Source organism: Triticum urartu, chromosome 4A, assembly GCF_056163025.1.
Source record: "Triticum urartu cultivar PI428250 chromosome 4A, HENAU_Tu73, whole genome shotgun sequence".
NCBI lineage: Eukaryota > Viridiplantae > Streptophyta > Magnoliopsida > Poales > Poaceae > Triticum > Triticum urartu.
The window spans coordinates 114,186,562-114,258,016 of NC_141876.1; the positions used below are offsets into that span (position 1 = coordinate 114,186,562).

General features: G+C 42.9%; 6 protein-coding genes, 1 non-coding gene and 2 pseudogenes across 17 annotated transcripts; 2 read left to right on the forward strand and 7 right to left on the reverse strand.

Moving 5' to 3' along the window:
* Window positions 1-5,983: 5,983 nt before the first annotated feature.
* On the forward strand, window positions 5,984-20,722 carry LOC125550892 (uncharacterized). The gene is made up of 6 exons (XM_048714005.2): window positions 5,984-6,238; window positions 7,139-7,224; window positions 16,669-19,113; window positions 19,197-19,406; window positions 19,483-19,607; window positions 19,885-20,722. The coding sequence occupies exons 1-6, from the start codon at window positions 6,233-6,235 to the stop codon at window positions 20,343-20,345; spliced, it is 3,333 nt and encodes a 1,110-aa protein (XP_048569962.2). The 5' UTR covers window positions 5,984-6,232; the 3' UTR covers window positions 20,346-20,722.
* Window positions 20,723-21,160: 438 nt separating this feature from the next.
* Window positions 21,161-22,151, reverse strand: LOC125550897 (uncharacterized). The gene has a single exon (XM_087517959.1). It carries the CDS (start codon window positions 21,978-21,980, stop codon window positions 21,255-21,257), a length of 726 nt encoding a protein of 241 aa, XP_087374085.1. The 5' UTR covers window positions 21,981-22,151; the 3' UTR covers window positions 21,161-21,254.
* Window positions 22,152-23,251: 1,100 nt separating this feature from the next.
* Window positions 23,252-25,463, reverse strand: LOC125550898 (uncharacterized). Its single transcript, XM_048714013.2, has one exon. The coding sequence runs from the start codon at window positions 24,358-24,360 to the stop codon at window positions 23,647-23,649; it is 714 nt and encodes a 237-aa protein (XP_048569970.2). The 5' UTR covers window positions 24,361-25,463; the 3' UTR covers window positions 23,252-23,646.
* A 629-nt stretch (window positions 25,464-26,092) lies between these two features.
* Window positions 26,093-37,414, reverse strand: LOC125550893 (uncharacterized). Of its 10 annotated transcripts, none has more exons than XM_087517951.1 (10): window positions 37,278-37,414; window positions 35,296-35,393; window positions 34,623-34,718; window positions 33,935-34,033; window positions 32,014-32,098; window positions 30,584-30,672; window positions 28,660-28,740; window positions 27,979-28,067; window positions 27,318-27,408; window positions 26,093-27,137 (listed from the first exon to the last, which is right to left on the reverse strand). In XM_087517951.1, exon 10 carries the CDS (start codon window positions 27,047-27,049, stop codon window positions 26,249-26,251), a length of 801 nt encoding a protein of 266 aa, XP_087374077.1. In that variant the 5' UTR covers window positions 27,050-27,137; window positions 27,318-27,408; window positions 27,979-28,067; window positions 28,660-28,740; window positions 30,584-30,672; window positions 32,014-32,098; window positions 33,935-34,033; window positions 34,623-34,718; window positions 35,296-35,393; window positions 37,278-37,414; the 3' UTR covers window positions 26,093-26,248. The 10 variants fall into 10 exon arrangements, with proteins under 10 accessions (XP_087374077.1, XP_087374076.1, XP_087374075.1 ...); XM_087517950.1 differs by having other exon boundaries at window positions 28,656-28,740; XM_087517949.1 differs by lacking the exon at window positions 30,584-30,672.
* Window positions 29,332-30,577, reverse strand: LOC125550896 (uncharacterized). Its single transcript, XM_048714010.2, has one exon. The coding sequence runs from the start codon at window positions 30,190-30,192 to the stop codon at window positions 29,488-29,490; it is 705 nt and encodes a 234-aa protein (XP_048569967.2). The 5' UTR covers window positions 30,193-30,577; the 3' UTR covers window positions 29,332-29,487.
* LOC125550895 (uncharacterized) lies at window positions 32,128-33,545 on the reverse strand. Its single transcript, XM_048714009.2, has one exon. The coding sequence runs from the start codon at window positions 33,539-33,541 to the stop codon at window positions 32,837-32,839; it is 705 nt and encodes a 234-aa protein (XP_048569966.2). The 5' UTR covers window positions 33,542-33,545; the 3' UTR covers window positions 32,128-32,836.
* Window positions 35,946-37,416, reverse strand: LOC125550899 (uncharacterized; annotated as a pseudogene). The gene is made up of 2 exons (XR_015600478.1): window positions 37,278-37,416; window positions 35,946-37,182 (listed from the first exon to the last, which is right to left on the reverse strand). The product of XR_015600478.1 is annotated as an uncharacterized LOC125550899 (transcript).
* A 641-nt stretch (window positions 37,417-38,057) lies between these two features.
* On the reverse strand, window positions 38,058-39,878 carry LOC147975038 (uncharacterized; annotated as a pseudogene).
* An 871-nt stretch (window positions 39,879-40,749) lies between these two features.
* On the forward strand, window positions 40,750-40,821 carry TRNAP-AGG (transfer RNA proline (anticodon AGG)). The gene has a single exon. It is a non-coding gene; the product is annotated as a tRNA-Pro (tRNA).
* Window positions 40,822-71,455: the final 30,634 nt, after the last annotated feature.

Here is a 71,455-nt window from a genome sequence, read left to right on the forward strand (position 1 = left end):
CGATTTTTATGAAAGTCTTCAAACCGTGGAAGTTTCGAAGACAAACGATAGAAATAAACCTATTACCATGCAGCGGAAGGTAGACTACACTAGGCAAATCATAGTCAAGTATTCAATAAAGTGAAAGCACAATGACTAATAGCAGCGATGTAGTAAGGATCAGGTAGGAAGATATTATGAAGCCAAACAGAACACGCAGTCACTCAGTGAAGACAGAAGATAGTGCAATCATACAATGACTTCACAAGGACCAACAGTAAGTAAAGAGAAGGGAAGGATGAAACCAGTGACTCGTTGAAGACAATGATTTGTTGGACCAGTTCCAGTTGCTGTGACAACTGTACATCTGGTTAGGGCGGCTAGGTATTTAAATCTGAGGACACACAGTCCCGGACTCCCAGTCCTGAACACGCAGCTCAGGACACCCAGTCCTCACCGTATTCCCCTCGAGCTAAGGTCACACAGACCTTGCCCAATCACTCTGGTAAGTCTTCAAGGTAGACTTCCAAACCTTCACAGACTTCGTTCAACGGCGATCCACAATGTCTCTTGGATGCTCAGAACGCGACGCCTAACCGGCTGGAGGATTCACAGTCCTCAAGTGTAATAAGTCTTCAGATCACATAGACAAGAAGACTTAAGTGATGCCTAACACTCTTTGGCTCTGGGTGGTTAGGGCTTTATCCTCGTAAGGAATTCTCTCTCAAAGGCTTCGAGGTGGGTTGCTCTCAAACGACAAAAGCCGTACTCTAACTCTGAGCAGCCAACCGTTTATGGTTGTAGGGGGTGGGCTATTTATAGCCACTAGGCAACCTGACCTGGTTTGTCCGAAATGACCCTGGGTCACTAAGGAACTGACACGTATTCCAACGGTCAGATTTCAAACACACACGGCAACTTTACTTGGGCTACAAGCAAAGCTGACTTGTCCGACTCTGGACAAGATTCACTCTCATAGTCTTCACTCGAAGACATAGGTTTTGGTTAAGCATCACTTCAGTCATTCTGACTGGTTCTCTTGGACCCCACTTAACAATACGGTGGTTCCTATGACTCAACAAAGAAGAAAAGGAACTACGAAAGATCTAAGTCTTCGAGCTCCATAGGCTTCATGCGATGTCTTCTCTTGTCATAGTCTTCAATATGAATATCTTCACATACCACCTTTGACTTCAATGTCTTCATATATTTTTAGGGGTCATCTCTGGTAGGAAAACCGAATCAATGAGAGACTTCTACCTGTGTTATCCTGCAATTCTCACAAACACATTAGTCCCTCAACTAGATTTGTCGTCAATACTCCAAAACCAACTAGGGGTGGCACTAGATGCACTTACAGTATGTCACTAGCATCATCAATTCTTTTTCTAGGAATGTTTTGAAGTGTTCTGTGTTTTTTCGCGAATACGCAAAAGACTTGCGTACCATTGCATTGATAGGAGGAGTAGATTGTAGCAATTATATATGTGAGCTCGCAAGCACAAGCACGGCACACAGTCGGGTGAGCGAGGCACACGAGCGCATACAAGCTAAGGGGTGCGCAGCCCTACGTAACTGTCATAAATCTTGCCGATGAGGTGGCCAAGTCCCCTGGCCCCGGCGTGGGCCCATGCTTCTAGCGTATTCCTTGATCTACTCGACAAGCCGCGTAACTGAAGGCCGATCGGCGTTGAACACACATCCGTTGTGGTGTTTCCAGATCCTCCAAGTCGTGAGGATGAAGATGGTTGCGAGGTCGCGTCGTAGGGACGTCGGGGAATCACGAATAGAAGCGGCGAACCAGTCACGGAATTCCGAGTCTGGGGATGGCAGGTTGGTGGTGGAGCGGCACCGCACCAGGATCTCATGCCAAACTTGTCGAGTGAAGGAGTGCCCATAGAGCAAGTGTTGCATGGTCTCAGGTTCTTGGTCACACATGAGACAAAGGGGAGCATGCGGCATACCATAGTGTGCCAGCCTATCCGCCGTCCAACATCGTCCCTGCTAGGCGAGTCATAAGAAGATTTTGACTCAAAGTGGCGCCCACGATCTCCAGGTCAGCCGCCATTCGGGCTCGATAGTCGATCCATAGAAGAGGGCACGAGGGCGCAATTTGGCGGAGTATGCGTCATTCCGCGTCCATCGAGAGAAGATGCGGTTCGGGGCGTCCGAAAGGGAGATGTCACGTAGATTACCCTAAAGTGTTACGTACTGCACCAGCGCTCGGCGCCGAGCGACATGTGGATGGCCCGCACCCAATCGCGGTTGGAGAGGGCATCACACACGTTGCGTGTATTGCGTTGGCGATGAGGGATCAAGGTGTGGGTCAAGAGGGCAATCTCACTGTGCTCGATCCGTCCAACCAGTGGTCCTCCTAGAATGAGCAACTCCTGCCATCGCCGAGCTCCCAGTAGGTTGAAGCGCGGAAGATGGTGTGTACCTGAGGCGCGCAGGGAATGTGAAGATGACGCCATGGCCACGATGGGTCGGTCTTGCGCAGCCAAAGCCACCTGACCTGAAGCGCGTGCCTGGACCGGAGCAAGTCGGGGACGCCCATGCCTCTAGAGCAATAGGGCGACAAACTACCCCGGCTCACAAGACAGTGACCACCACTCGCGGTATTCCTTCCATGCCACAAGAAACACGCGAACCAGTCGATTCATCTACTTGATTATTGCGGGGTTAATTGCCATGGCGATGATGATGTGAGTCTGCATGGCATAAAAGACGTGCCGCACCATGGCAAGCCGCTCGCCACGAGAAAGCATCAAAGCCCCCCAAGGTGAGAGCTCCTTCCCGAGCTTGTCCACGTAAGGCTGCAAGGCATTGGTGGGGACCTTGCGAATAGACAATGGGAGCCCAAGGTACTTCATTGGGAAATCCAAGATTGGGCAGGGAGAGTGGCTGGCAATGGAGCCCACTGTTATTCGATAATTAATAATATGGTTGTGCGAATGAGCAAGTGTAGAGGCGGGGATCTATCCTTATATAAAATACAGAAATAGCACATACATAAAACCTGACATACATACGAGTCAAATGGAGTAAGCGAGCAATCAGTCAGTGATTACAATCGGCCGTTTGTGCTCATCGATACAATATATCACAGACCGGTCGTCTCATAGAACGTTGAGTGATAACCTTCAAACCGAGACCAGGGATACATATCACTGATGTGCTTTTCGTGTTGGTATGTGATGGCCCTCATCAGTGACGCTTGGCCCGTGGCGTTTAGTGATGAGGGCCAGTGTTGTTCGGATTTGTAGTTGTGCGCCAAGAATTGAGGTTAGATTTGTCCTCCTGCTAGAGGTGAGTGAGTAAAATAGGGGGTGAGACTCGACCCCGCGCCATCCTGTGCCTATAGATTTTGGTCTACCGCCATCTCCATGCCGATTCCTCCGTGCACTGATGCGTACTTCACATTTTGCGCTCGACTCAATCTGGCTCGCTGGAAACTAACGATTCAAGCGTCCCACCGAGCTAGGCTCTGGACTGCTTTAAGTTTTGTGTGCATGCGGATCAGCACCTCGTGTACACAACCAATGTGTTTTTTTAAATCCAGTGGCCTATTGGGGGAGGGGGGCGCTCCAGGAAACAGGCCCCTAATCACTGAAATGCAGCTCCCTGAATTTCTCCCAAACTATCGTCCTTCAAAACATTTTCCTTTACTAAAGAGACCTCGTGCTTGACGCTTGCGAGCATTTATAAGTAGACGAGCCTTCACGTAGTGTATATGCATAATGGGCCTCCAACCCATTCAGGCGATACGCATAATGGGCCTCCAACCCACTCACGCATACGTGACATGCTCTATTGAGCAATTTTCTTTCATTTGTTTTTTAGCAGTTGTTTGAACTATTTTTTATGACTTTAAATACATCCGAACCTATTAAAATAAAAGGTAAAATATTTACAAAGTTTATCATTTAAAACATATATCCAATATATGTCTAAAAACACTCTACAAAAACAATTTGAAAATTGTTGACCAAGTAGTTGAAAAGTGTTGAACAAGTATTTTAAAAAATGTTGATCATGTATATAAAAATGTTGAACAAGTATTTGATTTTTTTGAGGAAATATTTGAAAACTATTCAACAACTATTTGAAACAATGTTGATCATGTATCTACAAATGTTAATCAATAATTTGAAAAAGGATGTTGAACAAGTTTTTGAAAATAAATTTGATCATGTATATAAAAATGTTAATCAAGCATTTGAAAAAAAATGTTGAACAAGTATTTGAAATATGTTAATCAAGCATTTGAGATGTTAAATGTGTATATAAAAAATGTTGACCATGTACTAAAAAATGGCGATTTTTTTGCATTTATATGAAAATGTTAATCAAGCAATTGAGCATGTATTCGTAAAATGTTGATCAAGCATTTGACAAATGTTAAAATGTGTATAGAAAAAATGTTGACCATTTATTTAAAAAATGATGATTTTTCTGATGATGCATATAAAAATTTTAGTCAAACTTTTGAGAAAAATATTGAACAAGTATTTGAAAAATGTTAATCAAGCATTTGAATGATGTTAAATGTGTATAGGAAAAAATGTTGAGGATGTGTTAGTATTATATTTAGAAAAATGTTAATCAAGCAATTGATTTTTTTAAATATATATACAAAATGTTGAACATGTAATAAAATAATATTAAATTTGTATTGTAAAAATGTTAAACGTATATTAGAAAATTGTTTTGACGTATGAAAACTGTAGAAATGACAAACAAAATAAACAAAAAAGAAGCAAAATAAACCAAAGAAAAAAAGCTAAAGAAACAAATGAAAAAATCTGAGAAATAAAAAAAAAATATAGAAAAGAAACAAAACCGAGAAAGATATGAAGAAACTCGAAGAAACAACAAAAAAAGCAAGGAAAGAAAAACCCCAATGAAAACATAGAAAACCCGGTGAAAACAAAAGGAAAAAAACAAAAAAACCGAAAAACCCATTGAAAAAACAGGAAAACTTGTTTTTTCGCCTTAAGTAGAACGCGCCTAACTTACTAGACACGAACACGAGATTAGCCGAGTGGCAAGGAGCGCCGCGCGTGGTTCCCCCTTTCCTTCCCCTTTTTTTAAAAGTGGAGCAACACAGGACACAGGTCGGCCCAGTAACCTACAAGAAGGAAAAACCTTCAGCGATGCTAGCCTATGGCTCGTTTAATGCGAGATACAGTCGCCGCGCAAATATAAACCACCATCGTTAAAAAGGGAGAGCTTCTATTGAACGCGCGCGGGCATCAAAATAGGGTAGCCTCCCCTTGAAGCCGAGGCAAATGGGCCGACCACTCTACCTTCGAGCGGTTTTCATTTTTTTCTTTCGTTCCTTTGTCGTTTAAAAATAGAATCTTGTTTATTAGGAGATAGACATTTAAGAATATATTAAAACATAATTAATATATTTACAAAATGTTCAATATGTGATTTAAAAATGTTTAGTATACCAAAAATATATTCAGTGCGTATTACAAACCATTCATTATATAATTGGAAAACATTCATTGTATATTAGAAGATGTTTATTTATTTTACACAAATATTCATCATATATTTAAAAGTATGCAATGTGTATTTAAAAAATATTCACTGTCCATTAAAATAACTTTATTGTATATTTAAAAAATTCTCACCATATATCACAAAAATAAATAAAAGATGTGGAAAAAAGCAAAAGAAAAACCAAATCTTTAAATAGAAAACAACAAAAATGAAAAAGGATATGGAAACACGAAATAAAACCAAACAGAAAACTGCAAAACTAAAAAGAATGGAAAAATCAACTTCTAGATTATTATTTTTCAGAAACAAATCAACTTCCATATAAACAAGCAAAAGAAGACACGAACAGAAAAAGAAGACGGAAAGGCTTTTTTAGGCGAACGAAAAGATAAGCGAAGCAGCGCTGCCGCGATGTGGGCCGGCCAAGGATCCGCAGGTTAAAAGGAGGTGATGCCCCGCAAATCCAGCCGTTGGGGTGACACGAGGCAGCCGCCGGCCCTCACCACCAAGACACGTTGCAGATCTCAAGGTAAAAAGAAACCCTAGACACGTCGCAAAGCCCTATATACGGGCAGCGTTTCCCCTATTAGCGCCGCCTCTGTTCCTTTCGGTGTCAGTCCCCTCCGCCGCCAGCGGCGCTCTCTCCTTCCCCATCTGCTGATGCTGCTTCGTCTGGGGGTGCTGGGTTTGCGAAGCTCTTCTAGTTCGGGAGGCGGAAAATCCGAGGGGACGCCGCGAGATGGTGGTACGTCTTCTTCTCTCTCTGCTTCATAGTCTGGGCATCGTCTCTGTCCTTCTCCTGTGGGGTTTCTCGAGGTTTCCTCTCCCGGTGGAGGCGGCGGGGCCGGGGCCGGGGCCGCAGCGGATTTGCCTTGATCCCCGCCGGCGACATGGTCCTTTTGTAGGAGGGATGGGAGCGATCTGTCTGACGCGTTTGGTTGGGTACAGGTAATGTATTCAGTGTTGTAATGAGAATACGCTGTATTAGATCGGGAACTATGCGATTGCACGATGTGTTTGGTTCAAGCAAGGGAAGAGGAAGCGGTGGGTTGGGTTGCATTAAAAAGCGAGGATGCCAGCTGCTCATGACGGCGGCAGGATCTTTGGCGCTGCTGCGCACGGCAGGGGATAGATCGCCGGTGCTGCTCCTCATGGCGGGGGAGATCGCCGGCGCTGCTCCTCACGACGGCGAAAGGAAACCAGCGCTGCTGCCAATGGTGGTGACGCAAGATCGCGACGCTGCTGCTCACAGCAGAGGGAGATCGCCGGCCGTGTTTTCCATGGACGCGGACGAAGATCTACTACGGCGCTGCTGGTTGTTGCAGCGTGCTTGTGGTGAAAAATATTCAGGACGAGCAGAGAATAGAGAGAAGGGGGGGGGGTGTTTTCCCATGCCAATCCGTATAGGCCTTTTTTGGTTTTGAGAAGAGTTGTTTCCGATTAGAGGGATCTGAAACCGGCCGGACCTAAACAAACACCGGTAACGTAATCACGAGCCGGTGTAATCGGAAGATAGTGAAAAAATTGCTAACCAAACGTGTTGTCTGTTTAGAGTGGATGAGATTAACTGAGACTATTTATTTGGGAGATCTGTGAAGCCAATGCTAATTCGACAATACATCTTTTGGTGAATTTTCTTGTGCAGGATGATGTCTGTGATGAGTGCGGAGATGTCGGCTACAGTCATCTTCTGCTGCGATGCATCAACTGCAACAATGCTGCTAGGCATCGGTATGCTTCTCGATCTTGCTAGATATCTACTCCTATTAGTCACCATGCCCCATGCTTTTCATCTGAAAACGCAATATCAGAGGATTTTACTTCTTACTAAATGCATAGATTTTATTTATTCATGCCACTTTTGGTCCAGGCTAAAGTGATTGCGTAGTTTGCTACCCATCTTCTTGATGCTATTTTTGCAATTTAGTGGCAGTCATAATTTGGGAATTTGGGGAGAATTAATACCAAATTCTTGGATTAATTGGATCGCGTCCCCCAAAGGCGATGACATTTTGTTCTTTCTCCCTAATTTGGCCATCCTTTGATCTTTTCGCCTATCCATATCTATCACTATCTTTGACTCTCAAAGAAGGGCGTTTTTGCTTTGCTGAGTATATTGGAATCCAAATGATTGAGGCCATGCATATTGATTATGATGCCAGTTTTCATAGTTAAGTGGGTGTCATATTTTGGGGAAAGATATGCAAAAATCTTGGGACAATTTACGTGGTGTTTGGTTCTCTAGTCCTAGGACTTTTTGAAAAAGGCTCTCAAGGAGGTGCTTTTAAGGACTTTTAGCAAAAAGTCCCATCCTGTTTGGTTTGCTAGGGACTTTTTCAGTCCCAACACACAAACCAAATACCCCCTTAGTCTTATCCCCCAATTGATGACACTTTGTTCTTTTTGCCTAATTTGCTCATCCTATGGTTCCTTCCCTAATTTGGTCCTCCTTTGATCTATTGTATCTATATCTGTTACTCCCTTTGTTTCATAATATAAGGTGCATAGTTCAATAATATAAGGTGCATAAATTTTCGCGGAAGTCAGACATGTATATGTTTGACAAGGATTCTAGAATAAAATATCAACATCATTAATACAAAATAAATAAAATATGAAAATACATTTCATGATGGATCTAATTTTTATATATTTGGTATTATAGATGTTAATACTACTTTTTCTAAAATATTGGTCAAACATACACATTTGATTGGAAAACTTTATGCACCTTATAACCTTATAACATGGAACAGGTGGAGTTTATTATACCAATACAGAAACTATCACTGTTTTGGAATCCAAACAATCTTAGCCACATGCTTTACGGAAAATCTTGGGGTAATTCCATCAATCAAATCCCTGAAAGCTAATGAGGCTTTGGTTTCTCCTCTAAAGTATTCATGATTTGGCCTTTATCCCTATCTATATCTATGAGAGCACATATATGCATGAATCTTCCACCTCATGCGGACATCGTTACATTAATTATTAAATTCAGGTTTTAAAATGATTTATTTTACAAATCGTTAATCCAATTATAAATTTGTCTTTGTCGTTGAGTTTGTCTTGAGAGCTTCAAAAGAACCCATGTTGGCATGTTTGTATGATCTTTTTTGGCACTACAAGTTGCCATATGTATAACATGGTTGTCATATTAGCAATGAACAATTGCCACAATAATATTGTGTGGTTACCATGCAATATTTTACATGTGTTGTCAAGCACTCCAGTGCTATGTAGGACTACAAACTGAGTTTTCAAGTATTCCAAGCAAGTCTGCATAGGTGGGGGAGAATGACATCTAGTAGTAACTTGGTAACTTAGTTGCTATAATTTGGTATAACTAAGAATTAAGTAATGAAGTGACTACAATCTAGGAAGTGATATTAATCTGGCAATTATTTATAGAAGAGAAGTCGCTAAAATATATCAACACGGGATCAATTAGATTACGGTTTGGGGATAAAACATTTTAAAAAGTTTAAAACGAAGGAATCTTCGTTGATGCTTACATACATTGGCCTCTTTTTGGTTGCATGCATGTCTAGAGAAAGAAGTGGAGTGGTGGTCGCATGCTGTACAAAATGTGACGCCGTTCTGTACCATATACATTATAATGCATGTACGTGAGAGGAAGAGAGAGGAGTGGTCGCCTCATAGTAGAACTGAAATATGGCAATGTTGTGTAGCATTGTCCTATATTATAAAAAAATCGCATATATTGTTGATCTATAAATTAAAGATGGACCTCTACTAATTGTGCATTAGTAGAGCATTAAAACATTAGGCAAGGAGCGCACAACCATTATGCCCCCAATGGTCTCAGACACACCAGTTTGCCTCATTTGACGGAGGGCATCGTTTTGAACACTAGCCACACATAGTAAGAGTTTATAACTGGTTTCTAGCAAAATTGGTTTTACGAACTTCTTTTTGAATAACCAGTTTATAGAAAATCATGTTTTGGTTAGGAAGTAATAAATTAGCCTATTCCTATTCTCCTGTCATATGCGTGTGACCTTCTCTTCCTCAATTTCTCCAATGTGACCCATTGAAGACACTTTCCAAGCTCCCTAGCCCCTACTTTTTTTCTCCTTGCTGCTGCTTGCCTTCCCTTAGGCCTACCATTGGTCGTTGAGATCGCTTGAGACACTTATTTTGAGATGGAGGGAGTAATAAACTAGCCTATTCCTATTGTCCTGTCATATGTGCGTGACCTTCTCTTCCTCAATTTCTCCAGTGTGGCCATTGAAGACACTTTCCAAGCTCTCTAGCCCCTAATTCCTTCTCCTCGCCATTGCTTGCCTCCCCTTCGGCTTATCATTGGTCTTTGAAATCGCTTGCCTGTTGCCCTAAAATGTGACTCAAGAACAAGTGGTGGTTGGGAATACAAAGGCTATGAGAGTTCCAATGGTATCATAAAGTTCGCTCGAGCCTAAGGGGTTAATGCCTTATACAGGCAACCTAGAGAAAAGAGCCACTATGCTTCAAGATTCTCATCTTATAGGGGCGACGGTTTTGTGATCAGATGCACCAGGTTCTCCAAACAATGCTTGAAACAATGACAATGAATGCACACATGATAACTTGCTTCAGGTATCCTAACGTCAAGCATGACACCACACCATGAATCCCCCTCGCATCACCCATAAGTATATCCATGGCACTCATGCCTAAGTTGGCAAGTTTTATTAGTTATTAGTTGAAGTTGTTCTAGTATCAAGTACAAAATCACCAAGTCATCCATAACATTGGACATGGCTATTTGGATAAATTTAATCCTATAGGGATGTAACATTGTACCTTAACACGTGCCTATTGCTCTTGGTGCCTGTGCGAGTAGCATGCACGGTATGTTGTCGGAGTGAGATAAGCCACAAACACTTCCCACACGTTGTAGAATAAGTCCAACGAGCCACCCAACTGAGTTGTACCCGAATCAAGAGTCCAACGATAGCTTTGAGTCAGACCCGACCATTGTGTGCGTGGTCCAAGATGTCTAGAGCCTTGACCAGGATAATCACTTGGCTCGGCTACATTCCTATATGTATGAAAACATTAGGTGAAAACATCATCCCATGATAAAAATAACATCTTATACTTATTGTAGACGAAGATGATTCATGCAACTACCTGTATGCCAAAAGGGAAGCCTGAACTATGGGGCCCCTGGACAGGTCTGGGGATTAGGTACTAGGTCATGAGAGGGGCCTATTCTCTCCCATTGAGAGTTTGGTACGCTCGGTCTTTGATCAAGATAAAGAGCTACAATGGGAATGGGAGTTTAGGAGATCTAAAACATAAAGTTGCTTGTTTGGTCGGAAGGAATGGGAATTTAGGAATGGATTGCAAAGAGTCAACTCCCACCATTTTATCAACAGGGGAGTGGGTGGGAATTGATTTACATAGAACATCTCGTCCCTTCATCATAACTTATGTTGCCATCTCTCAGCTAAGTCCACATGAATTCCCACTAACAAAATGAGGGAATAAACACCCCTCTTAAATTTCCACATGCAATCTCACCCATACCAAACAAGGAATTTGGAATAAAATAGCACTTCCCATGTCTAATCTTGTCACAACTCCCTCCTCTAAATTGTGCTCCCCTTCCCAAGATTACCAAACATGTTGTCGGGTCATAGTGTTAGAGCATCTCCAGCCGCGCCCACAACAGGCCTACCCGAAGCCCCTTTCTTGTTGTTGGCGCCGAAAAAATGGCCCAATGCCCCCAGGAGCCCATTTTTCGCCGGCTCGGGCCGATTTTCGCGTCGGCGGACCCAGGCTGAACTCGGCGCGATAGGGGGTGCCGGTGGAAACAATTTTGGCGCGAATTGGAGCGGGTTTGCCGAGCCAGCGACTCGCCTCATTCGTCGTCCTCATCGCCTTAGTTCCCATGGGAAACAATGCCAAGGCTGCCACGCCGTCGCGTCGGTCAGCCTTCCATTGATGTCTCACGGGCGGCGCAGTAAAGACGCCGCGATGCGCGTCCCGCCCGCTCCCTCCACGCGGTACCCGACTGGCAGCTTCTCACCGACCATCTTCGGCTATAAAAGCCGACCTCCCTGCCGGTGAACGCCACAACTCGCCACTTCTCGCCATCGTAGCCTCGCTTCCCCACTCTTCCCCCCGCCGATGAGCAATGGTCGAGCGTTACCCAGGCGACGCCACGGAGGCGAATGGCTTCGGCCATCGCCATCTGCGCGAGGACGAGGCGCGCCTCCTCTATGAGGTCGACTACCCGGCGCCCCCGGACATGCGGGTGCCGGGCTCGTGGAGGCTGAACGCCGGCGGCGTCCCTGTGCCCCCGGCGCCCACCGGTGCCGAACGCCGCGCCGAGATAGCATGCATCCGTTCGTCGCTGTCGGAGGCGCAATGGAACGAGCCAAGGTATGCTGCCGACAGCCACAACCTATGGACGATGTACTTAGACCGCCGCCATGCCGACCAGGTCGCCTCCGCAAACGGCGTCGTGCCCCGCGACCACCTCAACTATGACGGGCAGCGCGAATGGTGGGGCGTACCCGGTCGTCCTCGACCACATTGAGGCCGGACACACGCCACGCCTTGAGTACACGTCTCCCCCGTCCTTCTCTCGCCGCCGTGGTAGTTCCTGGACACCGCAGCGAATGGATACGGCGACCTCATCATCGTCGGGCTCCGGTTCGCTTTCCTTTGGGCCGCCGGCGCTGCGCCCATCAAGCCATAGCTGCAGGAGACGCCACTTGGGCGCTGCACCTGCAGCGCCGCCCTTGTCATCAACGAGGGCGGCGGCTGCCCCTCCCCTCGTTCCCTTTGCCTTGTCCGTTTGAAGATCGAGACAGGGTTGCTCCTTGTGAAGGAGCACGAGGAGATGGCTGCCGCCGACGAGACCGCCCTCAAGTGGGCGAAGGCGGACTATGTCCGCGAGTAGGTGGAGCGCCAACGCTGGGCCTACGAGGAGATCAAAGCTCGGGACGAGGGCGGCATCGTCGTCCTTGACAACGACGATGAGGACGCGCCCGAGGCGTCCAACCCCCCTCGCGTCTGCGACCCTGGTCAGGGGTGCAGCAGGGACGGCGGCGGCTCCGGTGGGACGCAGGGCGACGATGATGACGACGATGACGGTCGCGACTACACTCGGTTCTACAGGCTCCTCGGCATGTAGAAGGCGGGCGGCGGTAGCGACGGCGTAGTAGGGCTAGGCGTAGTTGTTTTTAAATCATGTTTTCTGTTTTTTGTACAAATTTGAATGAATTCACCGAGCTTGTGTCGTGTTTGTGCCAATTTGGGGGCGTCGACTGGGAACACGTTCGCCCCCACGCCAAAATTAACACCGGTTCGGCCCTAGATGTCGCTTTTTCGGCGTCCTGGGGGCCGGACGGCTGGAGATGCTCTTAGCTCAGTTGAACAAACACCATGTGCCCAAACATGGCCTCCAATCGTTGCCTTTGTTACATATGAACATAAGTATATTCATAGCGCAATAACAATGTATCAGAGCCAGGTTTGGCTACTCATAAACAATGGTAAGTAGATATAACATGACTCAAGCAACAATCCTAAGCATGCATACCATGACCGGTAAGAAGGGCTAAATAGGCAAAGAACACAACCAAGTAACTACTCATGATAGGACTAGAAAGTAAAGGTAATATCACAACGACTGATGCCATCTTCAAATCCTATCTTGAAGAAGCCAACAAAGATGTAGTATGTTCATGAAATGCAATGCTTGACATGTATATGGTTATGCAAGATTATCCTAATGAACAAGAGGCATGTTAATTGAACTTGGAATGCATCACATGAACCATTTCCAAAAGACCCCAATCTGGGCATTCATCTAGTGGTACTTACATGAATGCAAGTAAATATTGCCTAGCCATTTCCATCAGTTCAGACTTTTGGTTGTGTTGGCTACTACATTAAGCTTAACATGGTATCAGAGCCCATGGTTTTGAGTTCAAGTCCTGGCTTTTGCAATTTATCTAAAAATTGTTGTTACCCCCTTTTTTTCACATATACCTCTGAATCTATCCATGTGTTGAATTTTCGCATCACACATGAGAGGGAGTGTTGAAGTGTATATGTTACCTAGCTCTTTCCATCAGTTCGTACTTTTAGTTGCGTTGGCTAGTACATGAAGTGTAACAAGCATGAATATGGTGCGGAGCTGAAAATAATCTAATGCAACACCATCAAGTTATTTGGAGTCGAAACACACTTAGTATAACATTTTCACTAATTTCAACAATTAATGTAAGGGCTCATGTGAACATGGCATAAGATTATGAGGGATGCACTAGTCAAATTGCAAAAGTTAAATGAAGAAGAATCATTTATATAAAGTAACTCCGTCTCCATGTCAATAGGAAGTCATAATGTTATTTGAGTTAAATAACAATTTTATGGTGTTAACATGCATTAGAATGACACATCAAGGTTATATGCAATTTTCTAAATAATTTGATATATAATATGCGTTTTACGATTTCGTGCCACGACAAGCACAAGTTGGTAGCCATGGCAGTGATTTGGGTTCACAACAACAATATGCTTGTCTAGTTTCTCATTAGAGATTTTGGCGCAATTGGTCCCAATTGTGTGTGTGTGTGTGTTGTGTTCTGCTACAGGGAGTGATCCGGTTCATCAGCGGAGATAATACACTAGGTGCATCTCATACATCGCATGCATACGTCAAATCTCAACCATGGAGCAAGTACCTACGCATTATTTGAGTATGCATGTCATTGCACTCGGCGGTTGCCTTGAAGGTGATAAACTTGTAGCGTGCAGGTGATGCAGATCGGGTCTGTGGGTCGTCGTCATTGAACTTGGTGGTGCGTCCACGGTGGTCATTGGCGATGAGGTACTTGCGGGGTGGTGGTTCTAGTTGTAGACGAATTTGGCGGGGCCTCGTTGGACTAGCTAGGTGGTGGAGTCGTTCGGTGTTGGAAACAGATTCGATGGTCGTTGATTGTCGGGTCTGGAGTGGCGCTGATACGGAGGCGACGGTGGACGACATGTGTAGCGGGGCTGGTGGGTGAGCGAATTCGAAGGCGGTGGATGTGGACGATCGACGGAAGCGGAATTGAGCTCGTCAATGATCCTGGGTAGGGGCTGCCAAAGTCAATGACTGGGTCGACAGAGGGCAGAGGTGATTCTATATGTTGGTTGTGGGTTAGCTGACCCCATAACTTCTGAATAAAACAGCCTGAAACACGGTATACTAATTGTTCATTGTGATTTTTTTTCAAATAATTAGCAACGCGCCCACAGATACTTGAGTTTGGCTTCGCCGCTGACAGAGGGCATAGGGAGGCGCTCGAGGTGGTTGTGGTCGAGGACGCCTGATATGCTGGGTGAGGTGGCTCGTCGACGAGGTGCAGGGGCGTCCCCGTAGACTGGGAAGGCAAATGGTCGGGCGTCAGGCTAGCGACCGGTGATGGGGAGCCATGGAGGTAGCGTTGGTAGGGCTATGGTGCGGCAAGGCACGACAATCGCCATGGTCGGTGCAGGAGATGTCGGTTGTTGGACTGCTGGGGGTCATGGCGCGATCTAGGAGAGGGAGGGGGAACGAAGGGTGCGGCGGTGGATTAGGCTTGAGGTGGGCGTCTACATCTCCTAGCTGCTAGGGTTTTCACTAGGGTAGGTGGGGGTGGCCGATCGGGCTTATATAGACTAGATGGGCCTTGGTCCTTAGGTGGTGGGCTGGCTAGGGTTGGTTGGCCAGTTAGTGTTTATATGGGCCGGCCTGTTAGCTACTAGCTGCAGCGTTGTGCAGCTATATTGCGCCCTTGGCGCATTTGGTTGAATTGCGGCACAGTAGCAATTTCTCTCTCCTTAATTATTTCATTTAAAATAATTACTCACTATTTATAATTTGTTGGGAACTCCAAAATTTATGAAATTTTTGTGGGGTTTATTTGTACTATAATGAAGCCTCACAAAAAGAATCATAATTTTTTGGGTCATTTTTATATTTTTATAGGAAAATAACCTCAATTAGTTATGCTTAGGGTTTTAAGCCAGACTAGGTATGTGCCTGTGTGTTGCCACGGGGGTCAAATATTTTTTAACACAATAAGAATACCGTACGGGACAAATCTTTATTCAAAGCAAATATACAAAATAAGATTTGTTTTGGTTATAAAGTATAGATTTTCCAGCTATTTCTTAAACTGATAAAATAAGAGATTGATTGATGTTCTATTTATTTGCTTGTATGGCCATGAATTTATTGCTATACCATAAGAAGGGGATGAAAATCTAGAAAAAAAAATGGTGGAGGGTGGAAGGTTGGATGAAGGGATGATGGGAGAAAAGTGAAAGATGAAACCTTAGCATTCTAGTAGATTAGCCGATGACTACACGTCCCTTAGTACATGATGCGCTAAAATCTCAGCAAGATTTTATATGCAATCGCCATAATTTACCTGCCATATAAGTAGAGATCCATTTTAAACCTTAAAATTCCAGGAGGGCCCACATAATGATTATGAGGTTTTTGCCAAATATTGTAGGTTTCAGGAAGGGCATTTTGGACAATTGGCACAATTTAGGGTTTTAGCCCTTCAAGAAAAATTGGAGTGTTGAATTAATCCTCAATCCTATATCAAAATTAAATAAATACTCCCTCCATCCGGAATTACTTGTAAAATGGATGTATCTAGATGTATTTTAGTTTTAGATACATTCATTTTTATCCATTTCTGCGACAAGTAATTCGGAACGCATGGAGGGAGTATAATGTTGATGAGATGATCATGATGCACAATCAATTTCTAAGGAAATGTTGGTCCGGGGCTATTACACCGCCTCTAAACAAACCGACACATAGGGTAACTCTCAATGGTTGGGTTCTGTAACTCCCGACACATAAGCGAATTGCTTGGCACCTATTTCCAATCCAGTAGTACTGCTCATGAAGTGCTACGGGGTCGCAGAGAGTCACTAGCTGTGTTTTGAAGATATTTCAAAGGCTTTGTTGTGTTGTGTAAGTGGTTTGGCTCTGTAGTGGATGGAGCTTACTATGAGAGGATGACTAACCAATCATCATTATAGTTGACTCTACAACAACATTTTACATTGCCATGAGGGCAAATCCCTTCTTGACATGTGGTTGTCTCTATTAACATCTTGAATAATCCAAGCTATATCTTTAACTTAACATGGTCTGTTGTTTTGTAGATATTGTTTGGATGAGATAAACTTCGATTCGGCAGTGGAGTGGTCATGTAGTGATTGTATCCCAAAACAGAGTGAAGCCATTAAGTCGCCAGGAGACACAAATTGTCAAAGGCAACCAAGGAACACCCAGTTGGATTTCTCTGTAGTCAATGAACCAAATGTCGAGCAAGAGAAGGTAACGAAGGCACGCGGACTTCGTAGAAATAGACCATGCCGAGAAAGAGAAGCTAGTTTTGATGAAAGTATTGAACATGTCCCGGGTGGAGACACATCGAGTCGGGGACGATGTGTTGAAGAGACATTAGATTCTTGTGAAATCTCTGTTCGGGATATACCCAACCTCATTGATTGTAAGAAGGAAGGGGAGGATATAAATGGGCACTTAATTTGCACACCGGAGAGTTTTGATGGTTCAAGTAATTTGGCTTTGGATCATGCTTCAAGTATTGAACCCAACAATTTGCAAAAGGAAATTGGTGGTTCTAAACTTGCTTCAGATTCTATGGACTGTCCTGATCTCCCAAATGCAAGGAGTGGCTGCTTTGCTTCATCGAAGTATGTTGAGGGTTTTGTTCCACCAGGAAGAAAGGGTGATATTTTTTCTCTAATGAGTGAGGTCGAGGGATCCCGCCCAATGATTGTGGACAAGTCTTGTTCTACATCGGTAAGCATGGAGCAAGCAGATGGTTTATTGGTAAACATAGAGAAATCTGAACCTTTGAAGTTGGTTAAAGGATTGGAGGAGACTGTTGTAGCATCAAAGTTTGCACCAAATCATTCAAAGCCGATGCTAGGATCAGATCTGGAGACAGGGAGTGTGGATGTCTTGAATCCTCTAGAGCAGCGTTTGGACTCTTGGGCAATGCCACTGATGCAATCAAGTCCCTTAAATGAACTAGAAGATGCGGCTATTCAGGAAAACAGTGCTGAAAGAACAAGGTGCTTGGTGGACATGGAAACCGTTGCCTCTGAATTGGAGAACCACAAAGGATCAAATCCCAAAATGGCAAATGAAAGCTTGAGTTGTGGTGAAGGTAACTCAGATGAAGCAAATAGAAGATCAGATGAGCTTTTATCAAGCACCAAAAACAATAAGATGCGAAGGCGAATATGTGTTGCTAGAAAGATAGTTAACTCTTGCAAGGTAAATGGAATTACAGATCCTGAGCCAGCACATGGTAACCGAGATGCAATAAACCTCCAATGTAATGCAGGAAAGACATCTTCTCTTGCTGTAAAAAAGGTGCCTCTTCAGCTGCATGAGGAAGGCATTAGCAATGAGTTGTTGCAAGAGGAAGGCATTAGCAATGAGTTATTGCAAGAGGAAGGCATTAGCAATGAGTTGTTGCAAGAGGAAGGCATTAACAATGAGTTATTGCCTTCCAAGTTTGTTGGTCCATGTGAGTCAACAAAAATCAACCCTAGAAAGCGTAAGCAATCAGAAAATTACGCTTCTGATGGAACAAAATATCAGAAAGCCTGTATTATAAGTGGGAATGAAAATGCCAATGTTGCACGGTCAAAAAGTGGTAGACCAGTACGAACTTGCCAGAACACACCCAGGAAAGACAATGGTAGCAATGATAAAGTTATTGGGCACTCAAAGATGGGAAAAGATAAGAAAATTGTTAAGTCATGGCTGGCTAACAATGGCATCCGATATTCACGGAAGACAGGTGTCTTGCAGCCCTACTCTCTTCGTAGACGTTCTGTGGACAGATCAAGACCTTCACGGAAGAGAGGTATGGTTACCAGTGTCTTGCAGCCCTACTCTCTGCGTAGACGTTCTGTGGACAGATCAAGACCTTCACAGGAGAGCGGTGTTGTTACCAGTGTCTTGCAGCCCTACTCTCTGCGTAGACGTTCTGTGGACAGATCAAGACCTTCACAGGAGAGAGGTATGGTTACCAGTGTCTTGCAGCCCTACTCTCTGCGCAGACGTTCTGTGGACAGATCAAGACCTTCAGAAAACATGGATCTGGCGCTGATGGAAAGCAGCTGCGCATTGAATAATCCAAGCAGCAGTTGTGCAGCGCAAGCATCAGGTTTCTCTTCAAAATCGAAAGAATTACGCGAGAGTGATGAGCCAAAGAAACGAAGAAAACTCATTTTAACTTATGACGAAGAGGAAGATGCTGAGGCCTTACAGGCAGAAGATCTGAATTCCCGGTCTTGTGATGATAATGAACATGTGAAGAAGCAAAGAAAATGCGTGGAAAATGCTGCGAAGAACCAGAGAAGATCTGTAGAACAAGGTAAAGAAGCTTTGGGGTCAGGAAATTTGAATCGATGTTTGAAGAATCATAAGCAGGTGAAGAAGCAACGAAGCGTAGAGGCAGAGGAAGATGAAAATGCATCTGTAAGAAATCCGAATGCTGGATGTTCAAGGATGCCAGTCATTTCAGAATGTATTGGCGGGCAACCCCTTGATATACCTTGTTGGACGTATGTTACATGCCCTTTATTCCATTACTTGCATACTTCTTTTTCTTCTGTCAAGTGCTAATATGGTCTCTTTATGTTGATAGTGGAATCATGAAGATCAACAATAACTATATTCCATTGGCTGCACACCTGTCAACCAAAGCAGGCAAGAAGGTGCAGGAACTGTCAAGATCACTGCCACCAATAATGAAAGCGGCCAAGCTTTCTACATCGGAATCATGTCCAAAGCACTTTGAGGCACCGGTACCTACAGCTGACAGCATTGGCTTGTATTTCTTTTCGGGTGATATGAGGTTTGTTGAGCCTGTGCATGTTGTTTGTCTTATTTCTTCTACACATACTAGGGTCTGACATTCTTTGATCCTCTAGGCCAAATAAAGAGCTGGATGAGCTGGTGAAGCATCTCGCTGATAGTGGAATTGTTCTAGAAGCTGTTGTTGGTTTGAGGAAGCTGTTTCTCTTCCCTTCTGGTGTACTACCAGTGGAACATCAGAGTAAGTCATATGGCAGATTTCATTATTCAAAATTATGAGTATCCTGAAAATATACCATATTACACCTAATCTGCCTATGCTACCACTAATGTAGTAAACTGCATTTGGTATAGTAATGTGTAATGCAGTTGTGCATGATTTTTCATACTGCCTACTTGAACATTGTTTTGTTTGTCATGGTGGAGCATGTATGGTTTATACAAGGCCTTTTTGCTCCATGTCAATTTTTCTTTTGTAGTAATTTGTCAGCCAGTCATTAGTTTCTGTCTTGTTGCAGCATTCCAAGGGAAACCCTATCTATGGGGAATGTTCAAGCCCAGAAAAGATAAGATCAGAAGATTTCCAGTGGAACAAGATTGTACTGCACATGTTTCAAAGGAAGAACATGCGCAAGAACAGCATGCCTTGGACCAGCAAGACAAGGCACAAAGTGACACCCTGGACCAGGTCGTGCATCCCGAGAATCAACCCTTACTGGATGCAAACCAACTAGGAAAGGAAGCGCTGTCTGGCAATTGCCTGCCCCCTGTTGACGTGCAAGCTCTAGTCTCTGCAAATATCGGCCCAGCTGATCATGGACAGCCCTGCTCAAATCCAGAAGCTCAGCCACTTAAACTCTGTGGTTTTGTTGTCTCACGGACACCAAGGTCCGCGCAACTCATCCAGGAGATGCAGAAGGAAGGTGCATTACTGTTTGCTGTGCAGCAGGTGATGACAGAACCTGGGTCAGTGATATAGGATCAGAATATGTGCGTGGCAACCATGCTGTGGTTTCAGAGGACCATACCTGTAGCTGTTGTCTCTTAAGGCGTGGCGCGCTGCAGTGGTCACTCTTAGGGCAGAAACATGCTAGCAGTAGACCTGAGAGCTCTTTAGCTTCAGTGCCGGCTCATTGTGCCTCGCATCTTCTATGTCCGCCTATGTGCTTGTCTGCTAGCTAGTCCCTGTCATGTTCAGGACCGGACTGTGGTGTTCGCTCTTTGTATGTTGTATTAAGAGCCGACTTAGCTGAGCTTACTTTCTGTTGTGCAAGTTGTACAAGTTTGAGCCAATTTTGCCGATTGTACTGTAAAAGCATCTCCTCTGTTTATATAATGGCATGCAAATTATCATCAGTTCATCTTGTCATTATCATGGAGCTATTATCCTGTGCTCCTTGTGATTCTTGCCATGTCGAACTGTTGAGTAACCTTCGTGAAGTAACCACATGAACTTCACATGAACCGTTGAAAATTCACAATGACAATTGCAGTTCCATTTTATTTGAAGTTGTTGGGACATGGGCTTTAAGCTAAGCTGATGCATCAACCAGCAAGATCAACCACATGAAGATTACTCCTACGTGCCAATGTGGGTTAACCTGGGTAAGACGATCACCATGGAGAAGGAAATAGTAAGTTTCAGGGAACCTGGGTGAAGCCTAAAGATAATAAATTCTGACATGATGCACTTTTTCTTCTTCTTGTTTTCCACTGTATCCACGGTATGAACATGGTGGAGGCAAGGTAAAAAAGAAAGAAACATGGATAGAACTGATCAGTTGACAAAACACATGATCAAAACTGTGTAATCATCATTCGATTATGTATGTTTGGTATAATGTACAAAAGATGTGTGGAGTAACAAGGCTTGAGGGTTGAGAAGCATCTAGGAGCTAAGGATGTTCAGGAGTGAAACCCTGCTCTGAATCAACCTCCTGAACAGGGACTCAACACCGTTCTCGAGATCCGCTACACTGCGCTCCAGCGCTTGCAGCTGCGCCGCCTCGCAGACAACCCTCTTCTTCTGGAACTTCTGTGAGACCAGAGACCATCTGCTTCCATTGGCAACCCCAATTTGCTTCAGCAGGAGGCGCGGCGCGGATTCAAGCAGAGAGACCGCCATGTCTCTTGCTTCTGCCAATAGCCTGACCGCCCCGCAGCCTTCGGCGGTAGCCTTGCCGCTTGTGATCTTCTTGAAAGGCTTCTGCGCCTTCTTCGCCAGGCGAACAAAAGACTCGATCTTGAGCTGAACAGCCACGCCATCTCCCCTCTTGAGGGCGAGCCGCAAGTCCTGGATGCTCATCTTCAGCTCTGCCAGGCTCTCCTGCATGGCATTGCAAAGATCCACCAGGACAAGTGATCTGTCAAGCTCTTCCTCGACCGTCTTCCTCTGCAGGGGCAGGGAGAGGCCGATTTGGTTGCTGGGCAGGCTCATGATCTCTTCTATGGAGCTGTAGATGTCTCCGAGCCTGCTCAGACCGCCGCACATCGTGTCGATGGTCGCGGAAGGCATGGAGATGTGTGTCTGCAGGCCCTGCAGCTCCACCTCCACTTTGGATTCGGTGGAGTGGGGGATGGAAGGCAGACTCGCAGATCTTTGATGGCAGGCCATGTTTCTAATGGATGAACTCAACTGATGATCTGCTATTTCTGATTGTAATGATGGAAGAGAAAGTGAAGAGCAGATGTGTTTTGTTGGTGCTCAACCCTTTGTACCCCGCTCTATTTATAGTCGAGAGCCACAAGGAATTGATAATGGAGCAAGTTCTCCGCTGCGGCTTAATCATCCGCGCGAAACTGGCGCTCTCTTATTTTGGTTAGTGCAACTGACATCAATGAGTGAGATCGAGTGCGTGTACATGTCTCGCCTATAGATGTCAAAGTATCCGCACGAGTGGTTCGTCTCATCATCCAGATTGGCAAAATACCTTCTGGCAATTTGGTTGTCAACGTGTGATGGTTGCACCCGCACCTCAACCCTCGTGCAGCAGCACTGTTGTCTTCTTGGCATGTCTGCTAATTGCATCATGGTCAACCACACATGCGCTATAATACTTAATAGACGCTTCAAATCTTTAGTTGATGGCTAAACTAATAGTCTCGAATCAAACTAGAGTAACATTTCTTATGAGAGCTATTTCATAAATGTCATATTTTACTACTCCCTCCGATCCATATCAATTGTTGCTGATTTAGTACAACTTAATACTAAATTAACGACAATTAATATGGATCGAAAAGAGTATTGGAAAACATAATAGGGGCACGAGCTCTGAGCTCATAGTGTACTAAATCAGCGACAATTAATATGGATCGAAGGGAGTACTGAAAAACATAACAGGAGCACGAGCTCATCGGATCTTGGGAACTATAGAAGGCCATGAATCTAGGTGCAGTAATGTAGAAAGTAATAACATGGGATCTTGACATGGACTCTGACTGCATCCTATTTTCTCTGAGAAGAGAATATATAACAAGTTTGATTGGATAAATTAGCGCTCTATCGCTGAGCTCCAACAACTGTTACAACCCCACGAGTAGTACTTCATAATAATATGATAATGAGATACATGTATGTATGTAATTAGTATTGCCTATTTGTCATGTTTTGGTTATTCAAGAAAAAGAAATAGAATGCACGAGGGAGCAAGATTCATGGAAGCATAGGATGCATCAGATTACATCCCATATGGCTAGTGCACCTAATATGCTAAGAGCTTTATTGAAAAAAGAAGTTGTTAAGAGAGGGGGAAGAGCTGACTTTACCTACAGAAACACGCTCAGTCATGATACTGTCCAGGCAACATCTAGATGAGCATGAACTCAACACCTCGTGGAGCATTGCTGTCTTGTTTCATAAACCTGCAACAAGATCCGCCGCACAACAGAAAGATCAGCATTATTCTTGACCAGCCCAAGCAGAAACTCGCTAAAAGAGCCGTGAGAGAACTTCACGTGCAATAGAATATGAGCTGAGATACAGAGATAGTGCTTATTTTTGCCTCTCTTAGATGATCTAAATAAACATAATGCATATATACAATAGATTCTGAAAATTGAGCCTTTTTTTTGTTTCCTACTGTATCCATCATATACACAAAAGAAAGATAATCCACGGTATGGACATAGTTGAAGCATCGTAAACAAGAAAGAAACATGGATAGAAGTGATCAGTTGACAAAATACATGATCAAAACTATGTAATCATCATTCCATTGTATGTATGTTTGGATGTACAAAGATGGGTAGAGTAACAAGGCTTGAGAGTTGAGAAGCATCTAGGAGCTAAGGATGTTCAGGAGTGAAACCCTGCTCTGGATCAACCTCCTGAACAGGGACTCGACGCCGTTCTCAAGGTCGGCCACGCTGTGCTCCAGCACTTGCAGCTGCGCCGCCTCACAGACAACCCTCTTCTTCTGGAACCTCTGTGAGACCAGAGACCATCTGCTTCCATTGGCGACCCCAATTTGCTTCAGCAGGAGGCGCGACGTGGGTTCAAGCAGACAGACCGCCATGTCTCTTGCTTCTACCAGTAGCCTCACCGTCCTGCAGCCTTCGACGGTAGCTTTGCCGCTTGCGATCTTCTTGAAAGGCTTCTGCGCTTTCTTCGCGAGGCGAATGAAGGACTCGATCTTGACCTGGACAGCCGCGCCATCTCCTCTCTTGAGGGCGAGCTGCAGGTCCTGGATGCTTGCCTTCAGCTCTGCCAGGCTCTCCTGCATGGCATTGCAGAGATCCACCAGGACAAGTGACCTGTCGAGCTCTTCCTCGACCATCTTCCTTTGCAAGGGGACTTGGTTGCTGGGCAGGCTCATGATCTCTTCTATGGAGCTGTAGATGTCTCCGAGACTCCTCAAACCGCCGCACATCGTGTCGATGGTCGCGGAAGGCGAGGATATGCGTGTCGGCAGGCTCTGCAGCTCCAGCTCCACTTTTGATTCACTGGAGTGAGGGATAGAAGGCAGACTCGCAGATCTTTGATGGCAGGCCATGTTTCTAATGGATGAACTCAACTGATGATGTACTATTTCTGTTTGTGGTGACGGAAGAGAGAATGAAAGGCAGATGCGCTTAATTTGTTGGTGTTGAGAACTTTGCAGCGCGCTCTATTTATAGTCGAGAACCAAAAGGAAATAATGGAGCAAGTCCTCTGTTGCGGCCTAATCATCGGCCGCCTAGGCAAAACGGCTGCTCTCTTATTTTGGTTAGTGCAACTGACATCAATGAGCGAGATGGAGAGCGTGTGCATGTCTCGTCTATAGATGGCAAAGTATCCGCACGAGTGGTTCGTCTCATAATAAAGATTGGCAAAATACCTTCTGGCAACCTGGCAATTTGGTTGTCAACGTGTGATGGTTACACCCGCACCTCAACCCTCGTGCAGAACTGTTGCCTTCTTGGCATGTCTCTGCTAATTGCATCATGGGCCACCACACATGCGCTAGAATTCTTAACAGACGCTTCAAATCTTTATCTCATGGCTAAACTCGAATCAAACTAGAATAGCTATGCAAGCTAATATTTCATAAATGCCATAGTACCTCGATATTAGAAAACATAACAGGGGCATCAGCTCAGCAGATCTTAACATGGGAGCTATAGAAGGCCATGAATTTAGCTGCGGTAATGTAGAAAGTACTCCCTTTACAGAGGGAGTAAGAAAGCAAATATTCTGTCTTAACACACACAGTGACACTGACTGTGCCCATTTTCACTGAGAAGAGAATATATAAAACAAGTTTCACAGGATAAATTACCGGTCTATCACTTACTGCAAGTTGCTGGTTTAACCTAACAGCCGAAATGATAACAAACAACTGATAGAACGCGCAATCTTCACGAGTACTTCATAATATAGGATAATGAGATACATGCACGTATGTATTTAATTAGTATTGCCTATCTGTCATGTTTCGGTTATTCGAGAAAAAGAAATAGAATGCACGGGTGTACAAGTTCGACTTGGCCGTAGCACGAGGGAGAAAGATTCATGAAAGCATAGGATACATACATCAGATTGCATCTCATATGACTAGTGCACCTAATATGCTAAGAGTTGTAATTCAAAAAACAAGTTGTTAAGAGAGAGGGAAGAGCTGACTTTACCTACAGAAACACTCTCGGACATGATACGTTCCAGGCAACATCTAGATGAGCATGAACTCAGCACCTCGTGGAGCATCGCTGTCTTGTTTCATCAACCTGCAACAGGATCCGCCGCAGAACAGAAAGATCAGCATTATTCTTGACTAGCCGAAACAAAAACTCGCTTAAAGAGGTGTGCGATAACTTCACGTGCAATAGAATATGAGCTGAGATAGTGGTTATTATTGCTTCTGTTCAGAGGATCTAAATAATTGGTGGCATATGCTTAAGTCTGGTACATCCGTGGGAATAACAGGGCGCGCCAGCCATCAGGCTAATGATGAGCGGCTACCACATGGCTTAGAGCTGGCATGTCCATGGTTGTTCAGAGTACTGCAGGTAAAAGATGGTGGCGCCAGTTGTAAACTGTAATTGCTGTGACCTAACATGGCCGTTTCAAAGATAAGATCGAATAAAATTGTACATGTGTACAACTTACAGTCACAGCTAGAAATTACTACACATACAGCTCCCACCGAAATTCTGAATAATTTAATCTTCACTTAGACTCAGCTATGAAAAGAAATCAGAATCACTGCCCAGTAAATATCAATGTGAGCGAAATCAGAAGTGATGGTATGAACATAGTCAAAACTGTTTTCATCAACTGATCATTTGCATGTACATTTGGCACTGTGCTCTGTACACAAGCTAGAAAGGTTCTATATGACTGGTGAATCCTTTAAAAGGCGGATGCCAATCGCAATATGCTAGAGAAACAAGGCCTGGGAGTGTCTACGAGCTGAGAATGTTCAGGAGTAAAACCCTGCTTTGGATCAGTCTCCTGAACAGAAGCTCCACACCGTTCTCAAGATCTCCCATGCTTCGCTCTAGCACCTGCAACTGTTCCTCCTCGCAAACGACCTTTCTTTTCTGGATAAGAGACCATTTGCTTCCTTTGGTAGTGGCGAACTGCTTCGGCAACAGCTGCGATGTGGACTCGAGTAGAGAGACAGACATCTCTCTGGCTTCCGCCAGTAGCCTGATCAGCCTGCAATCCTCACCACTAGCTTTGCTGCTTGTGATCTTCTTGAAAGGCTTCTGAGCCTGCTTCGCCAGGCGAATGAAGGACTCAACCTTGAGTTGAACAGCCGCATCATCTCCTCTTTTGAGAACCAGTTGCAGCTCCTGGGTACTCATCTTCAGCTCTGCTAAATTCTCTTGCATGGAATTGCAAAGATCAATCAGCACGAGGGATCGCTCCAGTTCCTCTTCCACCATTTTCTTGTTTTGGGGGAAGGAGAGGCCAACTTGGTTGCTGGGCAAGCCCATGATCTCCTCTATGCAGTTGTAGATGTCTCCAAGCCTTGCATAACCACCACACATTGTGTTGATGGTTGCGGAGGGTGAAGAGATGCATGACTCCAGGCCCTGCAGCTCCACCTCCACTTTGGATTCACTGGAGTGGGCGATAGAAGGCAAACTTGCAGATCTTTGATGGCAAGCCATGTTTCTAATGGATGAGCTGATGATGTGTTTCTGTTTGTAGTGCAAGAGAAAGTGAAGGGCAGGTGTGCTTTCTTGGTGCTCGACCATTGTGGTGGACTCTATTTATAGTCAAGAAACAAAAGCAGTCTTGCTGGCAAAGCCAGTTAGGCAGCAAGAGTATTGTGCATAACCATCTCTGTCCAATACAATCTTGTTAGGAGACAAGAATCACTAAGTGCATGACATGTCTTAACAATTGGCAGCAAAGCATCAGCACAATGCTTAAGGCAGAATCCAGATCACCAAACAGAGACAAAATAAACTAGAATGCAAGTCATGCGGCTGAGGTGTATGTTGAAGGACTAGAAGACTTCACCTTCCAACAGCCTGTCAATTTGGTTCCGATAGTTGCACCTTCGCCCCAATTGCCGTGAAGCACTGTTGCTGTGCTGGTATGTCTCTGCTACCTGCGGCATGATCCACCACACATGCATTATAATCATCAATAGATGCTTCACTTCTTCTCATGCAACATTTACTCGTTTAGAACATAAGCGAAAACTAACTCATAAACGTCACTGGAATGGGTTCTAGCTTGCAAAATTCTAGATATTCTGCTTCTGTAAGAAATATGTTGTGTTATCCTTCAGTAGCAGAAGTAGAGGTGCACAATTTGGCCAATTGCATGAGAAATTTGAGAATAAGGCACAACGGATTGATATACAGACAGAAAGTATCTCTTTCTCTGCAGATCCCATGTACTCACATGGCCACCACAGCCTCAGCCAAGTTGGTACCTTTGTCTATCTTAGTTTAAAACAGCACGCGTTGCTAAATTACTAAACAGTGCAGCCTTGACATATTCCAAACGTAGGCAAACTACTACAGGAAGACAAATCGCTATTTTTGTATTTCCAATCTGTCATGTTTCAATTATGTCCGGCAAAATGGACTGCACGAGTACCCAGAGTTGTTTTCTGCTATAAGGTGGTGGGCAAGAATCGCAGTTCATGAGAGGAAAAGTTGAGACACAGAACCTCCAAAAACGTGTTCAATGCTAATATGGGCCAGTCAGCTTCAAGATAAGCATGAACCTCACGGAGTACGACTGACAAGTTTTATCCACCTACAGTAAGATCCAATTATTGTTTCAAGAGTACTTCATAATATAGATAAGGAAATAAATGCATCCAACTAGTGTTCCCTATGTGTCATTTTTCAGCTGTTCGAGAGAGAAAAAACGGAATGCACGGTCGATAATCTGGGTGCGGTAATAGAGAAAGTTAACTCTTTTTTCTGTCTTGGACACAAAGTGACAATGTGTCCTAATTTCACCGAGAAGAGAATATAGAACAACTTCGATTGAATAAATTACCGGTCTATCTCGCTTAATACTGCAGATTTCTGTTTTAACCTACTAACAGCCCAGATGATAACAAACAACTGTTAGAATGTGCAGTCTTCACGAGAACTGGATGAGGAGATAAATTAATATATCTAATTAGTGTTTCCTAACTGTCACGTTGCAGTTGACCCTGAGAGAAAAATGGAATGCACGGGGGTTCATGTTTGATTTGGCCATAGCACCAGGGAGAAAGATTAATGAAAGCATAGGATACATCCGATTACATCTCATATGGCTAGTGCACCTAATGTTTTCCCTAGGACACAGTGTCTATAAGTTGTTAAGAGAGAGGAAAGGAGTTGACTTAACCTACAGAAGCACACTCAGTCCAGGTAACATCTAGATAAGCATGAACTCAACACCTCGTGGAGCATCGCTGTCTTGTTTCATCAACCTGCAACAAGATCCGCCGCAGAACAGAAGGATCAGCATTATTCTTGACCAGCCGAAAAAGAAACTCGCTTAAAGAGGTGTGAGATAACTTCACGTGCAATAGAATATCAGCTGAGATAGTGGTTAGTATTGCCTCTATTCAGAGGATCTAAATAATTGTTGGCATGTGTTTGATTAAGTCCAGTACATCTGCTGGGCATAATGTGCTTCTACCTTATGCTAGTGATCAGGCTAATAATGAGTGGCTATCACATGGCCCAGAGCTAGCATGTTCATGGTTGTTAAGAGTATTGTAGGCAAACGATAATGGCGCCGATTGACGTAACATGGCCGTTTCAAAGGTAAGATCAAATAAAAATCATACATGTCTACAACTTATAGCTAGAAATAATTACACATAAAGCTCCTACCAAAGTTCAGAACGATTAATATTCACCTAGACTCTGCATGCCGTTTTCTGAAGAGGAATTTCCTTTTCGGTTCCTTAGCATTCATCATATACTTGAAAGAGAACATATCGACATGACATTCAGCTAAAAAGAAAATCTAAATCACCGGCCGGTAAAGATCGGTGAAATCACAAATAATGATATGGGCATAGTCAAAACTGCATTCGTCAACTGATCATTTGTATGTACATTTAGTAGTGTACCCAGTACACAAGCTAGAAAGGATCTATATGACTGGTGAATCCTTTAAAAGGCAGATGCCAATCGCAATATGCTAGAGAAACAAGGCCTGAGAGTGTCTACGAGCTGAGAATGTTCAGGAGTGAAACCCTGCTTTGGATCAATCTCCTGAACAGAAGCTCCGCACCGTTCTCAAGATCTCCCATGTTTCGCTCTAGCGCTTGCAACTGTACCTCCTCGCAAACGACCTTTTTCTTCTGGACAAGAGACCACTTGCTTCCTTTGGTGGTGGCGAACTGCTTTGGCAACAGCTGCGACGTGGACTCAAGTAGAGAGACAGACATCTCTCTACCTTCCGCCAGTAGCCTGACCAGCCTGCAATCTTCACCACTAGCTTTGCTGCTTGCGATCTTCTTGAAAGGCTTCTGCGCCTGCTTGGCGAGGCGAATGAAAGACTCAACCTTGAGTTGAGCAGATGCATCATCTCCTCTTTTGAGAACCAGTTGCAGCTCCTGGGTACTCATCTTCAGCTCTGCTAAATTCTCTTGCATGGAATTGCAGAGATCAATCAGCACGAGGGATCTCTCCAATTCCTCTTCTACCATTTTCTTGTTTTGGGGGAAGGAGAGGCTAATTTGGTTGCTGGGCAAGCCCATGATCTCCTCTATGCACTTGTAGATGTCTCCAAGCCTTGCGTAACCACCACACATTGTGTCGATGGTTGCGGAGGGTGAAGAGATGCATGACCTCAGGCCCTGCAGATCCACCTCCACTTTGGATTCACTGGAGTAAGGCAAACTTGCGGATCTTTGATGGCAAGCCATGTTTCTAATGGATGAACCGATGATGTGTTTATGTTTGTAATGGAAGAGAAAGTGAAGAGCAGATGGCTTTGTTGGTGCTCAACCATTGTGATGCACTCTATTTATAGTCAAGAAACCATCTGCTCATTAGGCATTAAGAATATTATGCATGACGCTCCATTTGCGACCAATAGTGGATCAATTTTCTGGACCAGCATAACCATCTCTATCTATATAATCTTGTTAAGGAGACAAGCATCACTAAGTGCATGCCCTGTCTCGACGATTGGAGGCAAAGCATCAGCACAAGTGCTTGGCTTAACAGAGAATCCAGATCAGCAAACCGAGGCAAAATAAACTAGAATGCAGGTCATGCAACTGTGCTGTATGTTGAAGGACCAGATGACTTCACCTTCCAACAGCGTGTCAATTTGGTTCCCAGTTCATGACAGATGCTCCTTCGCCCCAATTGCTGTGAAGCACCGTTGCAGCGTTGCTGCGCTGGTATGTCCACCACACATGCATTATAATCATCAATAGATGCTTCGCTTATTCTCATGCAACATTTACTCGTTTAGAACATAAGCGAAAACTAACTCGTAAACGTGACTGAAACGGGTTCTAACTTGCACAAGTCTAGATATTCTGCTCTGTAAGAAATATGTTGTGTCATCCTTCAGTAGCAGAAGTAGAGGTGCCCAATTTGGCCAATTGTATGAGAGATTTGAGAATAAGGCAGAAGGGATTGATACACAGACATAAAGATCTCTGCAGATCCCATATACTCATATGGCCACCACAGCCTCAGCCAAGTTGTTACCTTTGTCTATCTTGGTTTAAAACAGCATGTGTAGTGTCAAAAACGCTCTTATATTATGGGAAGGAGGGAGTACTAAACGGTGCAGCCTTGACATATTCCAAACATAGGCAAACTGTGGTCTGCATGACTACTTGACACTACAGGAAGACAAGTTGCTATTTGGTATTGCCAATCTGTCATGTTTCAATTATGTCCGGCAAAATGGACTGCACGGGTACCCAGAGTTGTTTTCTGCTATAAGGTGATGGGCAAGAATCGCTCATGAGGGGAAAATTTGAGACACAGAACCTCCAAAAACGTGTTCAATGCTAATATGGGACAGTCAGCTTCAAGATAAGCATGAACTCAACGCCTCATGGAGTACGACTGGCAAGTTTCATCCACCTAAAGTAAGATCCAATTATTGTTTCAAGAGTACTTCATAATATAGATAAGGAGATAAATGCATCTAATATAGATAAGGAGAAATGGATAAAAATGGATGTATCTAGAACTAAAATACATCTAGGTACATCCGTTTTGTCGACAAGTATTTCCGGACGGACCGACGGAGAGAGTATCATTTTTCAGCTGGTCGAGAGAAAAAACAGAATGCACAGCTGATAATCTAGGTGCGGTAATAGAGAAAGTTAACTCTTTTTTCTGTCTCGGACAGAAAGTGACAATGCGCCCTAATTTCAGTGAGAAGAGAATATAGAACAACTTCGATTGGATAAATTACCGGTCTATCTCGCTTAATACTGCAGGTTGCTGTTTTAATAACCTACTAACAGCCCAGATGATAAGAAACAACTGTTAGAATGTGTAGTCTTCACGGGTACTGGATGAGGAGATAAATTCATATATCTAAATACGTTGCAGTTGATCCCAAGAAAAAAAATTATATGCACAGGGGTTCATGTTTGATTTGGCCATAGCACCAGAGAGGAAGATTCATGAAAGATAGGATACATCATATTACATCTCATATGGCTAGGACAGTGTCTATAAATTGTTAAGAGAGAGGAAAGAGTTGACTTTACCTACAGAAACATGCCCAGTCCAGGTAATATCTAGATAAGCATGAACTCAACACCTTATGGAGCATTGTTGTCCTGTTTCATCAACCTGCAACAAGATCCGCCGCAGAACAGAAGGATCAGCATTATTCTTGACCAGCCGAAACAGAAATTCTCATGAAGAGGTGTGAGATAACTTCACGTGCAATAGAATATGAGCTGAGATACTGGTTATTGCCTCTATTCAGAGGATCTAAATCATTGGTGGCATTTGTTTAATTAAGTCTGGTACATCTGCTGAGCATAATGTGCTTCCACCTTATGCTAGTGATCAGCTAATAATGAGCGGCTTCCACATGGCCTAGAGCTGGCATGTTCCTGGCTGTTAAGAGTACTGTGGGCAAAAGATGATGGCGCTGATTGCAAGCTGTAATTGGTGTGACGTAACATGTCTTTTTCAAAGGTAAGATCAAATTAAAATCGTACATGTCTACACCTTCCATTACACAAATTCAGAATGATGTAATCTTCACCTAGACTCTGCATGCCATTTTCTTGAGAGGAATTTCCTTTTCGCTTCCTTAGCATTCATCGTATACTTGAAAGAGAACATATCGACATGACATTCAGCTATGAAAAATAAATCTAAATCATCGCACGGTAAAGATCAGTGAAATCACAAGTAATTTTATGGGCATAGTCAAAACTGCTTTCGTCAACTGATCATTTGTATGTACATTTAGTAGTGTACTCAGTACACAAGCTAGAAAGGTTCTATATGGCTGGTGAATCCTTTAAAAGGTGGATGCCAATCGCAATATGCTAGAGAAACAAGGCCTGAGAGTGTCTACGAGCTGAGAATGTTCAGGAGCGAAACCCTGCTTTGGATCAATCTCCTGAACAGAAGCTCAGCGCCGTTTTCAAGATCTCCCATGCATCGCTCTAGCGCTTGCAACTGTTCCTCCTCGCAAATGACCTTTCTTTTCTGTACAAGAGACCATTTGCTTCCTTTGGTGGTGGCGAACTGCTTCAGCAACAGCTGCGACGTGGACTCGAGTAGAGAGACAGACATCTCTCTGGCTTCCGCCAGTAGCCTGACCAGCCTGCAATCCTCACCACTAGCTTTGCTGCTTGCGATCTTCTTGAAAGGCTTCTGTGCCTGCTTGGCGAGGCGAATGAAAGACTCAACCTTGAGTTGAACAGACGCGTCATCTCCTCTTTTGAGAACCAGTTGCAACTCCTGGGTACTCATCTTCAGCTCTGCTAAATTCTCTTGCATGGAATTGCAGAGATCAATCAGCGCAAGGGATCTCTCCAGTTCCTCTTCTACCATTTTCTTGTTTTGGGGGAAGGAGAGGCCAATTTGGTTGCTGGGCAAGCCCATGATCTCCTCTATGCAGTTGTAGATGTCTCCAAGCCTTGCGTAACCACCACACATTGTGTCGATGGTTGCGGAGGGTGAAGAGATGCATGACTTCAGGCCCTGCAGCTCCACCTCCACTTTGGATTCACTGGAGCAAGGCAAACTTGCGGATCTTTGATGGCAAGCCATGTTTCTAATGGATGAACTGATGATGTGTTTATGTTTGTAATGGAAGAGAAAGTGAAGAGCAGATGTGCTTTGTTGGTGCTCAACCATTGTGGTGCACTCTATTTATAGTCAAGAAACAAAAGCAGTCTTGCTGGCAAAGAATATTTTGCACCACGCTCCATGTATTGCCAATGATGAATCAATTTTTTGGAGCAGCATAACCATCTCTATCTGTTACAATCTTGTTAAGGAGACAAGCATCACTAAGTGCATGCCATGTCTCGACGATTGGAGGCAAAGCATCGGCACAAGTGCTTAGCTTAACAGAGAATCCAGATCAGCAAACAGAAGAAAAATAAACTAGAATGCAAGTCGTGCAACTGAGGTGCATGTTGAAGGACCAGAAGACGTTACCTTCCAACAGCCTGTCAATTTGGTTCTCAACTGATGTCAGCTGCACCTTCGCCTCAATTGCCATGCAGCACTGTTGCTTTCCTGGTATGTCTCTGATATCTGCAGCATGATCCACCACGCCAACACATGCATTAGAATCATCAATAGATGTTTCGCTTCTTCCGTTGCGTCATTTACTCATTTAGAACATAAGCAACTTATGAAAACTAACTCATAAACGTCACTGGAACAGGTTCTAGCTTGCAAAATTCTGATACTAGAAGGTAATGCATGTTTCTGTGGTGTCATCCTTCAGTAGCAGATGTAGAGGAGCCAACTAAATGAGAAACTTGAGAATAAGGCACAACAGATAGATATACAGGCAGAAAGTATCTCTATCTCTGAAGACCCCATGTACTCACATGGCCACTATAGCCTCAGGCAAGTTGGTACCCTTATCTATCTTAGTTTAAAAGAGCACGCGTTGCTAAATACTATACAAGCAACGTTGACATGTTCCAAAGGTAGGCGGGCAAACTGTGGTCTGCATTGTGACAGTACAGGAAGACAAGTTGCTATTTGGTATTGCCAATCTGTCATGTTTCAATTATGTCCGACAAAATGCTGCACGAGTACCCAGAGTTGTTTTCTGCTATAAGGTGGTGGGCAAGAATCGCAGTTCATGAGAGGAAAAGTTGAGACACAGAACCTCCAAAAACGTATTCAATGCTAATATGGGCCAGGCAGCTTCAAGATAAACATGAACTCGACACCTCATGTTGTACCACCGGCAAGTTTCATCCACCTACAATAAGATTCAATTATTGTTTCACGAGTAATTCATAATATAGATAATGAGATAAATGTATCTACTTAGTGTTTCCTATCTGTCATTTTCCCGCTGTTTGAGAGAGTAAAAAGGAATGCCCGGACGTTAATCTAGGTGCAGTAATAGAGAAAGTAAACTCTTTTTCTGTCTCGGACACAAAGTGACACTGCGCCCTATTTTCACTGAGAAGAGAATATAGAACAACTTTGATTGGATAAATTACCGGTCCATCTTGCTTAATACTGCAGGTTTCTGTTTTAACCTACTAACAGCCGAGATGATAACAAACAACTGTTAGAATGTGCAGTCTTCACGAGTACTTCATAATATTAGATGGGGAGATACTAATTAATGTTTCCTATCTGTCATTGCTGTTGATCCAGAGAAAAAACTGAAATGCACGGGGGGTCATGTTTGATTTGTCCATAGCACGAGGGAGAAAGATTCATGAAAGCATAGGATACATCAGATTACATCTCATATGGCTAGTGCACCCCCTAGGGCACAGTGTCCATAAGTTGTTAAGAGAGAGGAAAGAGTTGACTTAACCTACAGAAACACGCTCAGTCATGATAGATCCAGACGACATCTAGATAAGCATGAACTCAACAGTCAACACCTCGTGGAGCATCGCTGTCTTGTTTCATCAACCTGCAACAAGATCCGCCGCAGAACAGAAGGATCAGCATTATTCTTGACCAACCGAAACAGAAACTCTCATGAAGAGGTGTGAGATAACTTCAGGTGCAATAGAATATGAGCTGAGATAATGGTTATTGCCTCTATTCAGAGGATCTAAATCATTGGTGGCATGTCCGCATGTGTTTAATTAAGTCTGGTACATCTGCTAGGCATAATGTGCTTCCACCTTATGCTAGTGATCAGGCTAATAATGAGCAGCTACCACATGGCCTAGAGCTGGCATGTTCATGGTCGTTAAAGAGTACATTAGGCAAAAGATGATGGCGCCGATTGCAAACTGTAATTGGTGTGACGTAACATGGCCGTTCGAAGGTAAGATCAAATAAATACTGTGCATGTCTACAATTTATAGCTAGAAATAATTACACACAAATTCAGAATTATTTAGTCTTCACCTAGACTCTGCATGCCATTTTCTTAAGAGGAATTTCCTTTTCGCTTCCTTAGCATTCATCGTATACTTGAAAGAGAACATATCGACATGACATTCAGCTATAGAAATAAATCAAAATCATCGCACTGTAAAGATCGGTGAGATCACAAGTAATTTTATGGGCATAGACAAAACTGCTTTCGTCAACTGATCATTTGTATGTACATTTAGTAGTGTACTCAGTACACAAGCTAGAAAGGTTCTATATGACTGGTGAATCCTTTAAAAGGTGGATGCCAGTCGCAATATGCTAGAGAAACAAGGCCTGAGAGTGTCTAGGAGCTGAGAATGTTCAGGAGCGAAACCCTGCTTTGGATCAATCTCCTGAACAGAAGTTCAGCGCCGTTTTCAAGATCTCCCATGCTTCACTCTAGCACTTGCAACTGTTCCTCCTCACAAACGACCTTTCTTTTCTGGACAAGAGACCATTTGCTTCCTTTTTTGGTGGTGAACTGCTTTAGCAACAGATGCAATGTGGACTCAAGTAGAGAAACAGACATCTCTCTGGCTTCCGCCAGTACCCTGACCAGCCTGCAATCCTCAGCAACAGCTTTGCTGCTTGTGATCTTCTTGAAAGGCTTCTGGGCCTGCTTCGCGAGGCGAATGAAAGACTCGACCTTGAGCTGAACAGCCGCATCATCTCCTCTTTTGAGAACCAGTTCCAGCTCCTGAGTATTCATCTTCAGCCCTGCTAAATTCTCTTGCATGGAATTGCAGAGATCGATCAGCACGAGGGACCGTTCCAGTTCCTCTTCCACCATTTTCTTGTTTGGGGGAAAGGAGAGGCCAACTTGGTTGCTGGGCAAGTCCATGATCTCCTCTATGTTCTTGTAGATGTCTCCAAGCCTTGCGTAGCCACCACACATTGTGACGATGGTTGCGAAGGGTGAAGAGATGCATGACTTCAGGCGCTGCAGCTCTACATCTACTTTGGATTCACTGGAGTGATCAATAGAAGGCAAACTTGCAGATCTTTGATGGCAAGCCATGTTTCTAATGGATGAAGTGATGATGTGTTTCTGTTTGAAATGGAAGAGAAAGAGAAGAGCAGATGTGCTTTGTTGGTGCTCAGGCCTCTGCAGCACACTCTATTTATAGTCAAGAAACAAAACAGTCTTGCTGGCAAAGCCCATTAGGCAGCAAGAATATTGCGCACCATGCTCCATTTGTTGCCAACAATGGATCAAATCATTTTGGAGTAGCATAACCCTCTAAATCCATTACAATCTTGTTAAGGAGACAAGAATCACTAACTGCATCCCAAGTCTCAACAATTGGCGGCAAAGCATCTGCGCAAGTGCTTAGCTTAACACAGAAACCAGATCAGCAAACCGAGGCAAAATAAACTAGAATACAAGTCATGCAACTGAGATGTATGATGAAGGACCAGATGGCTTTACCTTCAAACAGCCTGTCAATTTGCTTCTCAACTTATGACAGCTGCACCTTCGCCTCAATTGCCGTGCAGCACTGTTGCTGTGCTGGTATGTGTGCTGACTGCAGCATGATCCACCACACATGCATTATAATCATCAATAGATGCTTCACTTCTTCCGCTGCAACGTTTACTTGCTTAGAACATAAGCAACTTACAAAAACTAACTTATAAGTCTCAGTGCAGCGGGTTCTAGCTTGCGAAATTCCAGATATTAAAAGCTAATACCTGTTTCTGTAAGAATCTGTGGTGTGATCCTTCAGTAGCAGAGGCAAAGTTGCTCAATTACATGTGAAACTTGAGAATACGGCACAGACAGAAAGTATATTTATCTCTGCAGAACCCATGTACTCACATGGCCACCACAGCCTCAGACAAGTTGATGCCTTGTCTATCTTAGTTTAAAACAGCACGCGTTGCTAAGTGCTAAATAATGCACCTTTGACATGTTCCAAATGTAGGCAAACTGTGGTCTGCACGACTACTAGATAGTACAGGAAGACAGGTTGCTATTTGGTATTGCCAGTATGTGATGTTTAAATTATGCCCGACAAAACAGACTGCACGAGTACAGAGTTGTTTTCTGCTATAAGGTGGTGAGCAAGAATCACAGTTAATGAGAAGAAACGTTGACACGCAAACCTCCAAAAACGTGTTCAGTGCTAATCTGGGCCACGTAGGGTTCAAGATAAGCATGAACTCAACACCTCAGGGAGTAGTGCAGGCAAGTTTCATCCACCTACAATAAGATCCATCATAAAAGGATCAGCATCTTTGACCATATTAAAAGTAACATGGATAAATGGTAAGATTGTAAACTTCAATGAAACTCAAAGTATCCGTGTCATAGGTAGCATGCGCTTAAGTCTGGTCCCTGCACAGTTGTTAGTTTTCCAAGTTTTCTCTTCTTTCTTATTATTCAGTCTAATTAAGAGCCTACACACATAGCCTGGATCTTATGTACTCATGCATGTAAAGCAAATCAATCACAAAATAATAAGCTTAATGCAAGTACAGGAAAAATATGAGGTAAAAGCGTCAAGTGAAAATACAATAGCTCCGGTTAAAACCTACAGACAACAGATGAGAAGTATTGTCATACTGAGGATACCAGTATTCAGCCAGGAATAAGCAAAATCACATTTCACCAGAGTCAGAATTAAGAAGTACTCCCTCTGTAAAGAAATATAAGAGCGTTTACATCACTAAAGTAGTGGTCTAAATGCTCTTATATTTATTTACAGAGGGAGTACATACAAAGGATCATTGGCAACATAAACATGATGAAAGCATTTTTCCTTTTAGTCTACCAGTAATATCTGCATGTGGTCTCAGCATACACACTCGATAGACTTACACAAGGTTGGCAAACCCCTTAAAAGGTGGATGCCATTCACAGGGCGCCAGAGCAGCAAAGCATATGGATGAGCTAAGAATGTTCAGGAGAGAAACCCTAGTCTGGATCAATCTCCTGAACAGAAATCCTACACTGTTCTCAAGATCTCCAATTCTGCACTCTAATGCTTGTAGCTGATCCTCCTCACATACAACTTTCTTTTCTGGAACCATTTGGACACCAGATGCCATTTGCTAGAATTGGATGTGACAATCTGATTGGGCATGAGGTATGATGTACATTCAAGTAGGGACACAGCTATCTCTCTGGCTTCTACTAGTAGCCTGACAAGGCTGAGACCTTCAGGAGTAGCTTTGCTGCTGTATTTCTTGAAATGCTTTTGCATATTCGTTGCTGAACGGAAGAAAGGCTCAATTTTGAGATTGGCAGTGGCATGATCTCCTCTTTTAAGGACTAGTTGCAGCTCTTGGATGCTCATCTTCAACTCGGCAAAGTTCTCTTGCATAGCATTGCAGATATCAAGCAGCACAAGGGACTGTTCCAGTTCTTTCTCCACCATTTTCTTTTGCTAAGGCAAGCAGAGGTCAACTTGGTTCCTTGGCAAGCGTACAATCTCCTCAACACAGTTGTAGACATGTGCAAGCTTCCTCAAACCATCACTCAGTGTGACAGATGCTAGCAGGCTGCCTACAGAAGTGTGTTTTTAGGCCGTGCAACTCTTCTTCTGCTTTGATCTCACTAAAATGAGGCCTAGAAGGCAGACTTGTAGATCTTAGATGGCAAGACATGTTGTTGATGGATGGTGCGAATGAGTGATGGTATATTTCTTCAGGACATGGAAGAGAAGAGAAAGGAAGAAAAGTTGCACACCGTTCAGCTCTTCAGGCATACTCCATTATAGTTGAGAATCAAAAGGCCAATGGAAGCAAAGCCGGTGATCATCTAAACAATATGGAGCAAGTTTTGTGCTATGGTTATATGGCGTAGCCATTTGTGTCAAAGACAAGTTCATGTTGTTTCATCTTGTTTGTGCAACAGACATCAATAAGTGAGCTTACAAGCAGATGATGTCCCTACAATTGGTGGCAAAGCATATGCACGAGTGTTTAAAATTAATCAGAATCAATCTACATGGTTGACTGATAGGCAGCAACCAAAAGAAAAGAAATGTGAGCTGTGCAATTGGTGTTTGTTGGAGGACCGCCTGCTACCTACAGAATGATCCATGACCCACGCATCGAAATTCTGCAAGCGTGCTTTGATGCCATGTTCCGATTGTTCCGGGCAGGATAAACTGCACGGGCATCCCATTTTCTGCTGGATAGAGGTTGAGGGGGCAGAAACAAGAGGATAATAAGAAATAAGATCTGCTAGTTGACTCAACCTCCAGGAATGTGCTCACCTAGTTCAGGTAATGAACTGTCCACCTCTTGGAACTGCCCTGGCATGTCATGGCCATCTGTGACAAGATCCACCACAAAATGATCTGCAATCTTGGCCATGTGAAATGGAATCAATTATTGAAAAACTAAACCAATCGATGAGCTTCTGCGAATGTCATTAGGGGTTGGATGTCAACCGGATCATCAGAGAGCGCTGCTATTTAGGAGCAGCCTTCCAGCCCAAGAGAGGTTGAGAAGAGACACCCTGCTCTACCTCACAGCTGGAAATGCTGCTCTGCTCCCCACTTTCGGCAGAATTAGGCGCGGCGGTTCGCACGGCAGCAGCCGCCGTCATCGCCGTCGCCCTGAACCGCAGGTTTCTGGCGAAGAAACTTCCATGGATGGCGAAAAAGGGCTCCGCACCCCAAGATCCAGCGATTTGAGAGACCGTGCAAACACAACGTCGTCCCTTACTGCCGCAGCCGTACGAGCATGCGGTGGAAGAAGTAGGTCGAGGCGCGTTGAGGCGGACGAGGAGGAGGAGACGAGGCGGCGGCGGCGCGGCGCCGGTGGCGAGACATGAGGAGAGGAATGAGGTGGGGATTGAAGTCGGACGGGGCAGAAACCGGGGCCGCATAGCAGCGATGATCCCAGGTGTTTTCACTTTGAATACAATGTTAGGAAGAATATAGCAACAAGGGCATTTGGTCTAGTGGTATGATTCTCGCTTAGGGTGCGAGAGGTCCCGAGTTCAATTCTCGGAATGCCCCACTTTTAATTTTGTTTTTCCTTTTCCACATTTTTTTAGATTTGTTTACTTCTTTCATCATGACGTGTAGACCTTTTTGCTTCCTCACAGTTTTTCTTTTTGCATTTGCTTTGTCTAATTATTACACAATTTTTTAGGGGGTAATCTAATTGCATAATTTAGAGATAGTGATGTGGACCTGAATTATTTCTATCTGAGTTCACATGCACCAGTGTGAATGATAAAATTCAAACAATATTAAAAATTCTTAATTTGTTTGGCAACAAACATGGCTGAGTTTTCTATTTACGTATGAATTTTCATGAAGATAAATGAAATTTATGTTGCTCTAAAAAGAAGAAAATGATGCTCTAAAATGGTCGTTTTGTAAAGCTTATTGGAGCATTGTTTTTCCTTTCTTCTCCGAACCACCATGAATGCTATTTCTTCACAGTTTTTCCAGATTTTATTTTGCTTCCCTTCATCACGACGTGTGGACCTTTTCGCTTCCTCGCCGTTTTCTTTTTGCATTTGCTTTGTCTAATTATTACACAATTCTTTTAGGGGTAATATAATTTCATAATTTAGAGATAGTGATGTGGACCTGAATTATTTCTCTCTGAGTTCACATGCACCAGTGTGAACAATAAAATTCAAAAAATATTTAAAATTCTTAATTTGTTTGGCAACAAACATGGCTGAGTTTTCTGTCTACGTATGAATTTTCATGAAAATGAATGAAATTTATGTTGCTCTAAAAAGAAGAAAATGATGCTCTAGAACGGTCGTTTTGTAAAGCTTATTGGAGCATTGTTTTTCCTTTCTTCTCTGAACCACCATGAATGCTATTTCTTCACAAAACTCTGTGCATACGTAGAACGCTCAACCGTGTTTGTTGCCAAAACAATCTTATTCTTTTTTTAAATCATTTTTCATTTCTAGGATTTTAGCTACCCCGGGTGCATATGAGTTTGGTATTACACAAAACACCACCGTAAGAGTGTGCTCATCAAATTTGTTTACTTCTCACATGGACAAGACTCGATGCATTATTTTACTTCCTCTTCTTCCAATTGCAGAACTTGGAGATAATGATGTTTTCATCAAATCGATTATGACGCATGGCTCGATGCATCATTCTGCTCCCTCTTTGTCCAATTGTGCAGTTTGGAGATGGGGACATTGAAAAGACATCTAAACTTCTAAGTGAATTTTGACATAAATGACAAGTAATTAGCAGACTAATGATGTTACAAGTTATCCTATATACCTAGAGAATCATCCTCACTGACTTATTCATCTAGAAAAATATTTAAAATTCTTAATTTGTTTGGCAACAAACATGGCTGAGTTTTCTGTCTACGTATGAATTTCATGAAAATGAATGAAATTTATGTTGCTCTAAAAAGAAGAAAATGATGCTCTAGAACGGTCGTTTTGTAAAGCTTATTGGAGCATTGTTTTTCCTTTCTTCTCTGAACCACCATGAATGCTATTTCTTCACAAAACTTTGTGCATACGTAGAACGCTCAACCGTGTTTGTTGCCAAAACAATCATATTCTTTTTTTTAAATCATTTTTCATTTCTAGGATTTTAGCTACCCCGGATGCATATGAGTTTGGTATTACACAAAACACCACCGTAAGAGTGTGCTCATCAAATTTGTTTACTTCTCACATGGACAAGACTCGATGCATTATTTTACTTCCTCTTCTTCCAATTGCAGAACTTGGAGATAATGATGTTTTCATCAAATCGATTATGACGCATGGCTCGATGCATCATTCTGCTCCCTCTTTGTCCAATTGCGCAGTTTGGAGATGGGGACATTGAAAAGACATCTTGTAGCGACCCGACCCGAATGGGTCAAGTCTCTGTGCTTACGTGTCATCCCTGGATCGGTATGCTGACACACACAGTACTCGAAGGATTTATAACAGAGGTAAATCACATGTATAAAGTAACGTAAATACTATTACCTCAAATCCAAAATCGCGGAAGCAACAAGGTTGTAGTTACCCATCAACACCAACGGCAAAGTTGAGTGTAGAAATCGTAACCCTAACGTATCACTTACTCGTCGTAAGATAATCCTGCAACATGAGACGTTGCAGCTCGAAAACGGGTCAGTACATTGAATGTACTGGCAAATTCACACCATAGAGAATAATGAACAATGGCTATCACTACATGCATATTTGGCTGGTGGAAAAGCTCTATGGTTATAAGGTTTTTGCGTAAAGCCAATTTTTCCCTACTGCAAAGGAATAAATTTATTTAACTATCATGGTGGTTGTGAAACATTGAGAATGGTTGACAGCATTCTCAATCCCAATTAAAAATAATTAAAACCCAGCAACATTAATTAGAAGTAACGTGATGAGATTCACAATGATATTCAAGTACTAGATACTCAAGTTGTCCATAACCGGGGACACGGCTAATCATGATTAGTTTGTTACTCTGCAGAGGTTTGCGCACTTTTCCCCACATGACTCGATCGCCTCCGTTTGTTTTCTCGCACTACATGGTGTTTGAGAAACGGATGACCGAGACATAGTCTTTCAGAAGCACTAGCACCTTACATGTGGGGTAGACCGGTACACCTACATCCCCTACATCTGCTAGTCCACCCCGTAAGAGTTCGCACAACTTAGTCAACTATGCCAGAGCCCATAGTAGCATGTGGCTGCACACGGAAGTTTCTAGCATGAATTATCTTATGATCCCTTTGAGCCTGGGTGGCGGTCCAAAAAAAAACAGGCAAGTCCTGATAGACATCAGGTGCCTCAATCCACCCAGATGTGTGTTAGGTTGCCACCTTAGATAAACCATTAAAATTATCAATCTCACATCTGTCATGGATATCACTCACCCAATCCACGTCTACTAGCATAGCATGGCATAATAAGCAAACGTAGAAGTAACTCCCAAAGGTTTCATAGTAATACAGGTAATAGGTACTACCTCATGTACTTCCCATCCCACAATTTAATTAGATCCTAATCATGCAATGTGTGAGGATTGATCTATTGCAATAAAACTGGGTTGTAGAAAAGGTATGATCAAAGTGTGAACTTGCCTGCAATGTTGATGAAGATGATTCGCACTCAAAACTCGTGATAGATCTACTCGTCACACTCCGGTCAATCTATCGTAAGCAAACAATAGTAACCACACAATAAGTACTCATCTAATGCACAAGTAAACTCGAACGAGAGAACGAACCAGATAGTTCAACTTAAGAACTCCGGTTGCAAAGAAAGAACGAACCGAACAAACGACGGAAAACAAACGGCGGAAGAAAACAACTCGGTTCTAGAAAGTTGAACTAGGTCAAAATTTTACAGTAGCAAGAACTTGTTTAAGTTGATTAGTCGGAACGGCGGTTTCGAGACGAAACTCCAGGCGCTTGAATCACCTGATTCCGATAAACGAGCGAGAAGATAAACTAGAACGAAGATCGGATCTGAGATCGCGATCGCGGAATAAATCCGACGAAAAGAAAAAGAAGAACGGTTAAACGAACGGACGTTCGTTAACCTAGAAGAATCCGGTGGTCACGTTCGTTGAAACGAACGGTCCGAAAGAAGAACGAAAACCGATCTAGAAAACCGGAACGGTTTGGCGAAGAATCGGAGAGAAAATGAATCGGTAGAGAAGAAAAGAATCGGAACGGTTTATAAGATAAACCGAACCGAGGGAAAGAAGAGACGCGGCGCGGTACCTCCGGCGAACGGCGGCGACGGCGGCGTTGACGCAGGGCGGCGGCGGCGCGGTGACGCATGGCAGCGGCGGCGGTGTATGGCGGCGTTGGGCGCGGCGGCGATGCACAAGGGCGGCGGCGCAGGTGAGTCGGCGGGCGAGGCGGCGCGGCGCGGTTGAGGGGCGCGGCGGCGGGTGAGGGGTGGCGCGGCGGCGGTGTAGGCAAGGCGCGGCGGCGGCGGGTGACGCAGGGCGCGGCGCAGGTGAGAGGCACGGCGGCGGGTGAGGGGTGCGGCGGCGATGCACAAGGGCGGCGGCGCGGGTGAGGCGGCGGGCGAGGCGGCGGGTGGTGGAGAGAGGGGTTTTGATTTGATGTGTTTGAAGGGGGGTGTTAGGGTATTTATATAGGTGAGGGGAGAGGGTTTTTTGGGATAGGGGACAAGAAATAGAGTAGGAATAGGAATAGAAAAGAGGGAAGGAAAAGATCTAGAAATAGAAAAGGAATTTACAGAAGTAGGACAAAAGTCCTACTAGGACTTCCAAAAGACAAAGGCGGCGGCTCCTGGAGCCTGGGCACGCGCGCGGTGCGGCGATGGCCTTGGCCTTGGCTGGCCGGTCGGCAACAAAATCTACCGAACTCCAAAACTAATAAAGTAAATTTTCTCCGACTCCTAAAAATGAGTTGAACAAAATGAACTTTTCTCCAGACCTAAAATGCAATTTTTGAAAACGCGCATTTTTTCCTATCCAAATAAAAACAAACAAACACCGGAAAACAAAATTTGATCTATTTATTAAATCTTCATTTTTCCTAAATTTCGGGAAAGTCATATTATTCCCGCTCTTTTATTTTGACATCGGAAAATTTTATTGAAGATGGAATAAATAAATCAAATGATCCTCTTTTCCAATTCGAGAAAACTCTCAAATAAGAAAATAACAAAATCTCCAAATCTCTCCGAAGGTCCTTGAGTTGCGTGAAATTTTTAGGATCGACCAAAAGCAAGAAAATAAGATAGGCATGATGATCTAATATTCCAAATTGAAAATAAATTCAAAAGAACTTTGAATTTAATTCTTTGAAACTCCCAACTCATATTTCATATAATTTGAAGAAGTCATTTTATCTTCTCTCGTGAAAATCATTGAGTCGCATAAAGCTTCAGAATTGGAATATTTCCAAATGAAATTCAATTGTTTTTCAAACACCCTTTTCATTTTTAAATGGAAGAAGTCATGTCATCTTCTCTCTAGGGTTTTGTGTTTGAAAGAATTTGAATTCATGGAGATCAGAAAGCAAATATGAAAGTTTGGGAAAGTCCTTTTATTCCCTCTCATTTAACTTTCAAAAGAATTCGAATTTCACTCAATTCACGCAATCAATCAAACAATCAATCAATCTATCTATGTGTTTATAACATTCCAAAATTTAGAATTTTGGGATGTTACAAACCTACCACCCTTAAAATGAATCTCGTCCTCGAGATTCGGAGAGGCTAGAAAGAAAAGGTTAGGGTTTGGGGTCTTCTCAAAATCCATCGATCATCACACGGGGTCTGGGGTGCTACCACCCTTAGAAGCATGGTTACAGTTCCATCAAAACTCTTATACTTCATCCATATTCTTGACAGCGTCGGTCTTCTTAGATCTTCAGGATAATTCCTTATCCGGGCTCTTCCGGTAGTGGCATAACCTTACCACAAGTCTTTTGTCCTTTCCTCTTGGTCAGGTTATTTCGAGATCGGGTCTTCTTAGCTGACGGGTCTGGCGCCAAAACTAAACAACTATCGATATCTCATGATGGTCAACAATTTGTGGTTTCTCCTGCAGGAAATGGGTCTGGGTTGATCCTCACCGTATAACCTACGGTTGGCAAAAAGCTGCCGTGTACAAGGGAAAAATTCTTATACCATTCTAAGGTTTAACAAGGTTTAATATCGTCGTCTCTCTACTATAGGCAAGTCACTCAGATTTACCATCCCATATAGCAAGGCGAATAATAAGAGTAAGTCGGTATGGTGATCAATCCATCCCGCACCCAAATCATTACCATGTATACAGTTTAGCGAATCTCGCATTCTAACACTCGGTCATCCTCACAAGCATTGCAGAATTTCTCTTGTCGACGAACTAAGTTCGGATAATCCATGGATTCTGCAAGCCAGACAAACATCTATCGTTCCTTCACAACTCTCAGGTTTTGCGTAAACTCCTATAAAATCGTCTGTCGACAAAGGTATGGGTCCTTCCTTCAGCAAGAATGTGCTTGCTTCTTGGCAGGTCCTGGGGCCTGTGGGTTATGGCCCATCTCATCACTTGTAGTCCTTGAACTTATCATCGGGCAACTGTTCATTATTCCAACTTCCAACTTCCTAGTATTCTTAAACCCATCCAATTGTATCATCTTCCTTCCTTCTATTGGCACCAATATTAGGACATGATTACTCTGACTCATCATGGAGTTTCCATTGATCCATATTTCCAACATCATACCTCCTTTATATCCAATAGTAATTTATTTCTTCATCCTCGGGGTATCCCTCATACCGAGATAAAATCTTATACTTATGAAGTCCATACTCTACTTCGTGGAACATCATTATCCTTTCCAGGGTCAAGCGTCCTTACAGGGGAATATTGGCCATCTTTGCATGGCACTTCTTCAACTGGGAAACGTGAAACACATCTTGAACTCCTGACAGTCCTTCGGGTGACTCCAACTTGTTGGCCACTTCTCCATACGCTCCAAAACTCGGTATGGTCCTACAAGTCTCGGGGCTATCTTTACCTTAACTCCAAATCGTTTAACTCCTCGCAGAGGAAACACATGAAGACATACTTTGTCTCCAATTTCATAGACTACCTCCTTGAGTTTTTGAGTCTACATAACTCTTCTACCTGGACTGAGCTACCTTCAGCCTATCTCGAATCAACTTAACATTCTCTTCTGACTCCTTGATCACATTTGGTCCAAACAACTGTCGGTCTCCAACTTCATCCCACATACTCTTGGGGCATCACACATATCGAGACAAAACTCGTATTCATTTTGTCCAAAATCCACGCAGTGGAGTATCCTTATCTTTTCCAGGGGTCAACGGTTCTTACAGGGTACTACCACCCTTAAAATGCACAAATCTTCCATAGACCATATTTCTCTTATCCTCAAAAATGGTCAAAATCCTTCTTCATAGAGTAACAACTCATAGAATCCATATCAGTACCAACGAGGCTAACTTTATTAATTCTCAAATCATTACAATCTCCCGTTTTTCCATTACATGCCTCAACTCAATACCTCTATATAAAAGAAAAATGTTCTCACTTCTACTACTCCATTTCTTTTGTTGCAAACTCAACTATCTAGCACAAGTTTCCTTCTCTTTGGGGCATTCTCTGGCAAAGTGCCCTGCTTTATTACAACGGAAACATATTACATCTGACAAGTTTTGAGGTTTTCTTGTGATTATATAGCCTCCATGGGTTCTTGGCTTCCTTTTTGGGCAACTGTGGAGGTAGTGCCCTGACTCCTTGCATCTGTAACAGATGATATGACTCAGGTTCCTCCTGGGCTCCAATCGGTTTCTCTTCCTGGACCTTTCCATTCCAATCATGGCTTCTATTTCCTGTGGGTCATATTCTACTTCCTCTGTCGGGAATTCTACTAGATCCCCCTTCATACAATTTTGAGATACGTGTCCTTCTTCTCCACATGAATAGCAAGACTTGGTGCAGGGTTTAATTGGTTCCTCTTTCGGTGTGTCCTCCACCTCTTCCTTCATCGCAGGTTCTTCTAAAACTTCCATAAGGGCTCCTTTCATTGCTTCTTCCTTCTGCTGGATGGTTCTTTGTACCAAGGGGTAAATGTGACACTGTGCAGGGTAGTGGGTAGTCCCTTCACACAAGAAACAAGTGATCTGCCTAGTTGGGCATTCTTCAGCTAGGTGACTTCCTTCACAATTAGGGCATTCATCCTCGTGTTCTTTATGGGTGTGTCCGATTTCTCCACAAATCTTGCATGCACATGGTTTCCTCATATCCTTTCCATAAGGCTTCAACTTCTGGGACACAAACTGAGACTTTAGCAAAGTCAACTTAAATTCTTTCCAAGTGGTTACTCCTTGCCATCCATTGATGGTTTGGTACATCCTCCACCAAGTAGCAGCACCTTTTTCAAAGCATTGAAGAGCATGCTGGGCCGTATCCTTTCCGACTATAGGGTTGTTCTCCATATGATCCTCCATGTTCTGAATCCATCGGTCTGTCTCCAATTGACTCATCCGTCCAGAAAATACAAGCTCATCTTCATTCATCCTCTATTAGGTCCATGGGTTTTGGGGTGAGATAAGAGAGATCAAGAGAGAGGAAAGCACACAATACAAACAGAAGTTTTTGAAAAGACAGGTTTTATTGTGGCTGTCGGAAAAACATCAAACAAATGATAGCTCACAAACGTCGCATCTAACATAGGTGTATAACAGGGGTTTGGTCTTCTAAAGGTCAACATCGCCAAACTCTTCAAGTCTTGTTCATGCCTCCAATGGCTTCTTACAATCATGCTTGTCCTTCTCAAGTTCTTTTGCCAGATCAACTCTGTTGACGCGAAGTCTCTCGTGACATCCTTTAATATTCTGGAGTTGTATTCCAAACTTCTAGGTTTCAACATCCTTGGCATGAGCCATGGTCATACTGTCCTCCAGTTCCTGACAAATCTCCGGTATCTCGAGGTTGTAGCTCCTCCAGATTGGCTATTTTCAGCTTTTGGTTCCTGAGTTCTTCACGAAATGCTCCTTGTCAAAATACGGCTTCTTGTAGCTCCACCTTAAACTTCTTGATGTACTACTCCAGACCCTGGTGTTACACCGGCTAAGGTTAAAACTTCATCTTACAATTAGGTGCTCCATCAGCCTTCTTCCATCAAATCCATTCTGAAGAAATGCATCCTTAACTCAGCACAGTGACAGTAGTATCAGCGGGCGATGACATCACGGATAACCATGTTTCTGCTCTTGTCATTCATGAGCTATCATTCCATAGTTGATATCTTCTGCCTTAGGGTTTTTCTTAACAGAACTTTGAGTTCTCATGCTCCTTGTTTCGGTCTTTCTCCCATACACCTTGATCTCGGGTATTGACAGCTTCCATAGTCTGCCAAGTTCCATAAGGGTAGCCTTCTTAGGCCATACAAATCTAGGGATTCTTCAGAGCCTTCAGATTCTCCTAGTCTTCGGAGTCTTCAACCGTTGTAGTTTCCATTATCATAATGTATGGTAAAATCCTCTTCATTTCGAATGGTCTTACTAGTCTGATATCCTGTACTTCTTGGAATGGTCTCATCAGTCAAATCTTCGGGTGGTCAAAAGGGAAAGGGGTATGGTCTCACTAAAGGGAATTTTTGAATAAGCTCAGAAGAGAAGAGAGGTAAAAGATCTTTTTGAAAGGGAAAGTTGTAGAGAAAAATCTTTGCTATGGGCTTGCCAATTTCTAGGGTCACGTCCTACAGTCAACATGTGCTCTGATACCATCTTGTAGCGACCCGACCCGAATGGGTCAAGTCTCTGTGCTTACGTGTCATCCCTGGATCGGTATGCTGACACACACAGTACTCGAAGGATTTATAACAGAGGTAAATCACATGTATAAGGTAACGTAAATACTATTACCTCAAATCCAAAATCGCGGAAGCAACAAGGTTGTGGTTACCCATCAACACCAACGGCAAAGTTGAGTGTAGAAATCGTAACCCTAACGTATCACTTACTCGTCGTAAGATAATCCTGCAACATGAGACGTTGCAGCCCGAAAACGGGTCAGTACATTGAATGTACTGGCAAATTCACACCATAGAGAATAATGAACAATGGCTATCACTACATGCATATTTGGCTGGTGGAAAAGCTCTATGGTTATAAGGTTTTTGCGTAAAGCCAATTTTTCCCTACTGCAAAGGAATAAATTTATTTAACTATCATGGTGGTTGTGAAACATTGAGAATGGTTGACAGCATTCTCAATCCCAATTAAAAATAATTAAAACCCAGCAACATTAATTAGAAGTAATGTGATGAGATTCACAATGATATTCAAGTACTAGATACTCAAGTTGTCCATAACCGGGGACACGGCTAATCATGATTAGTTTGTTACTCTGCAGAGGTTTGCGCACTTTTCCCCACATGACTCGATCGCCTCCGTTTGTTTTCTCGCACTACATGGTGTTTGAGAAACGGATGACCGAGACATAGTCTTTCAGAAGCACTAGCACCTTACATGTGGGGTAGACCGGTACACCTACATCCCCTACATCTGCTAGTCCACAGAGTTCGCACAACTTAGTCAACTATGCCAGAGCCCATAGTAGCATGTGGCTGCACACGGAAGTTTCTAGCATGAATTATCTTATGATCCCTTTGAGCCTGGGTGGCGGTCCAAAAAAAACAGGCAAGTCCTGATAGACATCAGGTGCCTCAATCCACCCAGATGTGTGTTAGGTTGCCACCTTAGATAAACCATTAAAATTATCAATCTCACATCTGTCATGGATATCACTCACCCAATCCACGTCTACTAGCATAGCATGGCATAATAAGCAAACGTAGAAGTAACTCCCAAAGGTTTCATAGTAATACAGGTAATAGGTACTACCTCATGTACTTCCCATCCCACAATTTAATTAGATCCTAATCATGCAGTGTGTGAGGATTGATCTATTGCAATAAAACGGGGTTGTAGAAAAGGTATGATCAAAGTGTGAACTTGCCTGCAATGTTGATGAAGATGATTCGCACTCAAAACTCGTGATAGATCTACTCGTCACACTCCGGTCAATCTATCGTAAGCAAACAATAGTAACCACACAATAAGTACTCATCTAATGCACAAGTAAAACTCGAACGAGAGAACGAACCAGATAGTTCAACTTAAGAACTCCGGTTGCAAAGAAAGAACGAACCGAACAAACGACGGAAAACAAACGGCGGAAGAAAACAACTCGGTTCTAGCAAGTTGAACTAGGTCAAAATTTTACAGTAGCAAGAACTTGTTTAAGTTGATTAGACGGAACGGCGGTTTCGAGACGAAACTCCAGGCGCTTGAATCACCTGATTCCGATAAACGAGCGAGAAGATAAACTAGAACGAAGATCGGATCTGAGATCGCGATCGCGAAATAAATCCGACAAAAAGAAAAAGAAGAATGGTTAAACGAACGGATGTTCGTTAACCTAGAAGAATCCGGTGCTCACGTTCGTTGAAACGAACGGTCTGAAAGAAGAACGAAAACCGATCTAGAAAACCGGAACGGTTTGGCGAAGAATCGGAGAGAAAACGAATCGGTAGAGAAGAAAAGAATCGGAACGGTTTATAAGATAAACCGAACCGAGGGAAATAAGAGACGCGGCGCGGTACCTCCGGCGAACGGCGGCGACGGCGGCGTTGACGCAGGGCGGCGGCGGCGCGGTGACGCATGGCGGCGGCGGCGGTGTATGGCGGTGTTGGGCGCGGCGGCGATGCACAAGGGCGGCGGCGCGGGTGAGGCGGCGGGCGAGGCGGCGTGGCGCGGTTGAGGGGCGCGGCGGCGGGTGAGGGGTGGCGCGGCGGCGGTGTAGGCAAGGCGCGGCGGCAGCGGGTGACGCAGGGCGCGGCGCAGGTGAGAGGCACGGCGGCGGGTGAGGGGTGCGGCGGCGATGCACAAGGGCGGCGGCGCGGGTGAGGCGGCGGGCAAGGCGGCGGGTGGTGGAGAGAGAGGTTTTGATTTGATGTGTTTGGAGGGGGGGGGGGTGTTGGGGTATTTATATAGGTGAGGGGAGAGGGTTTCTTGGGGTAGGGAACAAGAAATAGAGTAGGAATAGGAATAGAAAAGAGGGAAGGAAAAGATCTAGAAATAGAAAAAGAATATACGAAAGTAGGACAAAAGTCCTACTAGGACTTCCAAAAGACAAAGGCGGCGGCTCTTGGAGCCTGGGCACGCGCGCGGTGCGGCGATGGCCTTGGCCTTGGCTGGCCGGTCGGCGGCTTGGGCCTTAAACGGTTCCGCGCTCGGAAAAACACACAAAAACAAAATTTACCGAACTCCAAAACTAATAAAGTAAATTTTCCCCGACTCCTAAAAATAAGTCGAACAAGATGAACTTTTCTCCGGACCTAAAATGCAATTTTTGAAAACGCGCATTTTTCCCTATCCAAATAAAAACAAACAAACACCGAAAAACAAAATTTGATCTATTTATTAAATCTTCATTTTTCCTAAATTTCGGGAAAGTCATATTATTCCCGCTCTCTTATTTTGACATCGGAAAAAATTATTGAAGATGGAATAAATAAATCAAATGATCCTCTTTTCCAATTCGAGAAAACTCTCAAATAAGAAAATAACGAAATCTCCAACTCTTTCCGAAGGTCCTTGAGTTGCGTGAAATTTCTAGGATCGACCAAAAGCAAGAAAATAAGATAGGCATGATGATCTAATATTCCAAACTGAAAATAAATTCAAAAGAACTTTGAATTTAATTCTTTAAAACTCCCAACTCATATATCATATAATTTGAAGAAGTCATTTTATCTTCTCTCGTGAAAATCATTGAGTCGCATAAAGCTTCAGAATTGGAATATTTCCAAATGAAATTCAATTGTTTTTCAAACACCCTTTTCATTTTTAAATGGAAGAAGTCATGTCATCTTCTCTCTAGGGTTTTGTGTTTGAAAGAATTTGAATTCATGGAGATCAGAAAGCAAATATGAAAGTTTGGGAAAGTCCTTTTATTCCCTCTCATTTAACTTTCAAAAGAATTCGAATTTCACTCAATTCACGCAATCAATCAAACAATCAATCAATCTATCTATGTGTTTATAACATTCCAAAATTTAGAATTTTGGGATGTTACACATCTAAACTTCTAAGTGAATTTTGACATAAATGACAAGTAATTAGCAGACTAATGATGTTACAAGTTATCCTATATACCTAAGAGAATCATCCTCACTGACTTATTCATCTCAATATGCAAGCATGCTCACTCACGATACTATTATGAAATGGGATAACCCACACCTCAACATGAAATCATGCATGGGAAAAGACCCACCACAACATTAAACCATGCATGGAAAAATATTTTTCATTCGGTTATTCTACTTATATTCAATAAATATTGTTAAAAGTATACGTAATCAAATATAATAAGTCATGTATATTTTAATTTTGGTTATCATGATATGAATCCAAATTTTCATCAACCAAATCCCTCAGGAACGTGTGAGGTATCCACTATTTTGAACAAGTATTGGTCTGATGGTTGAAAATAAAAGGTGGTTGAAGATCCCAAGCAAAAACGAGAAAAGAAGATCATGTGTTTAAATCTTTGCGATTTATCGTATGGTTGAGGTATAAGAAAGTTGAACTATTAAGAGGATGTGACGAACTTAAATGTGGGAGACAAACATCCTCTGGGATCATACACCCACATCCAAACTTGAGAGAAAACCCAAAGAAAGAGAGAGACATAAGTAAAAAGCCGCAAAGTTAACCTAGGTTTTGCTCTATGTGTGGCCCAGAGGTTCCGGATGGGAGTTCTGGATGCCCCAGAGCTCCATATGGCACTCTTGTTGAGGTGCAAGATGAGTGCAGAGGCTACTAAATTGGACCGGAGGCGGGTACGGAACCAACTCAGAGGTCTAGGTGGTCTAGAGGTTTCGAACTGGTGTGTAGAAAACATAATGAGTATATTTTAGTGGGCCATATATAAGCCTGCCTCATTTTCTCCGAAGGATATTCCAATTTGAGCCAAATAAAACTCTCTCACAGACACTTTTGTTGGAGCTCCAAAACTCAGGAAGCTCCCCTCACCTAGCCAAATGTCGTTGAGCCTTTGAGGTCAAAGAAAGAGGCCCCCGCGATCTATGGTCTAACCCAAGACAAATTTGAACCCTCCTTGTTTTCATCGTTTTGATTATTACTCTTGAGAATTTGGTAATCCTCCTTGCTTGTTACTGTAATAACCTAAATTTAATATGTGCCAATAATTAGTGTAATTGGATCATTGTAATGGGATTATGTGTTAAACTACCATGCTAGAATATAAAAAGAATAGATATGTACAACACCTAGCAGATTATTTACGCAAGAAGAATACCTTTTGTCTGGTTCTTAAAATATCTGGGTAACTAGGCTAATGAAACGACTAATAGATAAACATCTCCATAACCAGAGTGAGCAACCTTGGGGTAACCCAAATAGTTAAAGCATCCTCGTCCATGTAGCCTTTCCTCTACAAATGTCACACTCTCGGCTCTCTTCTTCTCCGCTATAAACAGACTTTTAGTCACATGTTACTAATCGCCCCACTTAAAGTTCCCCACTTTAGTCAAAAACGACCGGAGAATGACGTCTGATGAGAGAAGCCTAGGAGAGATTGAAGACAAGGAGGTTGGAGCTCGGATTTAACCGAGGAGGAACCACATCAAGACTATGCATATCATCTTCTTTCTAAAGTAAACTCTTGAGATAATTTAGTTAATATTATTTAAATCTATAATATTTATGCCACATGAGGATAATAGGTGATGAATTATTAATTTGTACTACCATGATAACCACTGATAAACGACAATTCAAGAACATACACCGTTGTGATCATGGTATGTATGGTATATGAAGCTCGGGGCAGCTGATATCTGAAATAACGGTACACGACTAATTTAGTCGGTACTAATGTGAGATGAAAAATGCCTCACACAAGTAGGGGATGATAACCCACAAGTATAGGGGATCGCAACAGTTTTTGAGGGTAGAGTATTCAGTCCAAATTTATAGATTTGACACAAGGGGAGCCAAAGAATATTTGTAAGTATTAGCAATTGAGTTGTCAATTCAACCACATATGGAGATTAAATATCTGCAGCAAAATGATCAATAGCACAGTAGTATGATACTTTTGATAGCAGTGGTAACAGTAGCAGTGGTAACGGTAATAGCAATAACAGTTGTAACAGTAGCAATATCAATAGTGACGCAACAAGAACAATATGTGAAAAGCTCGTAGGCATTGGATCAGTGATTACGTTGGATGATATTCCTCATATAACAGTCATAACCTAGGGCGATACAAAACTAGCTCCAGTTCATAAATATAATGTAGGCATGTATTCCGTAAATAGTCATACATGCTTCTGGAAAAGAACTTGCATACCATCTTTTGTCCTAGCCTACTGTGGCAGCGGGGTCCATAAGAAAACTAAGGGATATCAAGGCCTCCTTTTAATAGAGAACCGAAACAAAGCATTAACACATAGTGAATACATGAACTCCTCAACTATGGTCATCACCGGTAAGTATCCCAATTGTTGTCACCTTGGGGTTTACAAATCATAACACATAATAGGTGCATATGACTTGCAAGATCAGATCAAGAACATAGATATAATGGTGAAAACATAAACGGTTCAGATCTAAAATCATGGCACTTGGGCCCTAGTGACAAGCATTAAACATAGCAAAGGCATAGCAGCATCAATCTAAGAACATAGTGGACATTGGGGATCAAGCCCTAACAAAAACTAACTCGATTACATGATGAATCTCATCCAACTCCTCACCGACCAGCGATCCTACGAAGGAATTACTCACTCCCGGCGGTGAGCATCATGAAATTGGTGATGGAGGATGGTTGGTGGTGACGAAGACGGAAGATCCCCCTCTCCGGAGCCCCGAACGGGCTCCAGATCTAGCCTTCCGATGAAGAATAAGAGGTGGCGGCGGCTCTATATCATAAAACATGATGAAAAAAAAGGATTTTATAGCGTCGGAATTAGGGTCAGTGGAGTATCGTGGGCCCCACTACCCACCAGGGCGTGCCAGAGGGGGGTGGCGCCCCCTTGTGCCTTGTGGGCAACTGGAGCCCTGATGTTTACTACACAACCTTCTTCTTGTAGATGTTGTTGGGCCTCCAAGTGCAGAGGTTTGTAGGACAGTAGCAAATTTCCCTCAAGTGGATGACCTAAGGTTTATCAATCTGTGGGAGGCGTAGGATGAAGATGGTCTCTCTCAAACAACCTTGCAACCAAATAATAAAGAGCCTCTTGTGTCCCCAACACACCCAATACAATGGTAAATTGTATGGGTGCACTAGTTCGACGAAGAGATGGTGATACAAGTGCAATATGGATGGTAGATATAGGTTTTTGTAATCTGAAAATATAAAAACAGTAAGGTAACTAATGATAAAGTGAGTGAAAATGGTATTGCAATGCTAGGAAACAAGGCCTAGGGTTCATACTTTCACTAGTGCAAGTTCTCTCAACAATAATAACATAATTGGATCATATAACTATCCCTCAACATGCAACAAAGAGTCACTCCAAAGTCATTAATAGCGGAGAAAAAATGAAGAGATTATTGTAGGGTACGAAACCACCTCAAACCTATCCTTTCTGATCGATCTATTCAAGAGTCCGTGATAAAATAACACGAAGCTATTCTTTCCATTCAATCTACCCTAGAGTTCGTACTAGAATAACACCTTAAGACACAAATCAACCAAAACCCTAATGTCACCTAGATACTCCAATGTCACCTCAATTATCCGTGGGTATGATTATACGATATGCATCACACAATCTCAGATTCATCTATTCAACCAACACAAAGAACTTCAAAGAGTGCCCCAAAGTTTCTACCGGAGAGTCAAGACGAAAAGGTGTGCCAACCCCTATGCATAGATTCCCAAGGTCATGGAACCCGCAGGTTGATCACCAAAACATACATCAAGTGGATCAATAGAATACCCCATTGTCACCACGGGTATCCCACGCAAGACATACATCAAGTGTTCTCAAATCCTTAAAGACTCAATCCGATAAGATAACTTTAAAGGGAAAACTCAATCCATTACAAGAGAGTAGAGGGGGAGAAACATCATAAGACCCAACTATAATAGCAAAGCTCGCAATACATCAAGATCGTGCGAATCAAGAACACGAGAGAGAGATCAAACACATAGCTACTGGTATATACCCCCAGCCCCGAGGGTGAACTACTCCCTCCTCATCATGGGGAGCACCGGGATGATGAAGATGGCCACCGGAGAGGGATCCCCCTCCGGCAGGGTGCCGGAACGGGTCTAGATTGGTTTTCGGTGGATATGGAGGCTTGCGGCGGCGGAACTCCCGATCTAGGTTTATTTCTGGAAGTTTGGGTATATATAAGAGGTGTTGGAGTCAGGAACAAGTCAGGGGGGTCCCCGAGGCGGCCACGAGATAGGGGGCATGCCCCCACCCTCATGGTGGCCTCGGGACTCCTCTGGTCCATCTCCGGTACTCCATGGGCTTCTTCTGGTCCAAAAACAATCTCCATGAAATTTCAGGTCAATTGGACTCCATTTGGTTTTCCTTTTCTACGATACTCAAAAACAAGGAAAAAACAGAAACTGGCACTGGGCTCTAGGTTAATAGGTTAGTCCCAAAAATCATATAAAATAGCATATAAATGCATATAAAACATCCTAGATGGATAATATAATAGCATGGAACAATCAAAAATTATAGATACGTTGGAGACGTATCAAGCATCCCCAAGCTTAATTCCTGCTCATCCTCGAGTAGGTAAATGATAAAAACAAATTTTTTATGTGGAATGCTACCTAACATAATTATCAATGTAATTATCTTTACTGTGGCATGAATGTTCAGATCCAAAAGATTAAACATAAAAGTTTAATATTGACATAAAAATAGTAATACTTCAAGCATGCTAACCAAGCAATTATGTCTTATCAAAATAACATAGCCAAAGAAAGCTTATCCCTACAAAATCATATAGTTTGGCCATGCTTCATTTTCGTCACACAAAATGCTCCCATCATGCATAACCCCGATGACAAGCCGAGCAATTGGTTCATACTTTTTAACGTGCTTCAGCCTTTTCAATCCTTACTCAATACATGAGCGCAAGCCATGGATATAGCACTATAGGTGGAATAGCATATGATGATGGGGGTTATGTGAGAAGACAAAAAAAGGAGAAAGTCTCACATTGACGCGGCTAATCAATGAGCTATGGAGATGCCCATCAATTGATGTCAATGCGAGGAGTAGGGATTGCCATGCAATGGATGCACTAGAGCTATAAGTGTATGAAAGCTCATCAAAAGAAACTAAGTGGGTGTGCATCCAACTTGCTTTCTCATGAAGACCTAGGGCATTTTGAGGAAGCCCATCATTGGAATTTACAAGCCAAGTTCTATAATGAAAAATTCCCACTAGTATATGCAAGTGACAAAATAAGAAACTCTCTATCATGAAGACCATGGTGCTATTTTGAAGCACAAGTGTGGAAAAAGGATAGTAACATTGTCCCTTCTCTCTTTTCCTCTCATTTTTTGTTTGGGCTTCTTTGGCCTCTTTTTTTATTTGGGCTTCTTTGGCCTCTTTTTTCACTTTCCTCACATGGGACAATGCTCTAATAATGATGATCATCACACTTTTATTTACTCATAGTTGTTGGGAAACATGGTAATTTCAAAAAAAATCCTACGCACACGCAAGATCATGGTGATGCATAGCAACAAGAGGGGAGAGTGTGTCCACGTACCCTCGTAGACCGAAAGCGGAAGCGTTAGCGCAACACGGTTGATGTAGTCGTACGTCTTCACAATCCGACCGATCAAGTACCAAACGCACGGCACCTCCGAGTTCTGCACACGTTCAACTCAATTACGTCCCTTGAACTCCGATCCAGCCGAGCTTTGAGGGAGAGTTCCGTCAGCACGATGGCGTGGTGACGATGTTGATGTTCTACCGTCGCAGGGCTTCGCCTAAGCACCGCTATGGTATTATCGAGGTGGACTATGGTGGAGAGGGGCACCGCACACGGCTAAAAGATCCAAGAGATCAATTGTTGTGTCTATGGGGTGCCCCTCTCCTCCTTATATAAATGAGGGGAGGAGAGGGCCGGCCAAGGGGAGGAGGCGCGCCCAAGGGGGGAGTCTTACTCCCACCGGGAGTAGGACTCCTCCTTTTTCATATTTGGAGAGGGAGAGGGAAGGAAGAGGAAGGAGGGAGGAAGGAAAGGGGGTCCGGCCCCCCTCCCAATTCAGATTGGGCTTTGGGGGGGGGGTGCCCCCTCCCTTGCTCCTTTCCCCTCCTTTCCACTAAAGCCCATTAAGGCCCATATACCTCCCGGGGGGTTCCGATAACCTCTCGGTGCTCCGGTATTATCCCGATCTCACCCGGAACCATTCTGGTATCCAAATATAGTCGTCCAATATATCGATCTTTACATCTCGACCATTTCGAGACTCCTCGCCATGTCCGTGATCACATCCGGGACTCGAACTACCTTCGGTACATCAAAAACCATAAACTCATAATATAACTATCATCGAACTTTAAGCATGCGGACCCTACGGATTCGAGAACTATGTAGACATGACCGAGACACGTCTCCGGTCAATAACCAATAGCGGAACCTGGATGCTCATATTGTCTCCTACATATTCTACGAAGATCTTTATCGGTCAAACCGCATAACAACATACGTTGTTCCCTTTGTCATCGGTATGTTACTTGCCCGAGATTCGATCGTCGGTATCTCAATACCTAGTTCAATCTCGTTACCGGCAAGTCTCTTTACTCGTTCCATAACACATCATCCCGCAACTAACTCATTAGTTGCAATGCTTGCAAGGCTTAAGTGATGTGTATTACCGAGTGGGCCCAGAGATACCTCTCCGACAATCGGAGTGACAAATCCTAACCTCGAAATATATCAACCCAACAAGTACCTTCGGAGACACCTGTAGAGCACCTTTATAATCACCCAGTTACACTGTGACGTTTGGTAGCACACAAAGTGTTCCTCCGGTAAACGGGAGTTGCATAATCTCATAGTCATAGGAACATGTATAAGTCATGAAGAAAGCAATAGCAACATACTAAATGATCAAGTGCTAAGCTAACGGAACGGGTCAAGCCAATCACATCATTCTCCTAATGATGTGATCTCGTTAATCAAATGACAACTCTTTGTCTATGGCTAGGAAACATAACCATCTTTGATCAACGAGCTAGTCAAGTAGAGGCATACTAGTGATACTCTGTTTGTCTATGTATTCACACATGTATCATGTTTCCGGTTAATACAATTCTAGCATGAATAATACACATTTATCATGATATAAGGAAATAAATAATAACTTTATTATTGCCTCTAGGGCATATTTCCTTCAGTCTCCCACTTGCACTAGAGTCAATAATCTATATTACACAGTAATGATTCTAACACCCATGGAGCCTTGGTGCTGATCATGTTTTGCTCATGGAAGAGGCTTAGTCAACGGGTCTGCAACATTCAGATCCGTATGTATCTTGAAAATCTCTATGTCTCCCACCTGGACTTGATCCCGGATGGAGTTGAAGTGTCTCTTGATGTGCTTGGTTCTCTTGTGAAATCTGGATTCCTTTGCCAAAGCAATTGCACCAGTATTGTCACAAAATATTTTCATTGGACCCGATGCACTAGGTATGACACCTAGATCGATATGAACTCTTTCATCCAGACTCCTTCATTTGCTGCTTCGAAGCAGCTATGTACTCCGCTTCACATGTAGATCCCGCTACGACGCTTTGTTTAGAACTGCACCAACTGACAGCTCCACCGTTTAATAAAAACACGTATCCGGTTTGCGATTTAGAATCGTCAGGATCAGTGTCAAAGCTTGCATCGACATAACCATTTACAACGAGCTCTTTGTCACCTCCATAAATGAGAAACATATCCTTCGTACTTTTCAGGTATTTCAGGATGTTCTTGACCGCTGTCCAGTGATTCACTCCTGGATTACTTTGGTACCTCCCTGCTAAACTAATAGCAAGGCACACATCAGGTCTGGTACATAACATTGCATACATGATAGAGCCTATGGCTGAAGCATAGGGAACATCTTTCATTTTCTCTCTATCTTCTGCAGTGGTCGGGCATTGAGTCTTACTCAACTTCACACCTTGTAACACAGACAAGAACCCTTTCTTTGCTTGATCCATTTTGAACTTCTTCAAAACTTTGTCAAGGTATGTGCTTTGTGAAAGTCCAATTAAGCGTCTCAATCTATCTCTATAGATCTTGATGCCCAATATATAAGCAGCTTCACCGAGGTCTTTCATTGAAAAACTCTTATTCAAATATCCTTTTATGCTATCTAGAAATTCTATATCATTTCCAATCAACAATATGTCATCCACATATAATATCAGAAATGCTACAGAGCTCCCACTCACTTTCTTGTAAATACAGGCTTCTCCAAAAGTCTGTATAAAACCATATGCTTTGATCACACTATCAAAACGTTTATTCCAACTCCGAGAGGCTTGCACCAATCCATAAATGGATCGCTGGAGCTTGCACACTTAGTTAGCTCCCTTTGGATCAACAAAACCTTCCGGTTGCATCATATACAACTCTTCTTCCAGAAATCCATTCAAGAATGCAGTTTTGACATCCATTTGCCAAATTTCATAATCATAAAATGCGGCAATTGCTAACATGATTCGGACAGACTTAAGCATCGCTACGGGTGAGAAGGTCTCATCGTAGTCAATCCCTTGAACTTGTCAAAAACCTTTTGCAACAAGTCGAGCTTTATAGACAGTAACATTACCGTCAGCGTCAGTCTTCTTCTTGAAGATCCATTTATTCTCGATGGCTTGCTGATCATCGGGCAAGTCAACCAAAGTCCACACTTTGTTCTCATACATGGATCCCATCTCAGATTTCATGGCCTCAAGCCATTTTGCGGAATCTGTGCTCAACATTGCTTCTTCATACTTCCCAGGTTCGTCATGGTCTAGTAACATAACCTCCAGAACAGGATTACCGTACCACTTTGGTGCGGATCTTACTCTGGTTGACCTACGAGGTTCAGTAACAACTTGATCTGAAGTTTCATGATCATCATCATTAACTTCCTCACTAATTGGTGTAGACGTCACAGGAACCGGTTTCTGTGATGAACTACTTTCCAATAAGGGAGCATGCACTGTTACCTCATCAAGTTCTACTTTCCTCCCACTCACTTCTTTCGAGAGAAACTCCTTCTCTAGAAAGGATCCATTTTTAGCAACGAATGTCTTGCCTTCGGATCTGTGATAGAAGGTGTACCCAAGAATTTCCTTTGGGTATCCTATGAAGACACATTTCTCCGATTTGGGTTCAAGCTTATCAGGTTGAAGCTTTTTCACATAAGCATCGCATCCCCAAACTTTAAGAAATGACAACTTTGGTTTCTTTCCAAACCACAGTTCATAAGGTGTCGTCTCAACGGATTTTGATGGTGCCCTATTTAACGTGAATGCAGCCGCCTCTAAAGCATAACCCCAAAATGATAGCGGTAAATCAGTAAGAGGCATCATAGATCACACCATATCTAGTAAAGTACGATTATGACGTTCGGACACACCATTACGCTGTGGTGTTCCGGGTGGCGTGAGTTGCGAAACTATTCCGCATTGTTTCAAATGTAGACCAAACTCGTAACTCAAATATTCTCCTCCACGATCAGATCGTAGAAACTTTATTTTCTTGTTACGATGATTTTCAACTTCACTCTGAAATTCTTTGAACTTTTCAAATGTTTCAGACTTATGTTTCATTAAGTAGATATACCCATATCTACTTAAATCATCTATGAAGGTGAGAAAATAACGATACCTGCCGCGAGCCTCAACATTCATTGGACCACATACATTAGTATGTATGATCTCCAACAAATCAGTTGCTCGCTCCATAGTTCCGGAGAATGGCGTTTTAGTCATCTTGCCCATGAGGCATGGTTCACAAGTACCAAGTGATTCATAATCAAGTGATTCCAAAAGTCCATCAGTATGGAGTTTCTTCATGCGCTTTACACCAATATGACCCAAACGGTAGTGCCACAAATAAGTTGCACTATCATTATCAACTCTGCATATTTTGGCTTCAACATTATGAATATGTGTATCACTACTATCAAGATTCATCAAAAATAGACCACTCTTTAAGGGTGCATGACCATAAAAGATATTAATCATATAAATAGAACAACCATTATTCTTAGATTTAAATGAATAACCGTCTCGCATTAAACAAGATCCAGATATAATGTTCATGCTCAACGCTGGCACCAAATAACAATTATTTAGGTCTAAAACTAATCCCGAAGGTAGATGTAGAGGTAGAGTGCCGACGGCGATCACATCGACTTTGGAACCATTTCCCACGCGCATCGTCACCTCGTCCTTAGCAAGTGTTCGCTTAATCTGTAGTCCCTGTTTTGAGTTGCAAATATTAGCAACAGAACCAGTATCAAATACCCAGGTGCTACTGCGAGCTTTGGTAAGGTAGACATCAATAACATGTATACCACATATACCTTTGTTCACCTTGCCATCCTTCTTATCCTCCAAATACTTGGGGCAGTTCCGCTTCCAGTGACTAGTCTGCTTGTAGTAGAAGCACTCAGCCTCAAGCTTAGGTCCAGACTTGGGTTTCTTCTCTTGAGAAGGAACTTGTTTGCTGTTCTTTTTGAAGTTCCCCTTCTTCTTCCCTTTGCCCTTTTTCTTGAAACTGGTGGTCTTATTGACCATCAACACTTGATGCTCCATCTTGATTTCTACCTCCGCAGCCTTTAGCATTGCGAAGAGCTCGAGAATCATATTATCCATCCCTTGCATGTTATAGTTCACCATGAAGCTCTTGTAGCTTGGTGGTAGTGATTGAAGAATTCTGTCAATGACGCTATCATCCGGAAGATTAAGTTGAATCAAGTGATTGTTATACCCAGACATTCTGAGTATATGCTCACTGACAGAACTATTCTCCTCCATCTTGCAGTTGTACAACTTATTGGAGACTTCATATCTCTCAATCTGGGCATTTGCTTGAAATATTAACTTCAACTCCTGGAACATCTCATATGCTCCATGATGTTCAAAACGTCATTGAAGTCCTGGTTCTAAGCCGTAAAGCATGGCACACTGAACTATCGAGTCGTCATCAACTTTTCTCTGCCAGACATTCATACCATCTGGTGTTGCTCTTGCAACAGGTTTGGCACCTAGCGGTGCTTCTAGGACGTAATTCTTTTGTGCAACAATGAGGATAATCCTCAAGTTACGGACCCAGTCCATGTAATTGCTACCATCATCTTTCAACTTTGCTTTCTCAAGGAATGCATTAAAATTCAACGGAACAACAGCACGAGCCATCTATCTACAACAAACATAGACATGCAAAATACTATCAGGTACTAAGTTCATGATAATTTAAGTTCAATTAATCATATTACTTAAGAACTGCCACTTAGATAGACATCCCCCTAATCATCTAAGTGATCACGTGATCCAAATCAACTAAACCATAACCGATCATCACGTGAAATGGAGTAGTTTTCAATGGTGAACATCACTATGTTGATCATATCTACTATATGATTCACGCTCGACCTTTCGGTCTCAGTCTTTCGAGGCCATATCTGCATATGCTAGGTTCGTCAAGTTTAACCTGAGTATTCTGTGTGTGCAAAACTGGCTTGCACCCGTTGTAGATGGATGTAGAGCTTATCACACCCGATCATCACGTGGTGTCTGGGCACGACGAACTTTGGCAACGGTGCATACTCAGGGAGAACACTTTTATCTTGAAATTTAGTGAGAGATCATCTTATAATGCTACCGTCAATCAAAGCAAAATAAGATGCATAAAAGATAAACATCACATGCAATCAATATAGGTGATATGATATGGCCATCATCATCTTGTGCTTGTGATCTCCATCTCCGAAGCACCGTCATGATCACCATCGTCACCGGCGCGACACCTTGATCTCCATCGTAGCATCGTTGTCGTCTCCCCAACTATTGCTTCTACGACTATCGCTACTACTTAGTGATAAAGTAAAGTAATTATAGGGTGATTGCATTGCATACAATAAAGCGACAACCATATGGCTCCTGCTAGTTGCCGATAACTCGGTTACAAAACATGATCATCTCATAAAATAAAATATAGCATCATGTCTTGACCATATCACATCACAACATGCCCTGCAAAAACAAGTTAGACGTCCTCTACTTTGTTGTTGCAAGTTTTACGTGGCTGCTACGGGCTCAGCAAGAACCATTCTTACCTACGCATCAAAACCACAACGATAGTTCGTCAAGTTAGTGTTGTTTTAACCTTCTCAAGGACCGGGCGTAGCCACACTCGGTTCAACTAAAGTTGGAGAAACTGACACCTGCCAGCCACCTGTGTCCAAAGCACGTCGGTAGAAGTAGAACCAGTCTCGCGTAAGCGTACGCGTAATGTCGGTCCGAGCCGCTTCATCCAACAATACCGCCGAACCAAAGTATGACATGCTGGTAAGCAGTATGACTTGTATCGCCCACAACTCACTAGTGTTCTACTTGTGCATATAACATCAACACATAAAACCTGGCTCGGATGCCACTGTTGGGGAACGTAGTAATTTCAAAAAATTTCCTATGCACACGCAAGATCATGGTGATGCATAGCAACGAGAGGGGAGAGTGTGTCCACATACCCTCGTAGACCGAAAGCGGAAGTGTTAGCACAACACGGTTGATGTAGTCGTACGTCTTCATGATCCGACCGATCAAGTACCGAACGCATGGCACCTCCGAGTTATGCACACGTTCAACTCGATGACGTCCCTCGAACTCCGATCCAGCCGAGCTTTGAGGGAGAGTTCCATCAGCACGACGGTGTGGTGACGATGTTGATGTTCTACCGTCGCAGGGCTTCGCCTAAGCACCGCTACAATATTATCGAGGTGGACTATGGTGGGGAGGGGCACCTCACACGACTAAAAGATCCAAGAGATCAATTGTTGTGTCTATGGGGTGCCCCTCTCCTCTTTATATAAAGGAGGGGAGGAGAGGGCCGGCCAAGGGGAGGAGGCGCGCCCAAGGGGGAGTCCTACTCCCACCAGGAGTAGGACTCCTCCTTTTTCCTATTTGGAGAGGGAGAGGGAAGGAAGAGGGAGGAAGGAAAGGGGGGCCGACCCCCCTCCCAATTCGGATTGGTCTTGGGAGGGGGGGGCTCCCTTGCTCCTTTCCCCTCCTTTCCACTAAAGCCCATATACCTCCCGGGGGGTTCCGATAACCTCCCGGTGCTTCGGTATTATCCCGATCTCACCCGGAACCATTCCGGTATCCAAATATAGTCGTCCAATATATCGATCTTTACATCTCGACCATTTCGAGACTCCTCGCCATGTCCGTGATCACATCCGGGACTCGAACTACCTTCGGTACATCAAAAACCATAAACTCATAATATAACTATCATCGAACTTTAAGCATGCGGACCCTACGGATTCGAGAACTATGTAGACATGACCGAGACACGTCTCCGGTCAATAACCAATAGCGGAACCTGGATGCTCATATTGTCTCCTACATATTCTACGAAGATCTTTATCGGTCAAACCGCATAACAACATACGTTGTTCCCTTTGTCATCGGTATGTTACTTGCCCGAGATTCGATCGTCGGTATCTCAATACCTAGTTCAATCTCGTTACCGGCAAGTCTCTTTACTCGTTCCGTAACACATCATCCCGCAACTAACTCATTAGTTGCAATGCTTGCAAGGCTTAAGTGATGTGTATTACCGAGTGGGCCCAGAGATACCTCTCCGACAATCGGAGTGACAAATCCTAACCTCGAAATATATCAACCCAACAAGTACCTTCGGAGACACCTGTAGAGCACCTTTATAATCACCCAGTTACACTGTGACGTTTGGTAGCACACAAAGTGTTCCTCCGGTAAACGGGAGTTGCATAATCTCATAGTCATAGGAACATGTATAAGTCATGAAGAAAGCAATAGCAACATACTAAATGATCAAGTGCTAAGCTAACGGAACGGGTCAAGCCAATCACATCATTCTCCTAATGATGTGATCTCGTTAATCAAATGACAACTCTTTGTCTATGGCTAGGAAACATAACCATCTTTGATCAACGAGCTAGTCAAGTAGAGGCATACTAGTGATACTCTGTTTGTCTATGTATTCACACATGTATCATGTTTCCGGTTAATACAATTCTAGCATGAATAATACACATTTATCATGATATAAGGAAATAAATAATAACTTTATTATTGCCTCTAGGGCATATTTCCTTCAATAGTATGAAACAATTATGAAAGTGGCTTTGCCACAAATACGATGTCAACTACATGATCATGCAAAGCAATATGACAATGATGGAGCGTGTCATAATAAACAGAATGGTGGAAAGTTGCATGGCAATATATCTCCGAATGGCTATGGAAATGCCATAATTGGTAGGTATGGTGGCTGTTTTAAGGAAGATATAAGGAGGCTTATGTGTGATAGAGCGTATCGTATCACGGGGTTTGGATGCACCAGCGACGTTTGCACCAACTCTCAAGGTGAGAAAGGGCAATGCACGTACCGTAGAGGCTAGCAAATTGCGGAAAGGTAAGAGTGCGTATGATCCATGGACTCGCATTAGTCATAAAGAACTCATATACTTATTGCAAAAGTTTATTAGCCCTCGAAGCAAAGTACTACTATGCATGCCCCTAGAGGGATAGATTGGTAGGAAAAGACCATCGCTCGTCCCCGACCGCCACTCATAAGGAAAGCACTCAAAGAACACCCCATGCTTCAAATTTGTCACACAACGTTTACCATATGTGCATGCTACGGGACTTTCCAACTTTAACACAAGTATTTCTCAATTTCACAATTACCCAACTAGCACGAATCTAATATTACCATCTTTATATCTCAAAACAATTATCAAGTATCCAACTTCTCATAGTATTTAATGCACTCTATATGAAAGTTTTTATTATACCCATCTTGGATGCCCATCATATTCGGAATAGTTTCATAACCAAAGCAAATTACCATGATGTTTAAGACTCTAAAAATAATATAAGTTAATCATGAGAGTTCAACAATTTCTTCAAAATAAAACTACCGCCATGCTCTAAAAAGATATAAGTGAAGTACTAGAGCAAACGACAAACTGCTCCACAAGATATAAGTGAAGGTCAATGAGTAGTCGAATAATTATGCAACTATGTGAAGACTCTCTAACATTTAAGAATTTCAGATCTTGGTATTTTATTCAAACAGCAAGCAAAACAAAATAAAATAAAATGATGCTCCAAGCAAAACACATATCATGTGGTGAATAAAAATATAGCCTCAAGTAAAATTACCGATGAACGAAGACGAAAGAGGGGATGCCATCCGGGGCATCCCCAAGCTTAGGCTCTTGGTTGTCCTTGAATATTAACTTGGGGTGCCTTGGGCATCCCCAAGCTTATGTTCTTGCCTCTCCTTGTTCCATAGTGCATCGAATCTTTACCCAAAACTTGAAAACTTCACAACACAAAACTCAACAGAAAACTCGTAAGCTCCGTTAGTATAAGAAAATAAATCACCACACTTTTGGTACTGTTGTGAACTCATTCTAAATTTATATTGGTGTAATATATAATGTATTCCAACTTCTCTATGGTTATACCCTCTGATACTACTCATAGATTCATCAAAATAAGAAAACAACACAATGAAAACAGAATCTGTCAAAAACAGAACAATCTGTAGTAATCTGGAGATTTCGAATACTTTTGTAACTCCAAAAATCTGGAGAAATTAGGAAGTCCTAGGAAATTTGTATATTAATCTAGTGCACTTGGAATTGGTATTTTATCGCTCTCTGGTAAAACATGAAAATTATATTTGTGAGCGCATACTTTCTGTTTTTATCAGCAAGATCAAACAATAATCACCCAAGAAGATCCTAAAGGCTTTACTTGGCACAAACACTAATTAAAACATAAAAAACACAATCATAACAGAAGCTAGATGAATTTTTTATTACTAAACAGGAACAAAAAGCAAAGAACAAAAATAAAATTGGATTGCCTCCCAACAAGCGCTATCGTTTAACGCCCCTAGATAGGCATGATGATTTCAATGATGCTCACATAAAAGATAAGAATTGAAACATAAAGGGAGCACCATGAAGCATATGAAAAGCACATTTATGTCTGACCCACTTCCTATGCATAGGGATTTTGTGAGCAAACAACTTGTGGGAACAAGAATCAACTTGCATAGGAAGGTAAAATAAGCAAAACTTCAAGATTTTCAACACATAGAGAGGAAATTTGATATTATTGCAATTCCTACAAGCATATGGTCCTCCCTAATAATAATTACATGTAGGATCATAAGCAAATTCAATAATATAGCTATCACAAAACATATTCTTAACACGATCCACATGTATACAAAGTTGACACTCTTCCAAAATAGTGGGATTAACATTAACTAAAGTCATGACCTCTCCAAACCCACTTTCATAATTATCACAATAAGATTCAGCAACCTCCAAAATAGTGGGATCATTACTTCCTGAAGTTGACACTCTTCCAAACCCACTTTCATCAATATAATCATCATAAATAGGAGGCATTCTATCATCAAAATAAATTTGCTCATCAAAACTTGGGGGACAAAAAATATCATCTTCATCAAACATAGCATCCCCAAGCTTGTGGCTTTGCATATCATTAGCATCATGGATATTCAAAGAATTCATACTAACAACATTGCAATCATGCTCATCATCCAAAGATTTAGTGCCAAACATTTTAATACATTCTTCTTCTAACACTTTGGCACAATAATCGGAACCCTTATTTTCACGAAAGACATTAAAAATATGAAGCATATGAGGCAACCTTAATTCCATTTTTTTGTAGTTTTATTTTATAGACTAAACTAGTGATAAAACAAGGAACAAAAAGATTCGATTGCAAGATCTAAAGATATACCTTCAAGCGCTAACCTCCCCGGCAACGGCGCCAGAAAAGAGCTTGATGTCTACTACACAACCTTCTTCTTGTAGACGTTGTTGGGCCTCCAAGTGCAGAGGTTTGTAGGACAATAGCAAATTTCCCTGAAGTGGATGACCTAAGGTTTATCAATCCGTGGGAGGCGTAAGATGAAGATGGTCTCTCTCAAACAACCTCGCAACCAAATAACAAAGAGTCTCTTGTGTCCCCAACACACCCAATACAATGGTAAATTGTATGGGTGCACTAGTTCGACGAAGAGATGGTGATACAAGTGCAATATGGATGGTAGATATAGGTTTTTGTAATCTGAAAATATAAAAACAGCAAGGTAACTAATGATAAAAGTGAGCGAAAACGGTATTGCAATGCTAGGAAACAAGGCCTAGGGTTCATACTTTCACTAGTGCAAGTTCTCTCAACAATAATAACATAATTGGATCATATAACTATCCCTCAACATGCAACAAAGAGTCACTCCAAAGTCACTAATAGCGGAGAACAAACAAAGAGATTATTGTAGGGTACGAAATCACCTCAAACTTATCCTTTCCGATCGATATATTCAAGAGTCAGTAGTAAAATAACACGAAGCTATTCTTTACGTTCAATCTATCCTAGAGTTCATACTAGAATAACACCTTAAGACACAAATCAACCAAAACCCTAATGTCACCTAGATACTCCAATGTCACCTCAAGTATCTGTTGGTATGATTATACGATATGCATCACACAATCTCAGATTCATCTATTCAACCAACACAAAGAACTTCAAAGAGTGCCCCAAAGTTTCTACCGGAGAGTCAAGACAAAAAGGTGTGCCAACCCCTATGCATAGATTCCCAAGGTCACGGAACCCGCAGGTTGATCACCAAAACATACATCAAGTGGATCAATAGAATACCCCATTGTCACCACGGGTATCCCAAGCAAGACATACATCAAGTGTTCTCAAATACTTAAAGACTCAATCCGTTAAGATAACTTCAAAAGGAAAACTCAATCCATTACAAGAGAGTAGAGGGAGAGAAACATCATAAGACCCAACTATAAT

What these genes read in the sequence shown, in the direction of transcription:
- LOC125550893 (XM_087517957.1), bottom strand. Translation starts at nt 27,049, where the DNA reads ATGGTCGAGCACCAAGAAAGCACACCTGCCCTTCACTTTCTCTTGCAC.
- LOC125550898 (XM_048714013.2), bottom strand. Translation starts at nt 24,360, where the DNA reads ATGGCCTGCCATCAAAGATCTGCGAGTCTGCCTTCTATCCCTCACTCC.
- LOC125550892 (XM_048714005.2), top strand. An exon ending in AACAATGCTGCTAGGCATCG is followed by an intron (nt 7,225 to 16,668) that starts GTATGCTTCTCG and finishes GTTGTTTTGTAG; the next exon opens with ATATTGTTTGGATGAGATAA. An exon ending in CTTGATATACCTTGTTGGAC is followed by an intron (nt 19,114 to 19,196) that starts GTATGTTACATG and finishes TTATGTTGATAG; the next exon opens with TGGAATCATGAAGATCAACA.
- LOC125550896 (XM_048714010.2), bottom strand. Translation starts at nt 30,192, where the DNA reads ATGGCTTGCCATCAAAGATCCGCAAGTTTGCCTTACTCCAGTGAATCC.
- LOC125550895 (XM_048714009.2), bottom strand. Translation starts at nt 33,541, where the DNA reads ATGGCTTGCCATCAAAGATCCGCAAGTTTGCCTTGCTCCAGTGAATCC.
- LOC125550897 (XM_087517959.1), bottom strand. Translation starts at nt 21,980, where the DNA reads ATGGCCTGCCATCAAAGATCTGCGAGTCTGCCTTCCATCCCCCACTCC.